This window comes from Benincasa hispida, chromosome 2 (assembly GCF_009727055.1).
Source record: "Benincasa hispida cultivar B227 chromosome 2, ASM972705v1, whole genome shotgun sequence".
NCBI lineage: Eukaryota > Viridiplantae > Streptophyta > Magnoliopsida > Cucurbitales > Cucurbitaceae > Benincasa > Benincasa hispida.
The window spans coordinates 28280684-28352772 of record NC_052350.1 but is presented as its reverse complement, the minus strand read 5'-3'; the positions used below and the strand labels follow the sequence as shown (position 1 = coordinate 28352772).

Sequence of the window (72089 nt, the reverse complement as noted above, 5' to 3'; positions counted from 1 at the left end):
CTACTCATCCATGCATTCATTCATTGAAATCATTCAAATTATCAATATGCTCAATAGGACTACACAAAAGTTTGATTCCTATCTCTTTTTTCAACAACCTAGTAAGTAACAACACAAGCAAGCACTTTAGAAAGGTTAAAATTTTACTAGCAAAAATTTGAAACATGTTTTTGAAAAGAAAAGGCCTTTTTCTTGTAAAATTATAAAAGAATTTGCTACAAGGCTTTAGTTTATTTAAAGGCCAAAACTAGTGGAAAGTTGATTTCTAACTCTCAATTCCTCTTCGCCCTACACTGGCTCGGTTATCGGTCTAGGATATACCAAACTTGCAAAAAAGAGATGCAATTCTAAGACAAGGGTGCCTTTTTAAACTCACGCACACAAAATGTAATTGGCATTTATTTTACCTAGAGGGATAGATTTCACACTCAAATCGCCGGGAACCTATCGCTCTTTTCTCGCGGGCCCTAATAGAAACACGATGGAGGCAGCTCTTTTCACCTCTACCCATGCATAAACACACGCGTTAGTGAAGGTCATGTAATTTTGTTATGTCAATTCGCAGGTTTTCTTTATATATATATATATATATAAAATATATGCTAGCAATTTATTCCTTTTTTTTTTAACACTAGGCCTTTTTATTCCTCTTTATCTAGACTTGCTTCTAAAACAAGATGGTAGTTCATAGACGAAAAATTGTCCTATCAGAGTGACAAAGAAAATTGAGTAGAGATTATATTTCTAAAAGTTTTAAGATTCTAAAAAAATCTAAAAGTGAAGTATTCAATTTTTTATGAAGTTAAAAGGAAAAGAAAGTTTCTTTTGAAAACTGGTTTCAAAATTTTGCTTGGAAATTTTAAAGTGTCTAAAAGTTTGCTTGTGTCTTTACTAGAAAGATTGCATCATCAAAGTTTCATCGACAAGCATCAAGAGATTGTGTAAAAACCGTTTGAGAATATAAAGAAGATGAATGATGGCCTTTGAATGAATTTGGTTTTCATGCAAATGAGAACAAAATGATTAAAGAGTCATAAGAAATCAAGAAATCAACCTATTAAACTCAGAAAATCACAAGCATGCCAACAATAGAGCCTCAGAAATACATCAAGAAATATCAAGATCACAAAATGAAATAACCCGAGCTCAAATGCTTAAGGGTTCCAGACATGCTCATATATCACAAAGCAAAAAAAATTTTAAGGCTCATTTTTATAACCGTAATAAAAATAATGTTTAAGCATGCTAAACATGTAATGTTTACCCCCACCCCCAACTTAAAAGCTAAACATTATCCTCAATATTTAAAAAAAAGATTGAGCATAAAGAAAAATGATAAAGGGAACAGAAGAATTCCCCTATCGGGTGGCGGTTGGTTTACTTGCTTCTTTGTTTTTTTTTTTCTTTCATTTTTGTTTATTCCTACAAAAGAGAAAAGAAAAGAAAAATAAAGGAAAAGAAAAGCTACAATAAAATGAAGAAAATTAGTCTAAAATTTCTAATTCTAAAAGGCAAATAAAGGAAAGCAATTAAAAGTTGTTTTATTTTTTACGTCTGGTTACCTCCAGGAAGGGCAAATTTTAGCGTCGATTACTCGACGTGTCCCGTCTTTTAACATTTTCAAGGTACGTAGAAATTCTCATACTTCTCCAATCCTCTATTAGATGAATGTATATAGCCTGGTAGGGCTATAAGAGTACTTATCTTTTGATGAGAACTAGACAGGTCGAATTTTGTTTTTCTAATATTTGACAAAAAAAAAAGGGAAAAAGAAATAATCAAAGGACTCAAATGACCCAAAAGAGTCTAAAGAAAGAAAAAAACTCAACAACTAACTCTGAATCATAAGGAAAATACGAGCAATAATCAAAGATGCAAGAAATACCAGGAGTAAGAATTGTTCTAGGCTTGGAAGCTTTTAACTATTTTACTTGAGATTCCTTGAGGTGCGATACGGGCTCATACTGATCCTTACTTGTTCTAAACATGGCATGGGATAAACATCATCTTCATCCTCGGTCCAGGGAAACTCCTCAATAAGATTGCCTTCGATGCCACAGACGACAAGAAGCTCTAAATGGTTTTCCAATGTCAGCATGGAGTGTGCAAGCTCAAGGGTTTGATGGACCTCAACCGGCACGGGGGTTTGAGTCTCCAGGTGAAACTCAATTGAATCCTACTCACAATCAGAAAAGCCATTAGCAAGTTCACACATTACTAAATCCAATGTCTTACCTTAATCAGAATTTCGAAGAACCAGCAGCTCAATAGGATCGTCGATGTGAATCTCTCCAACACTTAACTTAGTACTCTCAGAAGATGCATCTTCCCAAGATTCATCGATTCTCCTAACCGAATTAGTAATCTGAGCAACGAGGTCACACAGATTCTAAAAGTCGATTCTAACCTCATGTTCAGAATAGAAGCTATCCTGCTGGGAACTCGATGGTTCTTCAGAAAGATAGGAACGTTCCTGCACAAACTCACAAGAGTAGTCAAAAAGTTCAGCAACTAAATTTTCTGAAGAAATACCTATATTGGTTGAAGGAGAAGACGTCGATAATGAGGTTTGGTTAGGCATCTGCCAAGGAGCATAGCATTCGCGATTAGGACCACGCGAATCCTGTGTGTGTTCAGTAACTAAAACGCGAACAAGAGAGGTTAATTCATTTATTTCACTTTTAAGCTCATTAAATTCTCTTATCACTTGTGCTCTTGGATGGGTTCACTTGAAGCATGTGATAGATGTTCATATCCATCATATTAAATCAAGTAGACACAAAGAAAAGAAAATATATTTTGGTGTTTTAATGCTAGTCAAATTAGCTAAGAATGAGATTTAAATGGCTTAGCCTTCCTCGGCAACGATGCCATTTTGTTCGTTGCTAAGTAGGTGTCGTTAATTCTACCTAGCCCGAAACAAACAATATTTATAAAACTCATACATCTACTAAAACTAGTTCGTAGTTAAAGCGAAAGTAAGAGGTCGATCCTCAGGGAAGGTTTTAATTCTAATCCTTTCTTAACTAACCTTGACTATTAAAGCAATAAAACGAGGGTTTGATGAATTTGAAAAAATACTAAAAATCAAAAGATAAAAGATGAATGTAAACAAGTTAGGAATAATCTTTCTTCTAGTTCAAGTTGAAAGTTCAATGCAATTCCTAGGAATAATCTTTCTTCTAGTTCAAGTTAGACGTTCATTGCAATTCCTATCATCGAATTCTAAAAGTTAATTGACAATTGGATTATGCTCGTAACTACTCACTGAACTCGATCAAGCTAGCCTCTACAAAGGCCGACAATTAGTAATAACCTAGTCAAGAGAGCGTCCTAAACATTGATTAAGGTTAGATAGGCCAAACTCTAATCAACCTACATGCTCCTACTTCTATTGGGTTTGATAGCGGCCACATAGAATAGAAAACATGCGCATTAGGTTCTAGGATTCAATTGTGTTGATTAATTGTTAAGATAGCTTACTCAATTAACCAAGGTTTCTCCAAATATAGTAATTAATACATCCTAGGAATAGCCATCAAACACACAATTACTATTGCCTCTTGGAGATCTTGGCTAGACATTCCATCGAACACATTAAAAGCAACATATTCAACAATGATTGTGACAGAACGAAGCATCTAGGCTATACATGTTCAAGATAAAGATCATTCAACATGCATCAAGAATTAAGCATAGATTCAAGAAAGCACAAATTCATATTGCAATTCATAAGGAAAAAGAGAAAACTCAAAAGAATTGCAAGAACCCTTGAAGACTAGAATCAAGATTCAATCAAAACTTCACAATTTTATAGACAAATTTATGAAGAATTACAAAAGTATTGTTTACAATTCAACAAAAATATAAAATCTAACCTAAAATGGAACAAGAATTACCAAATAGATGAAAAAACTTGGAGAGAGATCCCAGCCTCCATAGAATTTTCTTCCTCTCCGTCGAAATCTAGAAAATTTCAGTTTTTGTATTGATAAGGGTCGCAACGTCACGACCCTAGGCTGACGTTGGTCCAATGCTCACTTATGCAGAGGTACGGCGTGCATTCTTTATTTTCCATCATCCTCCGGAATGTCACGACGCTGCCTTATTTTGCAGCTACTACCTTCCAGCTTTTAATGCAGGCAAACAATGGCAGACAGCAAAAAAATCTGCTTTTAATCACGCACAAAAAATGTCAGCTGGCAAAAAATCTGCACATCGTCATATTTTCTTCCTTCTTTTCTCCACTTCCTTTGATCTTTTTTGGTTAATTTGACTCCATTATGCTTTAAACTCCTCAAAATAGATTCAAGAGTGTTGACATTGTCTTTTACCTATAAAATAGACATTTAAAGCAAAAAAAATATGATAGAATTGAGGGTTTTAACATAGAAAAGATAGTCTTTTACAAGACCTATCAAGGGTGGAGCTAACAGGAAGCTTGAGTAAGCTAAGTTGACTTCCCCTCCATTGAAGATCTTAAGGCAGTGCTCGTTCACCTTGAATTCCTTACCTATCTCTAGACTTCTTATCTCAACTACACCATAGGGAAACAAGTTAATAATCTCAAAAGGACCAAGCCATCTAGACTTGAGTTTACCGGACATGAGTGATAGATGTGAATTATAGAGCAGCACTTTCTGATCAACACGAAATTCCTTCCTCAAAAGACCCTTATCATGAATTAGTTTTGACTTTTCCTTGTAGAGTCTTGAGTTCTCATAGGCTTCGAGGCATAGTTCCTTTAATTCCTGTAGTTCAGAAAGTCTCTCCTCACTGGCTTGGGCTAGATTCAAATTGCATTGCTTAACCGCCCAAAAGGCCTTATGGTCAACCTCTAATGATAAGTGGCACATCTTTCCATAGACAAGCTTGAAGGGCATCATCCCAATAGGAGTTTTGAAAGCAGTTCTGTAAGCCTAAAGAGCATCGTCAAGGCATTGCTCCAACCTTTCCTTGTTGGATTGACAGTTTTCTCCAGAATACTCTTAACCTTTCGATTAGAAATTTTTGCTTGGCCATTTGTTTGAGGATGGTACGGAGTGGCAACTCGATGGTGAAGTCCATACTTCCTAATGAGCGCCTCGATGATCCTATTGAAAAAGTGTGTACCCTGGTCACTAATTATGACTCGAGGTATGCCAAACCTGGAAAAGATGTTAGCTCTTGAGAATCCTGAAACAACGGCAGCACTGTTAATCCTAGTGGGGATAGCCTCAACCCACTTCGACACATAAACCACTGCTAAAAGAATATACAAGTAACCATATGAAGAAGGAAAGGGTCCCATGAAATCCATGCCCCAAACATAAAAAATCTCATACAAAAGGATAGAATTAAATGGAATCTCGTTTGTCCTAGACAGAGAACCTGACCACTGACATTTCTCATGGGATTTGCAAAATGCAAAACAGTTAGCAAACAAAGAATTCTAGATCAATTCACTATCCAAAACTTTCCTAGCAGTTCTCTTAGGGCTAAAATGCCCTCCATAGGCCATCTCATGACAGAATAAAAGTACAGACCCAAACTCCTCTTCCGAGACACACCTCCTAACGATTTGGTCAGAATAAATTTTCCCGAGGTATGGTGGGTCCCAAACAAAATATTTTGAATCACTCCTCAGTTTGGCCTTCCTAGAACTAGGCATATCATAGGAGAACTTACCAGTAACCAGGAAATTTACCATGTCAGCATACCATGGAATGGGCGTGGTAATCTAGAATAGGAACTCGTCAGGGAAATCCTCTCGTAAAGGCATAGGGTCCTCCTCTTGCACAACCTTGCTTAAGTGGTCTGCCACCAAGTTTTCTACTCCCTTTTTAACCTTGATAGTCACGTTGAACTCCTGAAGGAGAAGCATCGAACGCACAAGATAAGGCTTAGACTCCTTCTCGGTCATGAGGTACCTAAGCAGAATAATCAATAAATATAGTAACAAGAAAGCCAAGAATGTGAAAACGAAATTTATCTAAAGCAAAAACAATAACCAGAAGTTCTTTCTCAGCCGTGGTGTAGTGTAAGACCCTAATACTAAATCTAAAGTGGGAGGTTAAATAGAGAAGAAAAATCATAAGTAAGGATATTCGAACAAAGGGTGGAAAACATTAAAATTATCCAAAAAGGTGACAAAAAGTCCAAACGCCTATGAAGGGCTTAAAACATGTTGGACGCAAGAATGCATAGAGTATGGAAGCAAGAAGACTTGAAAAATGGCTAAGGGTTGCATACAACCAACGCAAAGGCATACATGAGCCATGCGGACACGAGCAGGAAGCATGCATCGAAATGAGCATGCTAGGCGCGCAGGCCGTGCGTTGAAGCCACGCACACAGGCCATGCGCCAAGCACACAACCCATGCGTCGAGGACAAGCGCACAGGCCATGCGCCAAGCATGCAACCCATGCGTCAAGGACAAGCGCACAGGTCGTGCGTCAAGCACGCAGCCCATGCGTCGATGGTGTATGCCGAGCGCCCTACCTATGCGTCGAACGGGCAAGCGGGCAAGCCATCCTATGCGTCGAACGCTGTCGAGTCTATCGAGTAGCCATGCATCGATGCCTTATGCCAAGCACACGCCCATGCGGTGGAGGCATGCCCCACTGCGACCCCGGAGCGTGGCCTATGCGGCCAAGCGCGTAAGCGCCTAGACAGCATTGCCCATGCGTCGATGGTCAGCACCCGTGCATCCGTGGGCTTAGTAAGGCCAAGCAAGTACACCTTAGCAGGCCATGATCAACGGTGTGAGCGGCCACCATATCGCATTGGGGATGGCCGGACTGCATGCGATAGCTAAGTAGGAACTTTGAATGAAGGAAGGGTGAGTTGTTAATGCTATTAAGGATAAAAAAGTAAAGGCTAATTGATGGAAAACTTCAAAAAGGAAAATGCCAATGGTATACGAGCATAAGTCTTAAACAATTTAAATAGAGAAATATGTTAAGTATTAACGTTGATTTTAAGGTTGGCCAAAAGAAGGATCACACAAAGTTCTAGTAGGAGGTGGACAAAGGAGATTTCATGCAATTGAGTCTTATCACCCCAAGCAGGAGGTGGTGTGAAGGAGATTTCATGCAAAAAGGAGATTTTGGCTGGAAAGCTGAGATAAGAACAACTCAAGGCTAGACTGAGTAGACTAAGTGTGGCGAGCTCCAAAGTGAGACAAATGGGAGTTGAGTTTGTCACAAGGGGGTGAGTTTGGAATGGCTATAAATAGAGGGTTTTGGGCAAGGAGGAATTTTATTCATACCATCACCTAAATCTTGTGTTGAGAGCATATTTAGAGAATTACGTTTGAGTTATTAGGCTGCCAAGTTGATTGGAGATTAAAAGAAACAAAGGTTGCATTAGTGAGGCATTAGGTCAGCCGAACGCACAGCCAGCCTACACCCTGCGCGCACGCCTGCAGCGCTGCATCCGTCCATTCGCGCGCCTCGCTTGACACAATCCCACTACGCTAGCCAAGTGTAGCTGCCCTCCCGTGCGACGCATCACGCCCAGTGTAGGCAGCCCCACCGTGCAACCGCACGCAAGCCCAAACGCGCCAGCCCCATGTGTGGCACAACACGCCCACCTACCTACTGCCAATGCCCAGCTAACCTACCACTGTCCAAATAACCTCTAAAGAGGCTAATTTCGGGATTTGGCTAAATTGGAGTAGGGTAAGCTAGGTATTTTGGCTAAATTGGCAGTAGGGTAAAGCCAAATGCAAACTGCCGCCAGCCCCCTGTGTGGTACACCAGCCCCCTGTGTGGCACAACACGCCCACCCTACCTATTAACTTGGAATACTACTGGTGTACCCTCACGCTCCCTTCCAAGTCTTGGGGGCTAAGGCTAGGGAGGGGGTATGACATGTAGTTTGTCTAGGTAGGATTTAGGGTCCTTGATACAAAGCATATAACATGACTTTTCTTGTCGACCCGCTGTCCTAGGACCGCTCCCACTACTAGATTACTAGTATCACACATGATCTCGAATGATATGTCCCATCGTGAAGGTTACAGAATCGAGGCGGTGGTCAACTTTTCCTTCAAAGTGTCAAAGGCCTCCTGGTACTTCTTGTCAATATTAAAAGGAAAATCTTTTTGCAACAACGTTGATAGAGGTAATGCCAACTTCAAAAAATCCTTGATGAAACGCCTGTAAAAACCTGTACTACCAAGAAAAGAACAAATCTCCCTAACATTTTTAGGATAGGGAAGGTTAGCAATAACATCTATCTTAGTCTTGTCTACCTCGATCCCTTTTGCAAAAACTAAATGTCCTAAAACAATCCTATGAGAAGCTATAAAGTGACACTTTCATAATTCAACACAATATTAGTCTCGATGCAACGTTTCAATACTGGACCAAGATTATGCAAACAATCATCAAAAGATTCTCCATAAACTGTAAAATCATCCACGAACACCTCTAGCACTTTTCTATGAAATCAGAAAAAAAAAATACTCATCATATACCTTTGGAACGTACCTAGGGCATTGCAAAGCCCGAATAGCTTCCTCCTGAAGGCATAAATCCCATAAGTGCAAGTGAATGTAGTCTTTTCCTAGTCTTCTTGGGTGATTAGGATTTGGTAGAACCCAGAGAACCCATCAAGAAAACAAAAGAACAGTTTTCTGGTGAGCCGTTCTGTAAACCCCGAACTCTAGGTTCCCTAGATAAGCATGTTTAGCCAAAGGAATGTTATATTACATATTTATTAAGTAAAAATTCATGTTTATTTATAGGGATTATGAAGGAAGGGAAGGAAAATATATTAAACGGAGAAACTCATTCATTAGTTTGGCTGGAGGCACTAAGTGTGGGGTGACGTGGCAATCTACTCCTTGAACTCGAGAAGTGGCAGAAAGATTAAAAGGGAAGTTAAACTTCAAAAGCTTGGTTTCGGCAATTAACAAGAGAAAATTTAGTGAAATCGGTACCATTTGAAAGCTGAGAGAATCTAGTTTTCAAGGTTGTCCTGCCAAATAAAGATTGCAAGAAGAGAAGAACAAAGGTGGAGAATTTGCAGAAGAGGCAGAACCTCGGATTAGTCAGGGTTCAAGGTGAATATTAGAAACTCCAAGCCAAATTATAAGGAATTTTTAGCTGAAATTTTAAGGTAAAAAAGTTACTCGATTCTAAATAAGTTTGTAGAAGGACGTTTCTAAAAAAAGAGCTCTGGATTTTAAGTTATGAATTTTTGAAGTTGTAATAGGGAAACGGTGCATAAGCAGACAGCTACTTGGGAAAAATAAGCAAACAGCTCACCGTGGAGAGTTATAGCGAGATATGGGAATGAGGATCTCGCTTATGAAGGAAATCTCGCTGATTTTGTGATGAGGATCTCGCTCTAGAAGGAAATCTCGCTAGAAATTGGGCTGAGTATCACTGGTAAGGTAAGTATCGCTAGGATAAAAGTTGCCAAGAAAAGCTTGATATCGCTTGTGAGGATCTCGCTGATCTCGCTCATGAGGAGGATCTCGCTAATCTCTCTCATGAGGAGGATCTCGCCAGTAAAGCTGTCTTTGTTGATGAAAGTTCCTTTAGTAAATGAACTATTTGAGGTATTTTACTAAGAATTCTAAGTAGTTTAACCGGGAATTATGTCTTTTCAGGCCAAGAAGAGCTAGTAGAGGCGTAAAACCGTTAAGAGCCCTGACAAGCGGTGGGTGACTAAGTGAATTAATGTCTCCAATACTTATGCATATAAGATCAAGTAAGTTATAGTGACATTAATGATGAATTTATACTCCCTCAAGCAACAAATGGTGGGAGAATAACTTAATGCATGTTTCCCGGCTTGTATATGTGTAACACAGGCCAAGGTATGTCATGTGGTCATTACAAAAGTTAAGTTTCTAATGTTGAAATATGCTTCCTAGAGGAAGGCTATGAGAGAATGAGTTCTTGTGTAGATGGTAGGCAATAGAACTTAATTTGATGCTACAAAATACCCCAGTACCGAAGGACATTTGAGAAGGTATCTTAGTAGCTCGATACTGAAGGACAAGTTTGAGAAGGTATCTGAGTGGAAGTACCTAATGTATGACGATACTTAGTATGGCCACGTGCACGTAGGCAGTTCTGAATGAGAGACCGAAGTATGAGTCTCTTGGCCGGTATTAAATGTTGGGAGGGGGTACTCATTCTCAACTAGGGAATAATGATGTTTGATGATATCTAAGAATGGTTTAAAGCTACACTTAAAGACAATTGCTTGAGATACTCATTAGTATATTTACATATTTATAGTGATGTAATGCATGATGTTATACGATTCTATAGTCGTTCACTGGGCTTTTAACTCACAGAATTTCTGTGTTTTCCCTTCTTAGGTAGCGATTAGATTCCTCAGGGTTGATCCTACTGCTGCTTGCCACTGAGAGACTCGTCTTATTAAGAAGACTTAGGTTGATGATCTATTTATGTACACATGTTTTGAGAGGGACTAGGGCTTTGTTAGAGATGTCTGGGCCCATCTGTGAATGTTTCTCCCCTTAGATGTTATATCATAGCTGTATGCATGTGTTTATATAATATTTTGTAGAACCTTAAGGAGACATACCATATGCATACCTTATTAATGTTTAACATGTTGGCATTTAGATTAGAGGGCTAAGGTGATGGGTGCTGGCAGCAGGGCTGGCAACTATCGCGATCATATCCTCTTTTAGATTAAGAGGGTAATCTGGGAGGGGGTATGACACGTTCCACCATTTGATCAAGAAAAGGGATAAGAAAGTGGTCTTTTTTTAGTTACCTCGTTGAGCTTTCGAAAATTGATGTACATCCTCCATTCGTTCTATACGCGCATCGACACCATCTTATCTTTATCATTCTCCACGATTGTCATGCCAGTCTTTTTTGGAACTACCTGAATAGAACTTACCCACTTGTTGTCAAAAATTGGATAAATATTATCGACTTCATTGAGCTTGATAATTTCCTTGAGAATGACATCTTTCATCGTGGGGTTAAGCCTCTTGAGGGATTGAACTGTGGGCTTGGATCCTTCCTCTAAGGTTATTCTATGCATGCAAAAAGAAGGGCTCACTCCCTTGAGATCATCGAAAGTCCACCCAATGGCCTCCTTATAGGTCTTTAGAGTCTCAACTAAGGATTCCTCTTGGGTAGGTGTCAGCTCCCTAGAAATTATAACTGGAAAGGTGTTCACTTCGCCCAGGTACACATATTTCAGATGATTAGGGAGAGACTTCAACTCAGTCCCTTGTACCTGTAAATCAACAATATCAAAATTAGAATAAGGTTCCTCAAGGTTGCTAATATCAATAACAGAAAGAGATAAATCATGCGAGTCATGCGAATCCAAATCAATACATGGAGCAATCAATATGTCAGAGTCATCATCACCATCATGCAACACAATATCATCTAATAAGTCATGTGCCTCAATCATACACAGGGATAGATATTCCTCAGGAAATTTCATGGCGTCATACATGTTAAATGAAATACTTCCCCATCAAACTCTATAGAAAGACAGCTCTTGTCAACATCTATTTTTGTCTTTGCAGTTTTCATAAAGGGCCTACCTAACAAAATTGTAGAAGGAGTGAAAATTTCATCCATTTTTAAAATGTAGAAATCAATTGGGGAAATCAAATCCTTAACTTGCAATAACACATCCTCAACTATCCTAGGGGTTGGATATAAGATCTATCAGCTAATTTGATGCACATAGCAATTTTTTGCAAGTCATTCAAATTGAAATGCTCATACACATGATATGGCATGACATTAATAGAGGCTCCTAGATCAAGCATGGCATGACGAATGACTCTATTACCAATAATGCAGGGTAAAGCGAACATACCTAAATCTCGACATTTTTCAGGCATATTATGTTTAAGTAGAGCCGATACATTCTTACTTACCACAATGCCCTATCCTTACCTATCCTCTTCTTGGTGCACAGTTCCTTGAGGAACTTAGCATACCTAGGAATCTACTCAATCGCGTTCAAGAGGGGAATGTTTATCTGAAACTTTTTAAACATCTCGATCAATTCCTCATCCCTATGTTCTTGTTTTGGTCTTTCCACCCTACTAGAAAATGGGGCTTGAGGAATATAAGGTTCACAGAAGGTGAAGGAAGAGTACTTACCATAGAGGTAGACGGGCGTGCCTCGGATTTACCCTCATTTTTCTCAACTTCTTCGTTGGACTTACCAGGTAGAGGTGGGTTGTCTAAAGAGATTGTAGGTGATGGAAGCTCTTTGCCACTCCTGAGTTTGATGGCACTCACATTGGCATGGTCTGGCTGGGCAAGTAACTTCTCTGAACCTTTGGTCTCTATTCGACTCACTGCAATAGCTAATTGTGTGACTTGAGAGCCAAGATTTTCCATACTCGCCCTGGTTTCTTGCTGATATGCCTTAGTGTCCTGTGATAATTGGAAATAGTCCTTTTGCAGTTGTTGGATTTCCTGTTGAAATTTTAAGGAGTTGTCAGTCAAAGATTTGACAATGTCTTCTAGAGACATACTTGAGGAAGATGACGACGGTTGATTGGAATGATTGGAACTGTCATGCTCTTGTCCTTGGCCTCGACCTCCCCATTTGAGGTTAGGGTGATCACGCCAGCCTAGATTGTATATTGGACATGAGGGTCGTATTTCCTCTGGTAACCCCCAACTGCATTGACTTGGGCTTGAGGACATGCTTCAGAGGCATGTCCTACTACTCCACAGGCCCCACAAGCTTTTACTTGAGCGACTCCTCCTTGGGTCATCTATATCACAAGAGTAGTTAAGTTAGAAATTTGAGTTTTTATTTCCTTAACCCTAGAATTAACAATTAAATCAGATTCAGTAGCCCTAGTTCCAAAATTTTGGTTGTTTTCAGCCATGCGTGAAATTAATTTATGGGCTTCCCTTGGCGTCTTGTCAGTAAGAGCGCCTCCAGCTGCTGAGTCAATGGAGTTCCTAACACTAGAAAGTAAACCACTATAGAAATATTGAATTAATAATTGGTTAGAATTTTGGTGATAGGGAAAGCTAGCGGTTGATGCCTTAAATCTCGTTGGGTCCTATCGTTTGTAAACCTTGTATGAACAAACATTTCTATGATTAATAATATTTGATATTTTATTCACTTCGTCTATGAAATATGTGATATTTTAGTTGCATTAACCACAAACCAATAAACTAACATCCAAGGTTATCGTTGTAATTTAAACATGTATGTGGAGACATATAGGTGGATCATGTTTAAGTGATAACCTAAATGATCTATAGTATATGGATAAGAATGGGTACCTTATCCTGGTAACACTACAAGTATGGCCCGCTTTGTAGATGTTACAAATGTTGTAAAGTGCTACAAATGATCTGATCCTGATCATTCATGTATTAGACATGTGAGCGGGAATATTCTATACAAAGGAGTTTATATAAGATCAGATCACGAAATGCTTAGTCTCATTATATAACGTCATTCATAATAGAGACTTTCATTTCACTAAGATGACCATAGGTAACATGACCTTAATCTTGAGTGAGTTGTGAACTCCTGCCTATAAGGGTGGTCCTTTCATTTGCATGGGTAAGAGTGGCCAGATCGTCGACTCAACAAGCCTATCATTTTGGGGATTCGTCTGATTGAGGAGCTGGTAACTCACTCCTTCCCCAATACAAGGGTAAGTAGATAAATTACTCTCTTAAGGACTAATTCCAAGTCTTGAACAATGTGGTGCCACACCCTCTCCTGGCCCGAGAGGGGTTTAGTCATGGTGGGACTATGAACTATTGTTCATTAGAGGAATCATTGGTACTTAAGGAGTTAGATGTAACTACAGGGGCAAAACGGTAATTTGGCCTAGTTGTATTTACTAGTAATTTGTTAAGGGTCATCGTACTGTTGATTGGTTATATCCAATGGACATAGAAATATATATTTAGTGTGAAAAGTACAACTGTCGGTCTTTAGTGGAGTGCCTGATAGTTAACGAATGGTGGATAATGTGATTAAAGAGTTCAATTATTTATTCACGTACTGTTGAAGCTTCAAGCTACAGGTTCATAAGGTCCCCTTGGTAGTTGAAAGGATTTAGTTGAGAATCAGTTTTTGGGCTAATTTGAAATGTACAAATTAATAAGAGGGAATTTAATTATATAGATATAATTAAATTGATTCAATTATATATGATATAATTGGCATAATGTATTTGATACATTATTGTTTAATTGGAGGAATAAATATTTGAATGTGATTCAAATATATTTTCTATGAATGAGATTCATAGTTGTTAAATTTAATATAAATATGATTTATATTAAATGTCATAAAATAGAGAAAAATAACTATAGTTGATATTGTATATTATGTAATATTAAAACTATATGTTATAAATATAATATGATAAGTTGGTTATCATATTTATTTATATTATTTAATTATTTGGATAATTAATCCTTTTTTATCTCTAACCACCTTAGTGGGAGGTTAGTTGGTTTTTATGGCAAAGTGGAATAAATAAAATATGATTTTATTTTTCCAAAACAAATGAACGCATCAAAATCTATACGATAGATTGAGAGCCTATACGATGGAGCTTTAGACTCAACGATTGAAGCACTTTGCTACACGATAGTGTGTTCTTCTTTAATCGTCTTCCTCCTCCAAACTCCTGAACTCCATCCTAACCAAAATAGCCAGAGCTCACCACTCCTGGGTTCTCACCCTAAGAATACCGAGGTCACCAAGTGGTTGTGTCCTTCCCTTTTTAGTTCAAATTTGTTGTTGTTTGTAGAGTTCGTTACTGTTCAAGGAGTTCGTGTTTGTTCGAGGGATTTACGTGAAGAAGAGTTCTTCAAAGGTATAATCACTTGAACCCTTTTTTATTGTTCAAAAGCATGCTGTAATTTTAGTTAAAGTGCATAATCTGTATGTTTTACTGTAAATGTTTGTTTTCAATCGAAATGGGATTTGGATGATTCACTTTCACTCATAGGTTCTCTGTAAAATGAGTTCCTTCAATTGGTATCAGAGCTAGGTTGTAGTTCTGATTCCAAATTCCATTTATGCTTGAAATCATTTACAGTTTAGGTGGGTTTTAATTTCTACATTGTGTTTAATCGTTAAATGTATGTGGATGGTTGTTGATGGATGTTTATGGGATAATTGTCTCTGTTTTGGCTTTCTTTTTAAGTTATAAAAGTTAATTTGTAAGGGCCTCTGCGTTTTTGGGCATTAATTCTTGCAATCGAGTCTACATTTTTTTTGGTTTTTGAGTCGTTCGTAAAGCTTCAAACGTGAAGGTTGCAGTAAGTTTCGATGGAGAAGACGAAATAGTGGTCGCGTCGTGTAGTTGGAGCTATACGATCGTTTAGATTTTGCTATGCGTTTGTGTAGAGTTTTCTGCACGATTGTGTAACATCTGCTAAACGATCGCATAGCTAATGCTATGCAATCATGTAAAATGTTTACACGATCATGTTGCGTTGGCTGCATGTTCGTGTAAACGCTCGATGGGTAGACGATTGCGCAGTATTTGATACTCGATGCAAGGCATGCGTGTTAAACAATCGTGTAGACTATCATGTTCATCGCGTAGTCAGTAGCTACACGATCGCATAGTATATGATACTCGGTGCACGCTACTCGATCATGTAGACTATCATGCTCATCACATAGTCTTTAGCTACACAATCGCATGATATGCGCTACTCGAAGCCCGCTGCACGATCCGCGTGGACTTTCAAGCTTCTCACATAGTCCAAAGCTACGCGATCGTTGATACACAATCGTTTATACTCGACACTCAATTCTCGACGATCAGAACATTTGCTACACGATCAAACTGCAAGGCTTCAAGGTGAGCAATTCAAGACCCGATTCACTTGTTCTGAATTGGTGGACTCAGCTTTTGTAATAGTTTAGCCTTTATCCTTTTCAGTTTTGAGATTTACTATCCCGGTCCATGAACTTTATTTAAATATGATATGATGTATGTTTATTATATGTCCTATAATGTATGTCATATAGTTTTAAAACCCACCATAGGTTATGCATTTATTTTCATGCATCATTTTATATTATAAGTGTTATAATATATTAGTATGCATGATTTAAATTACATAAAGCATGCTCATGCATCATATAATATAAGAGTTATACATTATAGCATATCCATGCATCATTTATATTATAAATGTTATAATATAAGGTTGAATGTTTGTATGAAATGTATGCTATAGCTTAATTCATTACTTGTTTATATAAAAGTTACATATTAGTAATGAATGAACATTGCATGAAGCATGATACTACCTTAGGTTAATTTATAATAGTTATAAATGACTTTTGTATGTCATTCTTGCAATGGTTGGTTTTAATTGTTTCATTTTTTATAAGTGTTATAATCAATGAAATTAGAATTAAAATCAATAATAAAGAGTTGCATGCAAAACTTAAACAAAGCTCCTTGGTTATCTTATGTGAACTTAAGCATATATATATGACATACAAGTGGATCATGCCTTAAGTGATAACCTAAATAGGTCTGTAGTATAAGGATTAAGGTGGGATACCTGATCTTGGTGACACTACGGATACGGCTCGCTTTATAGAGGTTTGCAAGTGTTATAAACTACTACATATGGTAGAACCTGACCATGCATGTGGAGACGTGCGAGCGAGGGTGTCGTATACAAAGAGTTGGTATAAGATTGGACCACGAGATGACTAGACTCTGTATATAATATCGTTGATACTAGAGACTTACATCTCACCTAAATGGCCATAGGTGACACGACCTCAATCCTGAGTATTTTGGGAACTTCTGCCTTTAAGGGTGATCCTTTGATTAGTATGTGTGAGAGTGGCCAGATTGCCAACTCAACATGCCTATTTGGGGACTTGTCTGATATGAGAGCTGGGAACTCAATCCACAAGATGAAATTCACTTCTTTCCCGAAGCAAGGATAAGTAGAGAGATTGCTCCCTTAAGGGCTGATTCTAGGGCTTGAACATAGTGGCCACAACTTCTCTTTGGAAGAGAGAACTCAGTCATAGTAGGACTATGACTTATGTTCATTAGAGGGATCAGTGGTACTTAAGAAGTTAGATGTAACTACAGGGGCATAACGTTTATTGGCCCAGCTGTACTTATGACTGTGAAGAGTTGTCGCATTTCTGATTGGTTTAGATGGACACATAATATATCTATGGTAAGGAGAGTTTAGCTGTCGGTCTTTAGTAGAGTGCCTGACAATTAATGGATGGTGGATCCCGTGACTAAAGAGTTTAGTCAGTTATTCACGTACCGTTGGATCTTCGAGCTACAGGTCCATAAGGTCCCCTTGGTAGCTCAATGGATTCAGTTGAGGATCAGTTCTTGGTGTTGATTTGAAATGTTCAAATTGACAAGAGGTAATTTGATTATATATGATATAATTGGTATGATGTATGAGATACATCTAGTGGGGGATTATTGTAAATGAGATTTACATTAAGTACCATTGAATAGAAAAAAAGCTATAGTTTATATGTTTTATGAGATGAAAAATTAAAACTATAGGTTATAAATATATTATGATAAGTTGGTTATCATTTATATTTATAAAAATATTAATTATTAGATAATTAATTCTTTTTCTCTAATAACCAATTGAGTGAGAGGTTATTGGTGGTTTCATGGTAACCGTGAGACAAAAGGAAAATTATTTTCCTAATTAAAAAAAAGTTGAAATTTATTATTTTGAGATTTTTCTCTCTCGGAAGAATCTCAAGAAAGTTGTCAAGTAAATAGGGATTTACTAAGTGATAGCTTGACAAAGGTAAATGATTGTGTAGTGTCTGTAAGTGACAGACATGGAACTAAGCGATGAGCTAAACGATCGCTTAGCTTTTGTTAGACGATTGCTTAGCTTTTGCTAAACGATTGGGTATCGACCTATACGATAGGTTTAGCCTTCTCCCACTTGCTCAATCATTTACACGATTGTTGAATCCTCCATCTTCTGCCTCAAACCAAGTCCACACATATCCCACTTTCTGGATTCTCACACCGAGAATACCAAGGTAACCTTCTTGGTGGTGTTACACTCAACTCGACGCCATCGATGTTCTGTGGAGGCCTTTCGTGTTGTTGGGGTGTTTGTGACCGAGGCGGTCACTGAGTTCGAGTGTGCAGTGTTCGTGCAGTGTAGCAGTCGTGTTGGACGAGCGTTCGAGGTTGCTGTGTTCGAGCGGTCGTGATCAAGGAGCGTGAAGACGAATCTACAAATGTGTGTAGAGATTTCTCTTCTTGATCATTTGTACTTTCATGTTGTAATTTATGTATTGAATGCATAACTGTATGTTTGTGTTTTGACTGTAATTGTAATGTTCATACATGATTGTAATTTGGAATGATCTTTCCGCTGCTCATGGAAATCCTCATGATCGATTTTCTTCATAAATATTTGAATGTGATTCAAATATATTTTCTATGAATGAGATCCATAGTTGTTAAATTTAATATAAATATGATTTATATTAAATGCCATAAAATAGAGAAAAAGAACTATAGTTTATATTATATATGATATAATATTAAAACTATAGGTTCTAAATATAATATGATAAGTTGGTTATCATATTTATTTATATTATTTAATTATTTGGATAATTAATCCCTTTTTCTTTCTAACCACCTTACCTGGGAGGTTAGTTGATTTTTATGGCAAAGTAAAATAAATAAAATATGATTTTATTTTTCCAAAAAAAAACTAACGCATCAGAATCTATACGATAGAGCTTTAGACTAAATGATTGAAGCACTTTGCTACATGACAGTGTGTTCTTCTTCAAGTCTTCCTCCTCCAAACTCTTAAACTCCCTTCTAACCAAAATAGTCAGAGCCCACCACTCCTGGGTTCTCACCCTAAAAATACCGAGGTCACCAAGTAGTTGTGTCCTTCTCTTTTTGGTTCGAATTTGTTGCTGTTTGGAGAGTTCGTCGCTGTTCGAGGAGTTCGTGTTTGTCTGAAGGATTTACGTGAAGAAGAGTTCTTCAAAGGTATAATCACTTGAACCCTTTTTTGTTGTTCAAAAGCATGCTATAATTTTAGTTAAAGTGCATAATCTGTATGTTTGTAAATGTTTGTTTTCAATCGAAATAGGAATTAGATGATCCATTTCCTTTTATAGGTTCTCTATAAAAGGAGTTCCTTCACCCATAATATTCAGACAAAGACTCACCAATAAATTGTTTTATTCCATAAATGTCTTTTCTTATCGAGTGGGCTCTAGAAGCCGGAAATTTTTTTTCAAGAAATTTCTTTTTAAGCTTATTCTAAGTAGTTATCAACCCTGGAGCTAATAGTACGACCAATCCTTAGCGTCGTCTTGTAATGTAAAAGGAAATGCTCTAAGGTTCAGTTGTTCTTTTGTGACTCCATGAGGTCGCATACTTACACAAACCATATGGAAGTCCTTGATGTGTTTATGGGGGTTCTCCCCTACACTCCCTCTGAAGGTAGGAAATAGATTGATTAGCTTCGGCGTAAGTTCGAATGGCACAGTGGTTGGTGGAAATACGATGCACAGGGGCTGCTGGTCCATGTCAGGCTCTGCCAGCTCCCTCAGAGTTTTCTCACAAACTTCTTCTCCCATTGCTCTTGTTGTATTATCAACAACTTGTTGAATTCCTTCTTCTGGTATTTCTCCTTTGCGCTTCCTTCGGATTCTCCTCTCCTCCCGATCAATATCTGTAATAAAAATGAAGTTTGCACTCCCAGAGGAGCGGGTCATATAAACCAAAGGGAAGTCAATATACACACTCTTTTAATTATATATATATATATATATATATAATATATATATATATATATAAATGGAATCAAAAAAATATCCTAGGCTAATTGCCAAGTCTCCCTAGCAACAGTGCCAAATTTGTTCAGACTCCGGGAAGGTGTTGGCGTACACACCCCCAGCTCGAGCAAAGAAAGATAATATTCACTGATCCAAGACTGTACCACAAACACAGTATAGTGGTAAGATCGGGGTCGAATCCACAGAGAGACTAATGATCAACTAGGATTATTTAAAGATTCCATGTGAGAATAAGGGTTTTGTTGGTTTTTTGTAAAATAAATTGACAATCGAATAGAGAAAACAAAAAATTAGCACAGAAAATGGATTGGATCAAATTGATGGGAAAATCTTGGGACTTGTTTATATGCTTTTTATTTTCTATCCTTAGGCACTAGTTAATTTTACTAATTTTGTGAACCCTTCAACCTATTAGAAAATCTAATCCCAATTAGCCAATTTTGATTAAAAAAAAAAAAAAATCAAACTACCACTGATTCAATTATTAACTCTTCCTTCTTGGCGACATACAAGTTAAAACTAAATTGCAACACAACAAAGTTAAATTGTTGAGACATACCACAAACCGGAAAAGCCATATCTTGTAGCATGATTAATTGGAAAAGATTATACTAGGGCATACATGAGTTTGGCCAGAAAAAATCTAGACCTTAAACATGTTATCCTAATACGTGCAACTAAAACAATCAATATTGCATAGGCTATGACGATATTGCAAACAAGAACTTCGATAAATTAATTTGTCAAATCAATTCATTGAAACTCTATTAAAATTAACACAAATCCACCCAAAGGGTTCACAAAAATTAAGTAAATTTAACTAACAATCCTTCAAGAATTAAGACATACAAACAATGTCAAGAAAATTTACCTAGCCTCTAAGAGGCATATCCGAATTACAATGATTGGTTGAGAAACGAGGCTATCTATGGCAAACTTTACATAGCAATATGACTACAAGGGCTCCTAAAATTGGAGTAACTCTTCAATTTTTCGAAATTTCTCATTTTCTAGAGTGTTGGCCTCGAATGGCTCATTTATAGGCTTGTTGCAACATCGCAACGCTGCGGTGCATTTTTGCTGAGCGTCAAGGAAGCATCACAATACTTGCCCCTGATGCTTGATTGTGCGCATGCGAAGGTGGAAGTTCCGTCAAACTACGTAGCGTTGCAACGCTAGCATTGAGCATTGTAACACTACCATTCTACCTTACAGCATTGGAGATGAATGTTGCACTTGCGTTGTGACGATAGCGTTGTTCCATCTTCGGAGCGTTGCAACGCTCGGAGGTAGAGAACTTCAATGTGTTGGTCTTCTTTCTTCATTTGTTCAAATTGGCTCCTATTTTGGCCATCTTAACGTCTTTTTGTCCCAAACGCTTCATTTGAATGCTTGTACACTAGAGTCCTACAAAAAAAATCAAATTAAACATATTAAATATCTTAACAACCCCGAGTTAAGTAGAGGAAAATAACACGTTTCTAGTGCTATCAAAGTTCTTGATAAAGCTAAAGAGTCTATTAAAAAGTTGACAATAGGTGCTCAAAGATTGAACAAAATAATTGAAGTAGACAAGCATGTTGGTGATAAGAGAGGTTTAGACTATATTGATGAATGTTCTACTCCTTCAAGTTCTAAAACTATATTTGTTAAAGAATCTTCTATTGTGCCTAATATGCCTAATGTTGTGTCTAATAATGCTAAATCTAGTTTCGTGCCTATATTTCATAATTGTGGTGTTAAAGGTCATATTAGACCTAAATGCTTTAAATTGAAGTATGTTCACTCTACCTCTTCAAGAAGAATTTTTTTCTCAAAGAGCAAAGTTTTACAATGCTCCAAGAAAGAATTTCTCCAAGAAGAGTAAAGTGCATCAATAAATAAATCCTTGCATAATGTTGTTTGTTTTTCTTGTGGCAAGTATGGACATAAAGTTATTCAAAAATAAAATGGATCCCTAAGTTTGTAAATGCTAACACTCTTGGACCCAAACAAGTATGGGTATCAAAGAATCAAACTTAAACTTTTTGTTTGTATGTTTGTTTGAAAGCCTCTATGAAAAATAGATGGCTACTTGGATAGTGGTTGCTCAATGCATATGACGGGAGACAAATGCAAATTTATTTCTTTCTCCAAAAAGGATGGAGGCATGATAACCTTTAGTGACAACAAGAAAGGTAAAATTATCGACAAGGGTAATATAGGTAATGAATCTTCCATTTTAATTGAAAATGTACTGTTAGTTGGTGGTTTAAAGCATAATTTTCTTAGTATTAGCAAATTGTGTGATAAAGAATTTAAAGTTGTATTTGATAAAAAGAATTGCATAATTGAAAATGCCAGTGATAGAAAAATCTTGTTTGTTGGAAATAGGGATGAAAATGTGTACACTCTTGATTTGAATGATTGCCCTATTATTGATAAATGTCTTTCTGTGTTGCATGATAATTCTTGGTTATGGCATAGAAGACTAGTGATGGAACACGAGACATACGCAGCAGAATAAGGATTTAATTACACTCTAATTGCTTTTAATTAAAAGGAAATAACCATGCAAACGAAGGAAAACAGTAAATTAATATTACCTTTGAAGCTCCCGAAAACCGTTTTTCCTTGTTGAATCTCGACCTGAACTCTCCCGGACCACCACTAGAGCTGAACTACTATCCTCTGGTGTCAGAATCAGATTGTGAGACCCGATGTATGAAGAACCCGAGAGAGAGAAAGAGTTGGAAATAAAAGATAGATTTTGGGTTGGGTATGGGTTTTCTTTTTTTTTCACCAAAAAAATAGTGATTTTTCCAGCCAAATTTAGAAAACAATTTTGAAAAAATGGCAAAAGTTTTTAATCAAAATTCAAAGCCCAAAGAGCCATGCAAAAATTGCATGAAATCAATTCATAAAAACCCAACACCTAAAATCCACTATCTAAGTGGGCTTAATGTCTCCACTATAAGCCAACATCTAACCCACTATTTTGTTAGTGGAATTATCCAACAAATGTTTGGATTTTCCCACTAACTTTAGTCAAAAGGAAAAATAGTCATTTTGTCAAAGTCAAACTTTGACCTAAAAGTCAACATTTTGACTTTTTATGATTTTTTCCGTATTGACTAATTTTGACCTCCCGAGCATGAATACGCATTCATTTTCTCGAAATTCAAATCACATTTGAATATAAGGTTGGTCAAAGTTTGACTTTTCAAAGTCACAAGTCAACTCTTTGACTTTTTACATCTATGACCATTTCCATTATTTTCGAGCTTCCAAATATGAACGTATTCATATTCTTGAGATTTAAATCACATTTAAATATTAAAGTTGTATCTCTAAACTGAAAAACCCGACCACCATATCACATATACTTGTCGGTTTCTCTCTTTTCACCTAATTCGAACAATTCGAATCATTCTATCATATTGTTCTAAGTTTATTCCATATGAACTAGTAGGGAAACCTAATGGACTTATAGATCATAAGCTCCAACGATTTGAGATTAGCTGGCTAAACTCTTTAGATGGAGCTAATCAACATTCGTTAACTCACTGGTCATTCCACTATAGTTCCGTAGTTGCACTCCCCTCACTATAGATATATGTGTGTCTATATGATATAACCATGATTAGTAAGCTAATCCTTCACAGGTTGTTCGTAATCTCGGCTGGGTCATAAAAACCGTTTTACCCTTGAGACTACTTCTTATTCCTTAAGTTCCACTGATCCTCTAATGAACAATTGGTTTTAAGTCCAACCTATTAACCGAACCCTTTTCGGGCTAAGGAGAGGGTGGGGCCCCTTGTTTAAGACCTGGATTCAGTACTAAAGGAACAACCTATCGACTATCCCTATAACGGGTAAGAGTGAATTCCGTCTTGCACCCTATGTTCCCAGCTATCCACCTGATCTTACCCCTGAAATAGGAAGCTTATGGGCCAACGATAATAAGCTGCCCTCGCCTATGCAGATCTAAGGATAATTTCGAGTGAACAGGAGTTCAAAGTAGCTCAGGATTAAGATTAAGTTACCTAGGTCATCAATTAACGAAATAGTCAGTTTTATACATAAAACGGCATTTAGAACGTAAAAAGTGACTATTTCATGGTTCAGTCTTATGCAAACTCATTGCATAGGATGCCCCTACTCACATATCTCTATATGAACGATTCAGGATCACATCGTTTGTACTAACTACAAAGTAGGCCGCATCCATAGTGTCCCCAGAATAAGGCACCCAACCTTATTCATATAATATAGACCATTTTGGCTATATATTTGAACTTGATCCACCTTTATGTCACTACATAAAGTTCAAACTACATTAAATAGCCCAGGACCTTTGTTTATTGGATTCAAGATTACAATTTCAATAACAATTTTATCGAAAAACAAAACAGAATATGTTTATTAATTTACAAACTACGAGTTTTAGGACATAAAATCCAACAACTAGGACATGCTAGTATGATAGCCTTAGCAACTTTTTACTTTAAATGGTTTTAAATAGAAAAAATTGATACTACTCTCTTTATTAAGGTTAATGATAATGATATGATTATAGTGCAAATATATATGGATGATATTATATTTGGTTCTACTAACCATCTTTGTGTGAAGAATTCTCTAAGTGTATGCATAGTAAGTTTGAGATGAGTATGATAGGAGAACTTAGTTTCTTCCTTGGACTCCAAATCAAACAACTCAAGGATGACATCTTCATAAGTCAAGAAAAGTACACGAGATTTTTTCAAGAGGTTCAAATTCAATGAAGGTAAATTTGCAAAAGCTCCTATGAGCACCACCACCAAGCTTGACAAAAATGAAAAAGGTAAATGTGTGGACATAAAGACTTATTGAGGTATGGTCGGTTCTTTACTTTATTTGAACTCTATTAGACCCGATATCGTGTTTAGTGTATGTTTATATGCTAGATTTCAATTTTGTCTTAAGGAATCACATTTGCATGCCGTTAAAAGAATATATAAATATTTGCTTGGAACTATTGATGTAAGCTTGTGGTATCCTAGAAATGTTGAATTTAATTTGGTAGGATATTCCGACACGGATTTTGTTGGTAGTTTACTTGATCATGAGAGTATTAGTAAGACTTACCAATTTCTCGGTAGTTCCTCAGTATCTTGGTTTAGTAAAAAGCAAAATTTGATTGCTTTATCCACTACCAAAGTGAAATATATTGTGGTTGCTAGTTGTTGTGCGCAAATTCTTTGGATGAAATAAACTCTTTGTGATTTTGGATTAAAGTTTGATAATGTACCCATATTTTGTGATAATATTAATGTTATTAATTTGACTAAAAATCCTATACATCGTTCTAAGACTAAGCATATTGATATTAGACCTCATTTTATTAGAGAACATGTGCAAAATGGTAATATTACTCATGAATCTATGAGCTCTAATCATCAATTATATGTTTATTATATGCTTATTATAATATCTTTAGGGAGGGGGGAAATATTCATATCTTTAGAGAGCTATTATATGCTTATTATTCTTTTCTATGATTCCAAAAGGGGAGAAGTATAAGAAAAATATTTTATGAATGTATTGCATAATTGTATCTTTTGAATATATTTTCTAGGGAGAGAATTAATTCAAGGGGAGAAGTTAATTATTTCGAATGAATTTCAAGCATGATCTTTGTGGTGATATGTATATTTGAAATTGAAATTACTTATTGAGCACATGTTTTGTTATGATTATGTGCATTTCAAGTTATTTTTCTTCTATGGTTTGTCACCATAAAAAATAGAGATTGTTATCTTTTTCGGCCCTTAATCTCAAATTAATTAATTAATTAATGTTTTGATGATAACAAGCCTAATTTTATTTACTAATAATTTTATTATTTTGAATAATCCATAGCGTAGAACTCGAAATAACGATTCTGAAATCACTCAAATCGGAATTCATATGAAAAAGATATAGTAAAAAGAAGTGTAATAAAAAATATCCGAAATAGTGATGTAGTGAATTAATTATCAAATCGAACCAATTAGATAGTACCACTTGAACTATAGGGTGAGTAACACATGGGCCTTAATATTGTATGAGATGGATTTTGGTTTTCCTTTTAAAAAAATGATTTTATAATTATTTAAGAGAAATTGATTTTGTTATTTAAAAAGAAAAAAGAAAATGGATAAGTGACCCAACGGTCATTCGTATTTAAAATAAAAAATAAAAAATAAAAAGTTACCTTTGAAGNATATATAAAAATTCCAAAAATATTTATATTTTCTTATTTCTTTTTACTTCTCAACTTTTTATCTTCATCTTTCCTTTCACTTTTTGATCAATCTATGGTTCAAATTAAAATCCACTTTCTGCTCTACTTTTCTCTCTTTTTATAATTCATCTTCTTCAAAATTATTTTAACTTTTCGTATTTTACAATCTTTAGAATTAGCACAATGACCACCATTGTTGCTTTCTCTACAAGCTCCTGATTTTCTTTTTTTTCATTTTATTCTTGAGGAAATTTCTATCGTATTGTGAGGATTAAAGCATTTGAGCTCAAACTTATATACCCATTCTTTTTATAGAGTTTTTTTTTTTTTTTTGTGTGATCTAAAGTTTAAAAAAATATTGTAGCGATTTGATCCTAACCTGTGGAAAGAATTAGGTTTGGTCTTGAACCCGTAAAGGAGCAAGGTAGCGGTTCTCATCTGTGGAAAGAGTCAAAGGAGTTTTTTCAATCAAAATCCTATGAGGCGCTTGGAAAAGTGGATGTAGGTCGAGTTTGACTGAACCACTATGAAAATTACGGTGTCTTCTTCTCTAACTCTTTACTAATTATTTTGCATTTAATTTTAATTGTATGATTTTGTTGGTTGAGATTGATTGAGTATATTATTACATAACTCAATTAGGGTTTTGTTAATTTGATTAAAAGAATTATCTAATTAGATTAAATTGAGCACACTTTAGAAAAAAATTTAATCAAACCCTAATCACCACTTCTAAAGTTGCCATATGGATCCAACAATTTAGTCTACATCTTTTCCTTCTAATAAATTAGTAGTTCCATAGGAGCGTTATATTTATGTGTTTTTTTTTCCCTTCCTTATCCACAAATTACTACATCTTGAGGCTTTCATGTATTCTAGTTTGATGAATCGAGATTCAAGGCATTGCAAGCTTTTGAATAACATGCAAGCCAAATACAAAGATTGTGCACCATCTTATATCATTGTTGGGCATAAGTTTACCATCATTAGCCATCATCAAGATGCTGCGAGGAAATATCTTGAAGCTTATAAAATCATGCTGGATAGTCCCCTAATTAACTATGTGTGTTGATATGGTTCTTGTTCTTCATGTCTTAAATAGAACTACAATTATAAACTCTTAATTCGAGATACTCATTGCTTTCGTGTTTGCTATGACTCATTATAGTTGAATGAGAACTTAGTTATGAGGAGAAACCTACCCAAATACTTGTAAAGGAGGTGAAGACTTTGCACAACAGGGAGATAACTCTAGTGAAAATTTTATGGCAAAATCATCGCTTCGAGGAAACTACAACATCCAGAGCTCTTCAAGAATTAGAACTTGTGAGGACGAAAGTTTTTTAAGGTGGAAGAATATAACATCTCCATTCTAGCTAAATTCAAAATAATTTTTTTTAAAATTATTAAATTTTATTTCCTTTAATTTTAGAATTTTTTAGGTTAGTGTTTAGATAATTGAATTATTTTAATTGGTTCAATTTTAATTTTGGAAGATTTGAATTTTAGGATTAAAATAGATTTTGGAAAGTTGGAAGATAATTTGGAGATTTACAAGGTGTTTGGGGCAATAACTATCTTAAGTTTTTTTTTTTTTTTTTAATTTTAAAAATAGGCGATATTATTATACAACAATAAGAGGATCCCACAACCCAAAATCAAGACATCAAAGCAACAAAACGCAAGCAAAGACAGGGAAACAATACCAAAACAAAGCCAACAAGATAATACCCGAACATAACCAAAACATAAACGCAAATACCCCAAACCACCAAGGAGAAAGCCAGAGAAAAGAAACCAAAACCCTACAACTAGGGACAACAACAAAACAAAGAGCAATGGCAAGTTCAAAAAGAAGAAAAACATCCGTAAACACACTAGATAAGACCAAGAAGATCAACCCGCCAGCAAGCAGCTCGAGCACGAACCGTAGAGACCATAAGGTGAAACAGAGCAGACACCGACCTCGGTCGACCTCCATGCAACCCTCGATTACGCTCCTGTCAGATGTAGTAGATGGAAGCACACTAGAATACACGGAACAACTTACAATGCACCCCCTTACCTGACCCCACTTGGAACAACCAACTCAACTCGACATCCCAACCTGCCACCTGATGCGACGAACCCAACTGACGCAACACACCAGACCACACCTCTCTCCCAAACCCACACTCCAAAAAAAAATGATCCCGCGACTCCACACCTCCCCCACATAGAAGACACCCCCCCTCTGACACTACATCCTAACTCCTCAACCAATCCCATGTACCGAACCTGTCCCTCATCGCTAACCACGCACAAAAGGGGTGACGCGGAATACCACCCCCCCGCCCACAAAATACCAGCCCAAGACACCCTAGGACGACGAGGACGCAAACTCTCCCACGCACTATCGATAGAAAACTGACCACTAGCACCCGACACTCAAACCTAATAATCCTCCCCCTCACCCTAGGCTCCATTGCCTAAATAAGACCTCAGATCTCAAGCAACTCCCAAGACACTATAGGCCACCTCCAACCTCCCTCACCATCCATGAACTCCGACAACCGCACCTTTAAACTACTCCTTGCATCATAAACCACCGTAGACCCATATGAATCCATAATCGCACCCCCCGGCAACCAAGGATCCCACCAAACAAAACATGACCTTCCATCGCCCACCATCAAATGAACCAGATGCTTGAATCTATCTCTACAACGCAAGATAACCTTGAAGCACCAAGATCTCCCAACCGCACACTGAACAGCCCACAAAGATTGCCTATGCAAAACATACGCCTCCACCCACGCCATCCATAATGATTCTGATTTAATTAAAAGAAGCCAAAGCAGCTTCATAATAGCAACTTGGTTCCATGAAGCCATATGTTTCACACCCAACCCCTCTCTCCCAATGGCAAGCACACCTCATCCACCCCACCCGTGCACCACCCCGACTCACCGCACTGCTCTTTAATAAATAACTACGTAAAAGACGATCAACCTCATGAGTTACATACACAGACAACACGAAGATGCTACACCAAAATACCTGAAAGGACTGTAAAACTGACCTAACAAGCTGCAACCTCCCAGCAAAAGAGAGGGACCGCGTCGCCCAGCTTCTAATACGAGCTGTGATCCTCTGTATCAGAGGCACACAATCCACAACCCTCAACTGACCAGTCAATAAAGATAACCCCAGATACCTAATAGATAGTGAACCAAGAAAGAATCTCATAAACGCAACAAGCTCCTCCGCCTCACCAAACTCCACACCTGCAACAAATATGGAACTCTTCCCAACATTTGCAACTAACCCAGACAACCCTGCAAACTCCGCCAGGACCTGCCTCACAAGCTCCAAAGAATCTCTCTCAGCTACACAGAAAATCATCAAATCGTCTACAAAAAGCAAATGAGTCAGGCCCACACACTCATACCGATCATGGAACCTAAACCACACAAGAGGTTTATTCAACAACCTGAATAAGACCTCCATCACCATCACAAATAAAAAAAGAGACAACAGATTCTCCTGTCTTAACCCCTTCCTACCAGAAAAAACCCCCTCAAGGGAATCATTAATCATCGTAAAGAACGTAGGCAAAGTAACACAAGCCCTCACCCAACTAACAAACTGAAGGGGCATATCTATAGCCAGCAACACACCAAACATAAAATCTCAATTGACCGAATCGTACACCTTCTGAAGGTCTACCTTCAACACACAACGCGACTTCCCTCTGCCCTCCTTATAACTCCACAAACCCCTAACACAATAAATATTATCGAAAATCGATCTACTAGGAACAAACATTCATTATTTTTGTAGTTCTCAATTAGTTGCTACTATATTTACTATAATTTTTACTATTTTACCTTCATTGTTTTTTATTATTTATTACTGTATTTACTATTTCATTTTTAAACGAAAATAATTTGCACGTAGTATTATAACCTAATCTAAAATAATCTACTCATACTCCCCCCTTCGTTTTCTTCTTCTTCTTCGGGGTTACCAGCCGCCGCCGCCGCCGTTCCCACGCCGCCATTGTGCTCAGACCACCGTCTCAACTCAGCCGACGACCAGCCGTTGATCGTTGCCGTCGTGTCGCGCGCCGTTTACCTGCGCCAGCCGCGGACGTCAGCCAGCCGTCCGTCCACCGCCATCCACTGCCAGTCGCCATCGTTGCCGAGCGCGGCCGCCGTGAGTTCGCCGGAGTTGGTTTTTGGGTAAGATTTTGGTGAGTTTTGGGTTTTGAGTGTTAGGTTTGAAGTCTTGAAAGGGGGTTCAACATGCTGTCCAGCAGGGATTTTGATCGGTTGGCAAGTTATTGGTGAGCTTTCTTTGGGTTCTTGGTTAGCTTTGAGCACTCGATAAGTTTGACATTGAGTTAATGCTTAATCATAGTATTTTGACCTTAGATTCGAGCTTTGGAGATGGTTAGCGCATTGTGCAGCAAGATTCAAGAGCATTTGGCAAGTTTTTGGTAAGAAGTAAGACCTTGAAACTAATGGGAATTATATTGCTTGTTGGAAATTGGATTTCTAATCCTTAGTATTGAATTTTGCATAGATTGGGACCTTTGTTTGGAGCTATTTGGGATAAATTTGTGATCGAGAATTTTACCTAAAAATTGGACATAATTTTGGTTCACGTACAATAGTTGATTCAAGCTTTCTTAAAGGTACAAGTGGAGATTGATTTGCTTGGGTATATATATTTGGGATTGTTTTTAAGGTAAGTAGCTTTGCTACTGGAATTGCCTTAAGTGTTAGGCAAAAATAAGATATATGTTGATGTACATGTTTATATGCGATTTATCATGAAACTATGAACGTATGTCATGTGATTTACTATGAAAATTTATGAATGATTTACTAAGCACATGTTTTCAAGAGATCTAGTCCATGAAAATGATGTACTAGGTTTGATTCATTATTATGACATTATGCATGTTTGTCAAGACTGTTTAGCATGATATTAGTTACAAGATTTCATGTGGGACTCGTGCATATGTGATTGTTACATAAAACTATGAATTAGGATGCGATCTCTTTTCCTTTCCACAGTATTTGACGGCACGAAGGTAGTTCATGTCCAAGGGCCCTAGAGCAAAAAAGTGATGTGCTAGGGTTGGTATATATGAAGTGATATGTACCTAGTGGGGACGGGTGTATGACCGAGGTGCACGCTCAGTGGGTTGTGTGTGTACGAAAGAGATATATACGTAACCATGTCCTCGAGTGTCTTCTTTTCAATGGTGGTTACTTATACATATTTGGCTTGTATTATTGGTTCCTAAGAAATTTTGGGGTTAGGGAAGTTTAAGAACTCCAGGCACTGAGTGCCAATTGTTTGCTGAAACTATTTTTCCTTAATTCTTTTTTAGAGAATTGCTTGAGAGGTTTACCTCTGGAAATTTCAAGTGCTTCTTTTGACTGTTAGATGCCACATTGTTATACATGTGGTTTCTTAATGCTATTGAATCATTCATTCCATTTATGTTACTAAATTTGTTGATGTTTCTTGCTCAGAAAATTTTCTTTCAAGAGTTTCCAGTGTCATGCATTTGAATGGAAAAGGAAGGGAATACAGTTTCTGACAATGAAGAGGTTCCTGGTGGCAATATGAGCGTTTTAGGAGCGGGAAAAGAGGTTGTAGAAACAGGAGTGGAGGATAGAGAGGAGGAGGAGGAGGAAGAGGAAGAAGGAGAGGAAGAAGTGGAGGATGAAGGAGAGGATGATATTGAAGAAGAAGATGGTTACATATTCAAATTTAAGGCTGGAGAAAATCCATTTGATTTTGTTGAAGGGACAGATTTTAGCATTCAACCATATAAAAAATTTGAGCGCCTTGAATATGAAGCTCTTGCTGAGAAAAAGAGAAAAGCTCTTGCAAATGGTCAGAGGTAAATTTTATTCTATACTATCTGTTCTTTTACTCCCTTTTTATTCTTATTTTTCTCTCACCCTTTTTCGGGGGTGGAGGAAAGTTGCCTTCTATTGACAGTATTTACTGGAAAAATACTGGAAGTATGGCATCTACCTACAAAGGTTTTATTGAAAAATATAGAAACCATGGTCCTACCTGGCATCTGCAAAGTTTATAACAATCATTTAAGTTACTGTGAAATTGGTGATAAGATGATGGAATGTTGAAATGCAGTGTCTGCAGAATTTATTTTGGTTTCTCTATTGTATTATGGTTTATTAATTCATGCTAGTTATATCAATTTTGAAAATTTCAAATTTAGAGTGGTGCATTTTGGTATTAGAAAGGTAGTTTTTCATTCATCCAAATGCATGAGCTAAAACAAAACCTATGCTCATGCCTAGCTTCGTACTAACAAACTCATAGTGCCAACTGCCACTGAATATTAATTAACTGATTTCCAACTACACTTGAGTTTTGGGTCGTTAAGTGAGCACCTTTTAGCTAGTTTATAAAAAAAAATGTTATATTGTTTACGGACTAAGAACCCTGCATATCAACAAACAGTAGTGTATTTTGCATGCATCTTGGAGAAAGATTCAATTCTGGTTGGATTATTTATTTATTTTTTGTTTTTTTATATTAGCTCAAACTTAACCTTCTTAATTGTTCCAGTTGCATTCTTCGTGATTCTAACTTACTTCAATGGGATAATATAAGATATCATGGTATGAAATTCATATAATTTCCTTTCTTTGTCCCTGTAAAAACAGTGAGAGAGCTGCAAAGAGGGGCAGGGTAGAAGATATTCCTGGTGCAAGCTTTGATGAAATTTTGGAAGCTATGAATTATGGATCCAGGAGGAAGTTAAAGGAGGTAACATCCATACTAATGTTATTTTAATTAAGCATAGGAAGCTTTGGGCTGTTGAAAAAAGTCATTTTGTCATCCTCTTCACTCTGCCACATTATCAATATTCTGCACTATATTGGGCCTTCTATTGGTTTTCTATATTTTCTGTAATCTATTATCTATTCTAAGTTGCAAGCTTTTCTGTGTCCTTGTAGCCTAAAAAAAGAGGTAGACGAAAAGGATCAAAGAAAAAACTTAATCGTGATGTTACAAAGTTGCTTGGTGATGCAACATTATGTTATGCTCAAGGCCAGCATGAGAAGGTACAAAATCTTAGAGATGATCTTCTTCCCTTTGAATAGTTACTGTTAAGTCTTCACAACATAATGCCTACAAAGAAAACAAGCGAAACAACCTTTTTCTTTTCATGTCATTGGATTTACTCCTTGAAACATTATGTTTGTAGGCTGTATCTATATTGCGTCAAGTCGTTCTGCAAGCCCCAGATTTACCTGATTCGTACCATACGCTTGGACTTGTTTACAATGCAATTGGTGATGATGTAAAAGCCATGGGATTCTACATGCTTGCTGCACATTTAATGCCAAAAGATTCATCTCTCTGGAAACTGCTATTTTCATGGTCAATGTGAGGTCCTCTTCCATCTATGAGTATATTTCTTAGAAGGTGATATAATGCTTTTGTAAAATTAAGATCCATTTTGTTTATAATTTCATATTCAACTTGGCATCAAATAGGCCAAGTTCATTAGAACGTTCTTGAGAAACCATCTTTATATATTTATGTGTTCCGTCTTTACATTATCGATGTAAGGAAGTAAATGACAGACACAGAAGTTTGAGGCCAGGACATTGACGTTGAACAATTGCATCTTAAAGATCCTTCATCCTTGATTAGAATTGAAGGATGTATCTTGTGTATATTGTATGTGACATACACCTAAGAAGTATAGGCTAATTTAAGAATTCTGGTCATGTCCATGTTCCTGTGAACCATTACTTTTAGTTTTAGTGTATGGAATAAAGAAATATGATTCACAGCTTGTAGATATTTAACATGTGCAGTGATCGAGGTGATATTGATCAAGCAAGCTACTGTCTTTCTAAAGCAATAAAAGCAGAGCCTGATGATATTGATTTATTATTTCATCGTGCATCACTCTACCTTGAGCGTGGAGATTGTGAAAAAGCAGCTGAAACATATGATCAGATTCATCAACAATGCCTTGGAAATGTTGAAGCACTCATGACAGGAGCCAAGGTTTGATGTTTTATCTCCTAATTTTCCATTGGGTTTGACTTCCTTAGCCTTGAACACTTATGATTCTGCATTAATTTATACACGTTTTTCTTAGTTTGAAAAACTACCACTGTTTTCCTGCATGGTTTGTATTTGGCCAATCAAAATTTCTTAAACTATTTTATCTTCTCCGGTTAGAATGACATTAGTTATTTTTCTCTTCTCAAGTTGGATTTTCCAAGCTTTGCAAGTTACAAATATATATCTATAGAAAACACTGCAATCAAGAGTTTGTAGTTCCAATCTTCTATTAGCCACAATCCAAGAGGTTTTACTTCTTGCCAAATTACTTTTACTTGAACTAATTATGTTATCCATGTTATTCAATCCACGACTTGCAGTTTATAATTTTAATGAAACACAACCCCAAGCAGTCTTGATATAAAATTCCTACTCCCTAGTTAAATTTACTTCTTACAAGTTTTGAAATAATGAAGCTTATTATTGTTGGAACTTATAAAGTCTGAGGATGTGTTTTGCTGTTGTCTGTTGTTTATTTCATCACAATACAAGCCCACTTGTGTTGTTGTTTCGTTATTTCATAGTATGAGTCAATTATCTTTGACTTCTAAGCTTCAACTATTCTTGATGAGGAATTGTATCTGATTCCTCCCCCCGACTATGTCCTGCTTTCCCTTGCTAGCTGTACCAAAAATGTGGTCATCTTGAACGTGCAATTTGCATTCTTGAGGACTACATCAAAGAGCATCCAACTGAGGCTGATTTAGATGTGGTTGATCTTTTAGCTTCTTTATACATGGGAAATAAAGAATTCAGGAAAGCTCTTGAGCGCATTGAGCATGCAGATGAGGTGTACTGTGCAGGAAGTGAGCTACCTTTAAAATTGACAACTAAAGAAGGAATCTGCCACGCTCATCTTGGAAATATGGAGAAGGCAGAGGTCAGTGTGGTCTTCAATGCATAACTACCAATAAGGAAATGCTATTAGTATTTATTTATCCATAGCTAGCCAACTTAGTATGATTTTCCTTTCATTCGAAGTTAAACTTTCGTTTTCTATATTTAGTTTCACTTCGTCTTCATATAACACCTTTTATTTATTTATTTTATTTTATTTTTTTATATAAAAAACACAAACACAAAACAAAACATCTTAACACACTGTTTAGAAGTATAGCAAACAAGAATTTCTTCATTAGAAGATGTTTTTTGTGGCATGTTTGATTTATGTATGTTTGGATACCAATGATGGTCAGATTTAGATTAGATAAATAACTTAGGGACATAGTTAGCCTTCTGTATTGGTGGGAAGTTGAAATAATTCAGTTAAAGGCTGTCCGATATTTTGCTTTTAGATTTATACTTATTTCTGGTTGTGGAGAAAATGTTGTTACTCCCCCTCCCCTCTCTCTCTCTATCTCTCTCTCTCTATCTCTCTCTCTCTATATATCTGATTCATGGTACACTTAGAAATTACAGCCAATAAAGTAACGTGTGGAGATGCAACATTTTAGGTATGCCATGTTCCATTGTAGGTGGGGCCTCTTCTTTTATGGTAGGTTTTGGTATTTATGTCAAATGATCATTTCTATAGCTCACTGTGTATGCTATCATCTCTTGGGTGGGAGTGATAATATGTCTGCGTCTGTCTTGAGTTTAAAAATATTGTACTTACCAATTTATATTACCATTAGTGCCTCTTTGCTAATTTGGGATGGGAAACTGCCGATGATCACTCAAATTTGATGATTGAAGTTGCAGACTCGTTGCTGAGTCTTAAGCACTATAACTTGGCATTGAAGTATTATCTCATGTTCGAAGAAGTAAATGCTGGAGGAAACATGGTAAGCTGATTATGGTTTTCAGTTTTTCTTTAAGTGTGGTGTTGGAAGCGACGGGTGAGGCTTGACTTTCAAGTTGAACTGCTTGCATTTTTAGCGTAGTGTTAGATATTCTATTAGATCTTTTGGTAAGATTATGATTGCTACATCCTCTTTGCATGCATGTCTTAGGCTATGTGATAAGAAATTCTCAAATTATTGTTGTTCTTATTATGTATGCTGCATTTTCTTCGATCAATTATTTTTTTCAGCCTTAATCTTTCCTTTCCAACTGCATAATCGGCTCAACCTAATTTTCATACTCACTTTTCCATGTTTCTACATCACATTTCTTACAACTAAACTAAATATTTATTACTTATCATCAATATACAACCAGTGATTCTTGTTTCCTTCTCTTGATTTTGCTTTTTTTTTAAAAAAAAAATGATAAAATTGAGGATTGAACCTGTAATTTTCCAGCTTCAATTGCTTAATTCAACTAATTTTATCTAGTCATATTTTTTAATCTTTAGAAGGGTTAGGGTACTAAGATTCATTTGAACATTACTCCTTGAGTTTTCTTTTGTACTTCACCCTGATTAACAAGGCCTAACTTTTGTAACAGGGGATTTTATACCTAAAAATTGCCCAGTGTTACTTATCAACCAATGAAAGAGCACAGGCAATTGTTTTCTTTTATAAAGGTGAGGCAAAGTTCTCAGGATGATTTGATTAATGGCAGCTAAAGTTTGTTTGTTTTTAGTCCAACATCATCTCATGGTTGATATCAAAATCATATCTCTATCTGTAATTTTTTCTTTTATCCATGCAATTCTCGGTTACTTATAAAGAGGAAGATGCACTTTACTGAATTCACTTGTCTTTTTATTTTTCTTTTCTTGTTTTTTTGAAACAAAAAATAAACTTTACACGTCGAATGTTACCATTAAAGTCTAGAATTGAACCAAATAAAACGTGAAGTTATATCTCAAAGAACCTTGAACCAAACCTTACAAAATCTCCTGACTTGTGTTAATTATAATTGACTGATTTATAATTGGAAAACCTTCAGCTCCTATCAATAAAAACTCGAGAAGAGGCATGAAACTTTGCTAAATCAAGCACCTCCCACCAATCTGTTGCATGTTAAAATTATGAAAAATTTCTTTCCAGCCAAACATTCGACATGGAAGATTTGACGACATTGGCCCGTAGAAGAACTTTTACCTCTCTCTCTTTGTAGTTTCTTCCTTTTTCTTTTCCCTCTCTCTCTTTGTAGTTTCTTCCTTTTTCTTTTCCCTCTATCTATTTATCTATTTTTACTTTTTGTTGCTTTATAAGGGATGGCCAAAGAGAAAATAATCCATATTTCTCGCCAAAGAGAGTTTTAACTCCAAGAAAAACTCAAAATTTATGGAAATTGGTACCAAATCTTAAGTGAGTTTGTAAGTACTTGACAAATGTTCCTTTGCAGTGCTTCAACATCTTGAAGATAACATTAATGCTCGATTAACTTTGGCCTCCCTCCTCCTTGAGGAAGCTAGAGATGAAGAAGCCATTTCATTACTATCTCCTCCAAAAGATTCAAGTATGTGTTCATTAAACAACTACCATGTGCTTTATCACTGATTCACTAGCAAGTTAAAAGATGGATGGAGCTAGCAGGTATTTCTCACAATGCTTATTAAATGTCTTTGGGTACTTCTGACTTTATGCAGATCCAACTAGCTCATCTTCCAGCAAATTAAAACCTTGGTGGTTCAATGAGAAAGTAAAACTGAAGCTTTGCCACATATACAAAACTAGAGGAATGCTTGAGAGCTTCGTTGAGGTGATCTTTCCTTTGGTCCGAGAGTCCTTATATATTGAGACTCTTCAAGAAAAGGTAATTAAAATTACGTGGCTGAAAACCTTTTTCTTTACTGTGGTCCTTAACTCTTTCCTAGTTATAACAAATTTTTAGTCTAGGCTTTGAAAATATGAATACATAGGGGTAATATTGATGTTCACCTATTTGCCTATATTCATTCTCTTGTCTACTTGGATCTCTAAGCTCTAGGTCCTTTCTCATGTCCTAAGGACACATTTTCTGAACCAATAAATTTCCATCAATCTCTTAGCTTTTGTTGATTGGGCTAATCATGAGTTGTATTGTATTGGAAGATGTTAAAAATACATGGCCAAGAAGAGGCGATATGTAACATAATTACCCTGCATGATGATTTGAATTTGTTTTTGTAATTTAGGGGTATAGCTCAATTGACATAAAAGTTCAAGTGTTTAAAGTTCGAATCCCCCTCCTAGCATATTATTGAACTCAAAATTAGTTTTTTTTGGTAGTTCAAGTGTTTTTTCATGTTCATCTGCAATATCACTTGGCTTTAGAAATCAATTATTGGCTCTGAACTTTTAGGATTGCCATTAGACATACAATACAAGAGACTTCTAACTCAAAATTTTTCATTAAAAGTCGTTGAGAATGATCGAAGAAAATAAAGATTCATGGGGAAAAGAGTTGTTTCGGGGTGGGAAGAGATTGAATTTTATTGGTTATCCCTTAGCGTTACATTATTTGTCATAATGTTAATAGAATTAAATTTACCATAACCCATTAACTTATGTTTTTTGGTCAATCGGTGATTTGATATGGTATTAGAGTAAGAGGTCCTATGTTTGAACTCCTGGAATATCATTTCCTCCCCAGTTAATATTGATTTCCACTTGTTAGATCTTCTACAAACTTTCAAGCCAAGTGGAGGAATGCAAAAGTGTTGATAATTAAATTTACCATAACCCATCAGCTTAAACTTTTGTGTCAATCGGTGATTTGTGATTATCCATGCAAAACTTTCTTCTTATAGAAAGAAATGTGAGATGTGAATTTGCATTAATTCACCGAGACGCCAGGGCACAAACACAGGCATGTCATGGATTCGAGAACATGTCAATTTCTCAAAAAACATGTTGGAGACATCTTTTCTTCAAAATTTTTAAAAATATATAGAATATGTGTATGAATTGATATATCGATACTTTATAGACAAACATGTAAGTTTAACATAAAAATAAATTGTGTTTCACTAATAACATATAAAATTAAGGCCTGTTGAGACTATTTGAGAACTTAAGATTTAGTTGGCTGTGAATAGAGGAGGAAGATATAGAAGGATTTAGTTGGCTATGAATAGAGAGAGAAGATGTTATCCTAGTACTTCAGGGATGATCCATATATAAGAATTAGTGTCTATAAGAACAACTCTATTTCATTTCTCTTACTTTGTGAGTTAAATATTTCCAAAGGTTTGTTTAGCAGTGTCGAGCCATATCCAACCGTGTCCAACACATGTCTGGACGTATCGATGCCCATGCTTCCTGGACCGAGGCTAAAGATTTGAATGTCCTTTATTATTTTGACTTTGATCCTTGTTCTTGCCCTTTGTCAGATTCAGAATACATTAGAAAAGCAATTGATAGCGAAGGTCTATGGACTTGTTTCATTGTCGATTTTTGTTTCTTGGATATGCCCACCTCAATGAGCAATTTTCCTTATTAGTATGTTTGCAGTTATGGCTATTATTTAAGAATTTAAGATATCTGTTATCTGTAACCATTACAAAATCTTTAGATTCTTATCTCTCAAATTTCTTCAATTTATCTTTTCAATTTATTTATTCCTTTTGAAAATTTCAATTCTAGATCCCATGTCATTTCTTTAACAAGAACTTTGTCTGGGTTCTAGATTAAAGTGAACAAGAAGAAGCTTCCAAAGAGGGTTTTGCTGGAAAGAGTCAAAGTACTTGATGGACGTGAATCTGGTAACCTATTTCGTGGATTCAGACCTGTAGCTCCTAAATCAGATTTGTAAGTACTGAAAGGTCTTGGCACGGTCTTGACACTATGTTGTAGGAATATAATTTTTAACACTATTACATAGTAATATTAATATTACTACACTGTGGTTAGTATTGTCAGGCTCTTCATCTGTTGGTTAAAAGTAGGTCTTGGTGCTGATCGTTGACTTGAGCTTTTATTTCCTTTGTGATCACCGTTTCTAGACTTCTAGTTCCTGCCCTTTCTCCATTTTGTCAAGAAAATTAAATCTAATTGATCATATTCCTGTGCAATGTTAAAATGGTTTCTACTCGTATTTTGAAACTAGCATGTCCAATTTCACATCTGAAATACTTCATTAGTTCTAGATATATCAAGTAATAAGCCTAAAAGTTTTCTCAATATTCAGTCCTGACTAAATAACAGCTCCTATTTAAATCAACCAAAAAGAAAAAAAAAAATCCTATTTATGGTTTCAAAAAGCAACGATTCAGTTAAGATTTGGGTTTCCATAACCTTTGCTTCCTGCTGTTTGTCTTTTCATAAATCCTGTTTCTTTTTTTATATACTATTTCAACATCTTTGCTTTAAAGGAGCCTTATGAAGGCTTCTATTTGTGCTTGAATTAGATCAAAAGCGTCCAGAGCAAAGAGATTGCTTCAAAAGCGGGAAAGAATCAAGGAAGAAAAGAAGGCTAAAGCACTGGCTGCGGGAGTTGATGTGAACTATGATGATTTAGATGATGAGCCAGCGGTAAATGTTTTGGTTGTTTGTTCATTTTTATTGCATATGAGCTTTGCACATGCTAGCAAAAATTCAACTAAGAGTGCTTTTTCTTTCATCTGTGATGTCTTTAGCTACGGATGCACCGAGAATCCCCCCTGCCTAATCTTCTGAAGGAAGAAGAATATCATAATCTTATTGTCGATGTTAGTACCTCTTATGTTTTTCTCAATCTTTGTACTCTCCTCTTTCTTTATCATTCCATCATGCCAAATAAACATTAATCATGTATCCATCTTTATGCAGTCCCATTTGTTTCATTACTTGACTCCCATTTAATCAAACGCCTAATGCTTTCCTTGTGATTTTCATAGTTGTGCAAGGCATTGGCTTCCTTGGGAAGATGTTCTGAAGCTTTAGAGATTATAAGTCTAACTCTAAAGTTGGCTTTGAACTCATTATCCATAGAAAGGAAGGAAGAACTCCAGTTACTTGGAGCTCGTAAGTACTTTTGCAAGTAGTATCATTTGTTACATCTATCTTTTCTGTTTTCCACTTTGGTGCTAGATCTGTTGCTTGCTTCAAAAGGAGTTGGTCAACTAAATTCTCTCCTTGAAGGCCTTGAATTATATTCTCTCATCATACCTCGGGAATTACATTGTTTGGTTTTTTGAACTTGAGGCATGTACCTTGTCTCTTTCTCATTGTTTACTTCATGTTCACAGAATTAGCATTCAGCTCAACTGACACCACGCATGGTTTCAACTTTGCAAAGCACGTTGTTAAGCAGTACCCTTACAGCATCTCTGCTTGGAACTGCTATTATAAAGTAGCTTCAAGGTATTTGAGTGTGTGATATTTTAGTTGGTTTGAAACAAATATCTATTTGTATTTGTTGTACCTAAAAAAAAAATTATCTATCTGCATTTGAGACATATTTTATTCCAAAACACAAAGGATAGAAAAAATTGTAGGGAGATAATAGGGATCTCCTCCTGAGCACGGAGGATACCTTGTATCCCCTCAATGAAAGCTACTTTCTCATAATTCCCCTCCCCAATCAGGAGGCAGTGTGTTGTCCTCAAAAAGAACGCCTAAGTTTCTATTAAGATCTTCAGCACTTGTTTGGTAAGCAATATGAAAATAGCACCTTAAAATTAGTAGTCCTCGAATCATTCTCACCAAAGGATAAAATGGTTTCACAAGAGTCAGCCCTTGAATTCCCTTTCTCGCAAATTTCACCCCACCCCAATTTCCTGTCAAAGTTGATTTAGTTCATTCCAGCACTTTCAACCATTTTTTTTTTCATTTTATTAGAATAAATATAAAAAATGCGAGGTGAGGATTCAAATCTATGATCCTAAGTAAGTTAGGGATCTCCCCCCCACCCCAAATAAACTAAAATCAGGGAAACCATTTTATCCTATGGTGAGAGTTTTGACCCACAAGTTTGGAAAAAGTAAGACTTATTTACTCCACATCTCTAATAAATTAGTACTTCCATAGGAGCATTATGCTTATATGTTTTTTTTTTTCCTTATCCAAAAATTACATCTTGAGGCTTTCGTGTATTCTAGTTTGACGAATCGAGATTCAAGGCATTGCAAGCTTCTGAATAGCATGCAAGCCAAATACAAAGACTGTGCCCCACCCTATATCATTGCCGGGCATCAGTTTACCAACATTAGCCATCATCAAGATGCTGCAAGGAAATATCTTGAAGCTTATAAAATCATGCCGGATAGTCCCCTAATTAACTTGTGTGTTGGTATGATTCTTGTTCTTCATGTCTTAACTAGAACTACATTTATAAACTCTTAATTTGAGAGATACTCATTGCTTTTATGCTTGCCACAATATTCTTCCTCGGCCTAAACAGGATCGTCCTTAATCAACTTGGCTCTTGGATTCCGTCTTCAAAATAAGCATCAGTGTGTTGCGCAGGGCTTGGCCTTCCTCTACAAAAATTTGAAGCTTTGCGATAACAGCCAGGTATTCTATTATTATTTTCTAATTGCACGAGTCATGATGTTATGTGGTTAAAAAAGTTTGACATGGACAAGCTAACCAGGAAAATGAAATGTTTTGTCACTTAAGCTACATTTATTGATGAGTAGTTTTTTTCTTTTTAGTAAGAAACCGAGTGAGAAAAATGAAAGAATATATAAGGGCATCAAAAAACAAGCAGATTATAAAAGTTTGTGATGCAAAAGATATGTTGTATTTTCTATGGAAGGAGGGCTAGATGTTGCGATAGCCCAAAGAAAGGGTCGTTAGTTGTTTGGTGGTAGGTGGGCAGGTAAATGGACGTGAAGACCGAGCGGATAGTATAGTTTTGGGGAAAAGTAGAAGGGAGGGACTAACCAAATGCCTATAACTTGCATTGACAGTTGCTGTGACTTTGCTGCAGCCACCAAGTGGCTAGCTCATTTGGCCATTAGCAAGAAATCTGGTTGGTTTTGGTCTACATATGTTTATCCTAGGCGAACTGGGTTTATAATTTCTAACAGATTGATCCCACTTACTGATCCTCGTTCTCTAAGCTGCATCTAGTTCTTATGTGTCATTGTAATTTGAGTATTAGATTCTTTTCATCTTATCAATAAAAAGTTCTATTTCTGTTTCTAAAATACTTCTCTAACAGATTGATCTAGAACCTGATTTTTCCACCAATCTTGTGAACATGATGTGATGTGTTTGCCCTGTTAATTATCTGTAGGAAGCCTTGTACAACATAGCTCGAGCATATCATCACATCGGACTTGTGACACTGGCTGTTACATACTATGAAAAGGTGCTTGCAACGTACCAGAAGGATTGCCCCATTCCAGAACTTTTTGGTGAGAATCGAAACATCAAGCATCAGAAATCAGTCTATTGTGACCTACGCAGAGAAGCAGCTTACAATTTGCATCTGATTTATAAAGAGAGTGGAGCTCTTGATCTTGCTAGACAAGTCCTAAAAGATCATTGCACATTTTAGGTACAAAGCACTTTTTTTGGACAGCAACTATATGTATTAGCAATAGCATGTAACAAGAAATAAAGTTATCTTATTTTGATAGGCACTGCACGTAGTTGAGGATGTAGGATATGGTAGTTGGAAGTGAAAGGATTAACTAATTTAACTCTACTGTCATGTAAAAACTCGGATATATTATTTTGTGACCGAGTTTATAAGGATACACTTGCTTATGTATATATTATCAATGAGGTCACATATGATTCAGTTAATTTAACTCGTCTTGTTATAACTAATATAGAAACTTCAAAGGTAATTTTTGTACGGAATTATTTAAAGTTCAAAAGTAAAAATAAAAATTTTCACAATTTAGGGTCTCAATTAAAATCTATTCTAGAATTTAAGGGAATCTCGTATGATTTAACCATCATAGCACATACATATTTTAATTTACTTGAAACAATCTTTTGGCAAACGTGAACTGAAACCAATAAGTGATCGCACATTCAAAAGTCATTTTGATTCATTTGTTTATTTCTTGTTTTATTCTAGAAAATTGACTTGGCAGATATTTAAAGTTAAAAAAGGAGACGAATGAGCCTAGTTTAACCTTAATTGATAGCTTATTCTCTTAAGGTCGGAGATTCAAATTTTACAAGACACTTTGAATAGTCGAGCTGGCCAGTGACCGATGTTTAATATATTGAAGAAAACCAATCTTCAACTGGCTTTATCAATTCCGGTATTAAATTGGAGTAGTCACAAAATCGGATGAATAACTAAGCTCAAATAGCCACATAAGAATGACAAAAGAATTATAAAGCATGTAGAGTACGGTTGAGTTGAGTCGTTAATAATTATCATTGTTGGTAATAGTTGTCTGTATTTGAGATACAAGGTTGAGCTAAGTTTGTATAGATTTTCTAAACCAAAGTCTATATTTGGGATGCAGAGTTGAGTTGGTCATTAGAGCTGATCGTTGGGATTGGCTAATAGATTTGGTAGTTGTCGAAGTTGATCATTAGAGGTGATTTTCGTCGGAATTGGCTACTTGGGAATGTCAATGTTGGTCGTTAGAGGTGATTGTCATCGAAGGTAGCTTTTGGTGGAGGCCATGCAAAGTTGGTCCCTACATGTGCTAACAGTTGTCACTAGCAGTGACCTCGAGTGGAGTCATTGAACACGTTGGAGGGGACGAAAAGTTTGGTTGAGTTGGAATGGATTGGTTAAAATAACAAATCCAACTCTATCAAGATTTAAAGTTAGTGGGAAAAGATTGAGTTGATAATTTTTACCAACTCTATTCAACTCATATTGGTTAGTCAAACACCCTTAAATGATTAGAAAAAAAAAAAATTGAATTACAAGAGGAAATAAAGTCTATGCTAATAAAATGTGTTGAAACTAAATTTCAATACAAAGTATAAGATGTGAGAAATAAAAATATTTTTTTTTTTCAAATTTGAAATTTTTTTTTTTTGTTTTAAATAGAAAAACTGTTGAAAATATTTTTAAATATAACAAACTGTCATTGTCTATCAATGATAGACACCAATAAACACGGATAGACAATAACATTTTGTTATATTTACATATAGGAGTTTCGACATAAAAGACCTTAAAATAGGGACTATATTACATTAATGTCTTGAACAATTTTTTTTTTTTTTTTTTTTTTTTTTTTTTTTTTACAAAAAGGCGTATTGGATTTTGTTTTCCTACTAATGTCAATGACTATTTACAATTTAGCCCTTGGTTCCACACAAATAAATATAATTGTGATTTTATCTCCTCTATACACAAGTTTAGGGTTTCACGCCAATTAATGTTTCTTTTTATAAAAGAAAAATTATTGACTCTTCCACTTCCCCTTTCTTTTTCCTCCCTCTCTTTCCTCCTTCCGAAAATCTCACACCCTCCGCTGTCGACATTCACCCTTGGATTCGGCCAACCGTCGCCGTCACGGTTCACCAATCCACCATTCGCTCATTAGATTCGACCATCGCCGTCAGCCACCGTTTGCCAGTATGCTGCGCGCCATTTGTCCTCATTCATCAATCATTCATCCATTGGAATCAGTTGTTCGTCCTCGTTCATCAACCTTCTGATCGTCGACCGTGGGTCACCAAGGTAAGCCGCTATTTGCCTTCCTGTTGTGTGGTTTGCTCCCTTCCATTGTGCTGTGCACCAAGATCCAGTCACCTATACAAATCCGTGGCAGCCATGGCTGAAGAAGAATAAGAGATGAAGATGAAGGATTGTGTTATAAACCCCCATATGAAGATGGACTTTGTTCGTGCTACCTATACAAATCCGCCACACCAAGACCGATGAGAACTTTTCTTTTTCCTTATTTTGTAAACCCTAAATATATATGTTATAAGCCCCCAATGAAATATGCATTCCTTTACTTGATATATATAAGATCTCTTTCTTCTTCTTTCTCTCTCTTTTTTACTCATTTCCACACAATAAAAAAAATTTGACTCTTTCATGTAGGAGCTCTAAGACTGATGTGTTGCATCAATCCTTCTTCTCGACAATTTTTTTTTTCTTTCCTCCTTCTTTCTCCTTCTTTTCCCTCCAATTTCTTATTTTCTTTTCATTCTTCATTCTTCCAAAAAAAAAAAAAAAAAGGAAAAAAAAACTTATTGATGGATTAAGAATTAGGGATGTTTGTAGGCTAGGTTGGATTTAAAAAGAGATAAATAGAAATTTAAAGGCGAACTAGATTTGTTATAAAACTTAATTTTAAAATTTTATTACATTGTTACTAAAAACTAGTTTTTATATAAAAAAAAAAACAAAATAATTGTCATTCATACATTATTACCATGAAAATTAACGAACGGAATGAATTAATTAAGATTACAAAAGACAATGCTAATATAAAGCATTTCATTTTTTTCCTGCAAAATTATCATAAATACATACATATAAATATATAAAAATATATATAGTTCTGACATAACACACTTACCTTGAGCGAATGAAGATAATGCTCCAACCATCAAAGTGTTACCAGGATTGAACACAACAGCACCCAAAAAAACTAAGTTCATGAGGAAATTGTTTTCTATTAGGACCCTACCACAGATGAATGTTGCTCATATGAACCAATTGGTTTACTTTATAAATAATACAACAATCATAAAAATATATTAAAATTATAAGTACCAACTTGAAATTAAGTATTATAATAATAATAATAACAACAATGAGGAACTATAGAATCTGGCTCGTGATCTTCATACACGAGATTCTGCAGCCCATATAGTAGAAAAACAAATGAATCATTTGTGCAGAAATAACGTATAAAACAAGATTCTAAGAAGCCACCGATCCCTTTCTCCACAATCAGCTACTTGATTTGTATGCAAAATTTGGGAAGCTTCCAGATGCCTGAAACCTGTTTGATAAAATGCTTGAAAGGGATGTTTTCTTTTGGAATGCTCTGCTCTCTGCGTATGCTAAATATAAATTTGCATCCAACAGTCGAAAAGAGTCGCTCAAGCTTTTTAGAAGAATGCAGAGGGAAGGCTTTGCGCCCACAAAGTATATGAATGTAAGCACATTGAATGCAGAAATGGCAGCTAGGTATCCCTTTGAATTGGATCCTTGAAATGTTGTACCATATATTATGCTCTCAAATATGCGTGGGGTAGATGGAAGGATGTAGCATCAGTTAGGACTCTCACGAAGAGCAAGACTGTCAAGAAGTTTGGTGGGTCAGTTGGATTGAGATTGATCACATTCAGAAACAGAAAAATTATAAACTTGAAGAAGAAGGATTTACCCCTAATACTAATCTGGTTTTGCATGAGAGGATGAAAAGTTCAAGTCCATATGTCTCTGCAGCGAGAAACTCGCCGTCGCCTTCGGTTTGTTTAGAAAACAAAACTAATGGAATTAGTCCTATAAGGATCATAAAGAAAATTTGCATTTTGCGGCGATTGCCATGAAGTCGTGAAACTTGATGTTCTTTCAAGTTTCACCTACTGGTTAAACCGAAAACAATTAATTCTCTAATGTCATTCATGAGTGAAGAGAAACCGAAAACGAGGTCACAAAATCCCAAGAGGCTCTTATAAATATAATAATAATAAAAAAAGCCTAATGTCTAAAGAAACAGCTGCACTGAGGAGAGTTGGGTTGAGTTGGTGTTTTTTACCAACTCAATATTTGACAACGTTGGGGTTAAGTTGATTATTAATGCTTCCACTCATCGGTCTCCATTGGCGATTACCTCTACCACACTCCGGCGACATACTCCAATGACCACCTTCGGGTGGCCAACTCCGACAACCACCTCCAACAACACTCCAACAACCAATTCCAACAACCACTTTGGCAAAAAAAAGAAAAAAAAAACTCTGTTTTTCACGTTCATATGACGAACTTCGAAGAACTTTGAGTTCCACCAACTACCATCGATGACAACTCTAACAACTAACTCCAACGACTACCTTCACACAAGTAATTTCGACGACATACTCTACCTACCACTTTCGTGTGCCCAACTTTGATAACCACTGATAAATAGAAAACGGTGAGTTTAATTACCCACCATTTTATCACTACCATTCTCACTTGGGAAACCGTGTTTTCATTACTCTCTCCCCCCTCAATTATTTTATCGTTTCTCTCTCTCATGCTCTCTTTCACATTTATTCCCCTTCTCTCTTCTTTCGCCGTCTTATTCGTCTTTCTCATTTTCTCTCTACTTTCCCTGCTAGACTCGTATGGGTTTTATTTTCCCTTTTCTTTCTAACTCTTTTTTTTTTTCTTTTATTTATTTTCTTTCCATGACTATTCTTTTAAATCTAATTATTCTTCTTCTATTCCATTTTTTTCTTAGATCTAAAAAATATTGCATACGACGTCCTATTATTGTTTTACTAAACAAAAGTTCAACGATATGTTTTAGACAACCTATCTCTGGATGTTTTCAAATATTACATAATTCTAATGAAATAGTGAAATTTAAAATTATGGCTCAAGTTTTTTTTTTTTTTTTTTAAAAAAAAGATTGTTTGTACACTAATGCAACATAATAATAGAAAAAATAGACATCAATATTTCTAAAATCAATTCACCGGTTTTGAAAAAAAAAAGGTAAATCCATATTTCACAAATTGGTTAAAAAAAGACCATCTAATAGTTGGTTTTATGATTTAAATTATAAGATTTTGGATTTTTTTTTTTTAAGATTAACATTTAAGTGTCATTCCTTTTATCTAAAACAATGTCAATAGTTTTATTTGATCACATTAAGTTTTTCGGTCCTTTTTAATGTTTATGGTAATTAATCATTAAGTTGGGTTTTTTTAATGGAATAATCACTCCTATTTGAGTGTTTAAAAGATTGAATTCAAAATTTTGTGTTATGTATATGAATACTTTGTTGAGAATTTATTATGTTTTGATAATAGAAAAAAATTGGAAGTTTTTTGGTTTTTATCTCAGAAAAGTTAGAAAAATATGTGTATGGTTGAAAATTGAACTTAACAAAAAAAAAAAAAAAAAAAAAAAAAAAAAAAAAAAAAAAATCATTTACAAAAATAACATCAGATACCCCAACTCAACTCTGCATCCAAACACAAATAATAATTACCAACTCAACCCAATTTTACACACCAAACATAGACAATATAACTCTCCAAATAATAATTATCAACTCAACTTTATGTTTTTATCGTGCATCAAATGCCTCTTGATAGTGATTGCACATAACCTAAGATTGTCATTCATGCATCTTTGAACTGATTGAAACTTAATGATGCCATTGGTAGGGCTCTTCCAGCTATCGTAGAAGTAAAGTTTCTTGGTTTGACAGAGTTATGATTGTACTTTGTGCAGCAGAACCAAACAATGGAAACTTAGCTTATAATATGGCAAACATTTAGCACATTTAAGTCACTTGATGGCTTTATATAAAGCCACAGATATATGTACGTAGTAGTCTCAAGACAAAATTCATATTCTTCTTTTTGTCGGTCTCTGTTTTTTACTCTCATCTGTGGCTGTTTAATCAATTAGGAGAAGCAAGAAAAATGTGTTTAGCATTGGAACTTTCCTTCATAGGAGAGATGGAAATTATTCATCTATCTAACTCTAAAATATTAACACTATATTTTATTTCACTCACTTTTCGGTTACGGTTATAATTGTAGTCTCTGAATTTTAATACCATTATCGATTTAGTTTCCAGAAACTTATATCATATCCTTCAATTAAGAATTTTAATTGTCATGTGTCGATTTGATTACATGTAACGGTTAAATACTTAAAGGATACGAGAAGGAATAGAATTAAAACGTTCCTAAAATGAATTTCATAATCTAAAGTTTACAATTAAACAAAAATTCTTTAAATATAGGTTGGTCTACTATGTTGGTCATTTAATGTTATGTATGGGAATATTGATTTGTAGTCTGTAATTACTTGTTATATGAGAGATGTTGGTTAGGGGTGTTCAAATAACCCAACAACCCAAACAACTCGGACTACCCAACCTAAAATGTAAGGGTTGAGTTAGGTTAGTTTTGTTTTTGGGTTGGTTTGGGTTGGGTTGTGAGTTGGCTAAAAAAAATTTGGGTTGACCCAACCCAACCCCAATTTTGTATACATATATATATATATATTCCTCTTTATTTAAAGTTTGATTTCTTTGGATTAATTTTTGAATTTTTAATATTTTTCTTTTAAAATTGTTATGATATTTGTCTTTGTTTAAAGTTTACAATAAATATCATAGATATTTGGTATTTGGTATTTAGCATCTTAATTTTATGGGATTTTAGTTACTAGTTATGTGTTATATATAAATTTACATATTTTTCATTAAAAAAAAAAGTTATAACCCAACAACCCAACCCAACCCGAAATTTAAGGGTTGAGTTGGAAACTTTATTTGAGTCATTTGGGTTGCCAATCAAACCAAGCCGAATTTTCGGGTTGGTCCAAAAAATATCTTCAACCCAACCCAACCCAACGCAATCAATTTTGTTCTGTCCTCATCTTAATCTCCATTAAAAGCAATTTGATTGTCTAAATCAAAATTCCGACGTATAAAAAACACATGACTTTCATGTGACAACAACCGTAAGTTCGTAATTTAGAGAAGAAAAGGCTTGAAAAAAAAAATGTCTCTGATTCCAAAGTTAGAGATGAAGAAATATAGAATGGAGATAAAGTCAAAAGTTTATATTCCAAATTAAGGTCCTATTCAAGTTATAGTTATGTATTTACAGAGAGAATAAGTTGAAGTCTACCTTCTCCTCTTTAAATTAGAATGAGATGGATCGTTCTTCATCTTAATAAGTTATGATTAGATCTCAGTGGATCAATGTCAGTTGACATTTGGACTTATTTAATCTCAAGTCCACTTCATCTTGGATTTATCTTCCTTGTTGTTTTTCCTATTATTTTGTCAGGTCCAAATTCACCCATAATAATTATGCGATCAAAATTGTTAGTTCATTGTATTAATTTAATAGAAAATCGATGAAGACTTTTATTTTTTTTTGATAATATGGAAAGTAAAAATTGAACATCTAATTTTGAAGTTGATAATAATATTTTATATCAATTAAACTAAGCTCATTTCGACACGTGAAAATTAATTGACCATCATTAGCGTTATTTATTTTGAAAAGTGGATTGTATATTAGAACATTTAAATTGATTCATGCTTTTGCCTTTGTATAAGGAAATCTTTCTTTTTCTATCCCACTAAAAATTTATAATATAAGAGGAATAAATTTTTTTTTTTTTTTTTTAAAAAAAACCTTAATCTGTTGGGCATTTTTACAACAACTCCTAAATTGGATATATATTTTTTAATCTGTTTATGTACGTATTTTTCATAATTTCCCTTTTAATCATTTAAATTTCAAAAATCTCATTTATATAAATGGATATTCGTGAAAGTTGAGATTTTGATACTTCGAAGCTCTAAATCTTTTGTCTTCAAGTTTCTATTTATTTTATTTTTATTTTTAATATATTTAATTTTTATAATTTTTAATTGAAAGTTGAACATCTTATTTCAAAATGTTATATTTTTTTAGTTGTTACCAATCGTGGTATTTTATGATTGGAGTGAAAAATTTTAATCGTATTTTATTTTATATCTTTAAAAAACGTGCTTATGTGTGAATCATTTATTCCACTCTTGATTTGAGACCTATATATATATATATATTAATTTATTTATTTTTTAATTTATAATGTACAATTTTAAAGTATGATTTTAATAAAATATGTTCTTTCCTTTTCTTCCTTTTTCACCACAATCTTCCTTTTTCTTTGTCCTTTCTATTCTCATGAATATTATGACTCTCTTGACACCCTAAAATTTAAATATGATAATATCAACCTATCATTTAAAATGTGTCATGTCATATAATTGTTTTTATTCCATTCAATTCAACTTGTTAAAATTATTTTTTCTAAAGTATATTAAAACATCAAAATTAAATAATTAAAATGAACAGATAAAGTAATTTAAAATATAAATTTTTTTTAATACAATTAAATATTTCACAATTCAAAATTTCTAAATTTCAACTCAAAACTAAGGCTTCCAAAATATGCACTCCTAAACTTTCTAAATTCAAGCTACTTAACTGTCCCAACTTAACATTTTCAGGCAAAACACGTCGAATCATGTGTCAAACTCCCCAATTGAACCTACATCTCAATATCATTCTCAAAACGATAATTTATAGGGCTTCTAGCAGATTTGGCCAATTAAGTTTTAAAAATTAAGTCCATAGCCCAAACTTATTACTTTTACAAAAATGGCAAAAGAACAAGTTAAGTCCACGAAATGTCAAAAAAGCATAGATACACCTGATACACACTTGATACATTTGATACACTACTGATATACACTTGATGCACTACTCATATGCACTTGATACACTTGATGCACTATTCATATGCACTTGAAATACTAGTATACACTTGATACACGTTGATATACACTTGATAGACTATTAATAGACACTGAATATACTTGATATACAATTGATACACGGTTGAAAATGACTAGTTATTTTAAATTTTTAAAATTGAAATGGCATTTACGTAAATAAAGACTTGTGCCAATTTTATAGTTAAATAGATCTTCTTCAATTAAGGTTACTTTATGTTGGAAATGAGAGGGCTACCACATAGAGGGGAGAGAGAGGGAGAGACAGGAGAGAGAGAAAATCACATAGGAACTTATCGGCAACGAAAATCGACAATCGACGAGTGACGTGACTAGCGATCGACGATATGGCGAAGACAGGCAACTCCATAGATCGTTTGAAAAGTTGAAAAGTTGAATATGGACATTCCCAATCCATGAGCACCGACCAAGCTTTATAAATCATGGCCCATTCCGTTTGCCCCATCGGTAGCCTTTTGACTGTCGTTCATCCCATTATTGCTCCCATTTCCACCGTCGTGGCCAGTTTTGTTATTGCTTCCTATGCCGCCAACACCACCACCACCACCACCTTTACATTTTTCTTCGACCTCCATTGCTACTCTATTTTTGGAAAAGTTGAAAAGTTGAAAATTTTGACATATTTGCAACAATTGAAAAGTTGAAGACACGCTTGCAAATCCTTAAATTCAAATTGATACACAATACAATTTTTCTTATTTATAAATGATTAATATATATATAATTTTTTAGAATTAAAAACAATTAGGTTAAATTGTAATAATTCTATGATTCTAAGGGGTTGATTGTAAAAAATTTATTTGTCGTTCAAGAGTGGTTTGTGTATACGGCAAAATTTAAGTCTACTTCCTCTTAAATTTCTTTAGTGGTTTTCATTTTTTTTCATAATAAAATAGTGAAAACATTGGTAAAAAGTAGATAGAAAAACAAGAAATTTAGAAGTAGTAGAGATGTTTATTGACCTAATTAAAAAAAAATCAAATGGTTACTAAACGAAGTCTAAACTATTGTTTTTATAGATTTTTGTTTTGTTTTGTCTCTCTCTCTCTCTCTCTCTTTTTTTTTGGCTGTCTAGTCAACATGTGTGGTAGTATACCTCAAATTGAATTTCTTTTTTAGGTACGTGTTTTCAATGCAAAAACTTATGGTTAAATTTTAAACTTTGATGTTGATGTCAAATTTGTTGAAGTTTATAAAATGTCTAATAAAATTTTGAACTTTCAATATGGTATTCAAATTAACATGTTCGGCCTCGGCTACATTAGTAGAATAGCTAATGAGGTATGTCTCACGCATGCTTTGGCCCAAAATATTACTCTATTACAAAAATTAGCTAAGGTTAACCCTAGCCAAATGTGAAACAGGGCACGATCCTCAGGATGGTTAGTTATATGATTATCCTAAAGTTACCACGAAACCCTATTAGAACAACCTAGGTCAATCACTTATATAAATACATCATTATAGCTTCATCTGAAGTAACTATAATTCTACTTTCAAACTCCTTAGCTTCATAATCTTTGACTCTCTCTGATTTAAGCATTAGAGTGTATGTGGTAAGTACCACACGTTGTATAGATTTTCTCTTTGCAAGCCACATTTTCCTCCTTTCAATCAAATTAACTACTTGTATCACATGGAGATACATTTCCCCTCCCCGAATTTTGAAATCAACAAAAGTTTAGAAATTTATTCGAAATACTTTTTAAATTTGAAGGATTAAATAGATACAACCCTAAAAATATATGATCTAAACTTGTAATTTAACATAACAATACCAAAAATACCAACATTAACAGGGAAGAAATGACTCCAAATTTTCTTAGTAAACTTACACTCTGCATAACGTGACAAGTAGACTCCATTTGCTTCCTACATAGAAGACACAACGAGTTAGCATTAATTCCTTTAGTGAGTAGGTTATAAGAGGTGGGGATAAGGTCTCCCTTGGATTATTGGGGTTACCTAAGATGTGTATGTCTATGCGAAGGTTTAAATTGTGCTTTAATCGTCCTTTGGAGCATGTGGAGTGTGCAATAATATATGTTTTAGGAAGGAGGTGCCTAATCTTGCCGTTCTGAAGAACTCGATTGAAGTCCATATTTAAGATCTTTATGGGTGAGGGTTGAGGGTTGGGGGATGTTTGTGCTCCCTCTATGTCAACCATTTCCCCTCCCTACAATGTTTGTCCTTACTGGCCTCCGCCGAAGGTGGATAGCTGAAAGTTGAATTCTGTTGCAACCTAGTCTAAAGAGAAAGGTTCGGGTGGATTGTTTGCGATCATGATGGCTGATCGATCTTAGGGGGTTGTAAGAGTATTAGCAAGGGTTGGAATGTCAATATGCTGAATTTGAAGCTGTTTCAGAGGGTCTTTCTGCAGTTGAGCGTGAATGGCCCAGGACCAATCTATCACTTGAGGTGGAATTTGATGCTTTGGAAGTAATCAATTATTGAATAGAAATGAGAGCTCTTAAGCTGATATTAGTATCTTCATTGAGGACATTATTTTTGTTACAAAGTTTGTCAATATTGCTCATTTTTGTGACATCCCTAGATGTTAGATAATTATCAAGAAATTTCTTTATTATTCAAGAAGTTTTTTGGAGACAATTCCAGGCCATTGGATCTTCCACATTGTCCAAGGCCAATTTGTGGCCCTTAAAACTTTCGCATCTATCAAAGACAGATTGGAGCTGTTGGATCCTTTACATCTATCAAGGATAATTTGGAACCATTGGATTTTCTTGATGACTAAGTTTCTTTGGGCTATAAATAGGTGGGGACCCATGTTTGTCAAACCATCCCAAAAACTCCAACAAGTGAGTGAGATAAAATAGAGAGTTTCTTCTTGTAAGAGAGCTTGATATTTCTCTATAAGAAAGAAAGTTTGTAACTCCTATTTTATACATAGTGGAATTCTTCTTCATTATTATTATTCTAAATCTACTTTAGCTACAATCTTACTGTATTTGGTCATAGTTCTTTTGCATAACACTAGAGAGGAAAACAATGCTACTCATGCTATTGTAATTTTGATGTCCTCTTAAAATTGTTCTTTATTATGAAAAGATATCTTTTTTATTTGTATTCTCCCTCTCATCCATGATTAGGAGGTGGGGACTAGTTGGTTGGGTTACTCTTTGATTCTTTAATCTAAAAAAGAAAGAACTTGTAATTTAACCCAAACATTTCAAGAAAATGAATTCAATTTGAATTCCTTTTTCATCATTCCAATAGTAAACTACTGTATAAAAAGTTACAAAACAATCCATGAAGATTCATGACCCAAAAATCAGTACTATTTTCCAATTTCATCTCAATTTAAAAAAGAATAAATAATAAAAATTACATTAAAAATTTTATATGATATATATAACCATTTCATCAATTTGGTTTCCAATAATATTGGACTTGATCGAGGAAAGAGAAAAAGAAAATGAAATTAGAAGTTTTAAAAATTAAAAGATAAATGAAGAACACGAGGGGGACAAAAATAATATCAGAAAGAAAAATAGATATATTTGTGTCCACGAATAAATGAAAAATAAACAACAAATTTTTGTGTTTTAGAAATTAGAAATTAAAAAGGGAAATTTTTTAAAAGTGAGAGAAAATAATGGGGAGTTGGCTGGTTGCCGTCGGCCGGTCGGCAAGGTGAAAGCAGTTAGGAAAGTCCGCACGTGGGAAGACTTTTTAAAATAAAATAATAATAAATATGTCTGTGGGACCCCCCTTAGGCCTTTTTCCTTCCTTCTTCCTTCATCTTCAACGCCGCATATATTTTCAGGTCCCTACGCTGCCGGCTACCTTCCGACCACCGCCACCGCCCCACCATCCACGGCCAGCCACCCCTACAGCTACAGTCACTCTCGACCACACCTTCACACGCCCTTCATTACAAACCTTTTCATTCTATTTTTATTCCTTGTGTTTACCTTAATCTAAAAGTAGACTTTATTTTATCACGTTTGTTATCTTTACTTGTGTTCCGTAATCGTAATGAAATGAAGAATCCACTCTCAAGTCTGCCATCGAAGAACATAATTCAATTGAGGCATAGAGGGTGATCAATCAATTGCGTTTCAAAATTACGTGGGACCCACTAGTCAAAATCATTATAAGTACCATTATTGTTACAGTTACAATAGAAATTATAAATCTGTCTCATTTATTATTACCATTATCGTTTGATCTAAACAGTAATAGTAATAGTAACAATAATTGTGATCTGTTATGCCAATTTATCAATGGAATCTTATTACGATTACACCAATTTTTATTATAGATGGATAATCATGACCTTAGTTGTTTATTTGTTGTCATTTTCTTTTACATAAAAAATTCTTAAATATGTGATTAAATTACATTTTGACTTTCAAATGACTAAGTGACACTTTCATCTCTATACATTCTTATCTAATTTCAATTGTGTCTTCCCTTTTCAACTCTAATGGAGTAACTTTTATTTTCTCCACCAAGATCGTTGCCATTACCCACAAAAGCAAAGGAGCATTGCAATTTGTCCAAATAAAAAAGGCTTTTTCCAAACGTCCATCCCTACCATCACACATCCTAACAAAATTTCTTTCTAATCACATAGCCATAAAAGAACCAAAAATAGATGGAAAGCATCACAAATAGATTAAAAACACCACAAATAATATAATAAACATCAAAATGAAGGAAGGAGGGAATGCACATAAATTATCATCGAACAAAGCATACTTTTGCTCTTTATTTTTCCTTATCTTACTTCTTCTTCAACTAGTTTGATGGTTATGCTCTCATGAAAGTTTTGTAAACTTTTCATAACTTTGTATTTGTTTTTTTTTCTGAACTTTAAAAAGTATAGTACACATCTAGGCTTTAATATCGGTTTAAAACTGACATCAATAGGGATACAATGTCAGTTGAAACCCAACATCAAATATCATGTTGTTGAAGTTATCATGCAATTAGTGAAAGAAATCAGAATCATTAAGTATTCAAGTCAATCAATTTTACCATCTAAAGTGCGATTTTTTAGTCCTAAAAACTCGCAGTATGTAATATTAAACATATTCTATTTACAATAAAGATGTTATTGACGTTTATTTGATAAAACTATTGTTGAATATATAAATTGCACTTGTGAAAACTAAATCCAATAAACTAAGATCCATGGCTATTACATGAGTACTTGGACTATATGTGGAGACTAAAGATGGATCAAGTTTGAGTAAATAGCCAAAACGGTCTATAGTATACGAATAAGGTTGGGTACCTTATTCTAATAACACTATCGGATGCGACCCACTTTGTATTTAGTACAAATGATTTGATCTTGAATCGTTCATATGAAGACATGCGAGCCTAAGAAAAAAGTTTGTATAAGACCAGATCAAGAAATAAGTCACTTTTACTTTATAATGTTGTTTACTGTTTAACACTGACTATTTCAAAGCGATGACTTAGGTAACTCGACCTTAATGCTGAGCTAACTATGAACTCTTGTTTATTCGGGATTATCCTTAGATTTGCATAGGTGAGAGTTGACTCATCAGAGTTGACTCAATAAGCCTCCCATTTCAAGGATGAGACTGGGTAGATGGCTGGGGACATAGGGTGCAAGAAGAAATTCACTTCTGCCTGCCTTTAGAGATAGTAGAGAGGTTGTTCTCTTAAGTACTAATTCCAGGACTTAAAAAAGGGGCCGCACCCTCTCTTGGCCCGAGAGAGACTCAGTTTCACGATTGGATCACAAACCAATTGTTCATTAGATGATCAGTAGAACTTAAGGAGCAAGATGTAATGACAGAGGTAAAAAGACATTTGACACAGCCGTCACAAACAACCTGTGAAAGGCCGACTTACTGATTATGGTTAAATCAAGTGGAAAAAAATATATATACAGTGAAGGGAGTGCAACTACTGGACTTTAGTGGAGTGACCCGGTAGTTAACGAATGTTGATTAATTCAATTTAAAGAGTTTAGCCAATTCATCTCGGATCGTCGGAGCCAATGATCTGTGGGTCCATTAGGTCCCTCTACTAGCTCACAAACGGATTAAACCTTAAAATAGAGTGATGAGTAAATTTGAAGTATTCAAATTTGTTTTAAGAGAATTTGTAATTATACACAATATAAGTACATATTTAATTATTGAATTAAACAGAATTGGAGAATTGGATAATATTTAAATTTGATTTAAATATTAAATACATAAATAAAGATTTATGTTCTTGGAATCGGTGTTTAATTAATTTAATATTTGATATTAAATTAATTTTGATTAATTAAATAGTTTAATTAATTATATGAATTGATTTTATTTCAAATTAATGAAATTATATATTATATTAATTAATGAATTAATATATATAATTATAATTTTGAAATTAAGTTTTCAAAATTCATAAATTGAATTTTGAATTTAATTTAAAATTGTAAGAAAATCCACTTAGTGGATTTATCTCAAATTAAACACTTAAATTCCACTCCAAATTCCACTTGCTTTTATGCCTTTGATGTGTCAACTTGAAATGCAATGTGATTGCATGACTAAAGCGAAACAAAAGCTCAGCTTTAGTGCTGAGATTTGTGGACATGCAGCTGAATTTTGCTGAATTAGGGAAGCAAAAGGGTTCTTGACAAAAAAATTACCAAATTCATTTTTCTCCTCTCAAAATTTCCTAAATTCTTATTCATTTTGGATCCCACAATCCAATCTAATGTCCTAGAGAATAGTAGGAAAAATCAAGTGGTGGTCTACAACGATTGGCTGAGAAGATTCAAGCTCAATTTGAAGGATTTTTGAAGTCTTCAAAGGTATCTAAAACTCTCTTTTCATTTTATGAACATGCTTATTTAGATGCTAAAATTGATGAATTAGAGTTCTTAATGATCCTGATTTCCTCCGCTAATTGCATGCTAACTCCAACGCGTGTTATAAAAGGACTTTAATGTCGTTTTAAATCGACATTATAGATGACCAAGATTTCAATGCCAGCTATCTTCAATGTCAGTTTTTAACTGACATTGAATATTATTTTCAATATCGGTTTCAACCGATATTGAACATTATCTTCAATGTCGGTTTTTCACCTCCTTTTTGTTATTAATTGTCCGATATCACATGTCTATCATCGTTTTGTTATTGAAAAAATAAAAAAGTATATTCTGTTTGCTTATGCTCATACAAACCAATAATATCCCTTTTTAATTTGAAATAACAATATTTCTCTTTTACCTATACATGCACAAAATAAAATCTAATTATATACTTTGAAGGGTCATATAGATACATAAAAAAAAGAACAAAATTAAAATAATCACACAATTGAATTTAGTCATACCAAAGTTATAGGTCGAATTCTTTCCAACAAAAACAAGAACAAAATAACTAAAGTATACATTCTATGTACAATTACTACTAAAGAAAAAAAAAAGTAGAGGGGAAAAGTTCACAGATTGAGCTATAACTAACTTGACAAGGGTTGAAAACTTGAGTAATGAACTCAGAGATTGATTCTTCCATTGCCAAGAGTTAAAAGCTAATTTACAACATCTAAATTTAATCGAGATAGCTTTAAATGGAGTCCTTCAACCTAAAACTCACCAAATGAGGCTTGGGCTCTTGCTGAAAAGTGTTCAAACGATTTCGAATCTATTTCAAAACTACGGATACAAGCTTCCAAGCATTAGAGACAAATCTAAAGGACTTGAAGTTCGAAAAGAAATTTAGAGTCATTATCTCGCTGAAACTTATCAAAAAGAACCTGAAGCCTTATTGGTTGGTGTCCAATTAGACGTAATCTTACATCAGTATCCATTACATAAAATCAATGGAGAAGTTTATATAAAAAATTTCATCGTATCCATTCGATCAATATCAACTAACTCGCTTTTTGAAGCATTAAAATTAAACATAACTAACTAAAGCCAGATTTCATATTCTAATGATTTGCCATCTTGAAGTAAATAATGGTTATGAAGGCCCCTAATATTTCAAAACCAATAAGTTTGATTCAAATACTTTATAAAATAAGTTCAATTGTTGAAGCTTATTCAATACTTTAATGGAAATGACTAATGAATAGATTATGTATAAAAGAGAAGATACATTGAGTGCAAAATTTTCACTAAGAAGAAGGAGGATGTCTATAATATACCTAACCAGTCAAAGGTGAAAACCTTTCAATGTCAAAACCCATCAAATTCACATGAATTATAGGTCTCCACGATAAAACTTCATTTTTCCTACATATAACTAGGTAAGTCACTCACTTCCATATTGTGAAACTATAAACATTCATGTTGAAATTCTAATAAATGTTAAGTACAAGCACAAGCAAAATAAGCCTCTTTCACTCAAGAGAAAATCCTTCATCTGAGTTCGAATATTCTTCAACTTTGATTTCCACAGTTGGTTGCCTAGTTTTCCAAAATTGTAAGTAGTTCATATCGTAATACATAATCAAAATTTGTTCAAACTTCCAAGAATAAAGGTATGCCACAAACATGCACCTTAAACTTGACTTTACGACTCTCTATCGACTAGGCCAACTCGAAGTGATCACCAATTTTATAGAACAAGATGATAATGGTAAACATCATATGGCAACGATTAGATCGATGCAAATACAAACAAATTCGCAACGTTTCAAACCCCATGTTGATGTATTTTTACCTTGTAACAATTCTCCAACATTATACTCTTAACTTCTGATACTTGAGTCTTCACTTTGATCAACTTTCCGATCTCTTCTGTATGCTCAATGATATATTTCATGCACTCTTTCATAATTGGCCTGCAAAATATGAGCAAGAATATGCCTCCTGATACCGCACTAAGGCAAATACACCCGAACGCAATCAAAATAAAAAAAATTTCGTGTTTGAATTTACCAAAGTCCTTATTGAGACTTTTCATAATAGCAGTATCGGATTTACCGCCTCCATATCTTTTTCTAAAGTCGGCTTTCATCTGTTCAAATAAGGTTATAGATATCTGCTTACTGAGAGATTTTTTTGCCACAACATAGTAAGCTGCAAAATTCCATGAAGGTACCATTTATATGGTATTAAAACAAGACAGAGTCCCTTAAATTCATGCAACAAAAATTATTGCACCAAAAAATTCAAGACATTAAACAGGAAAATTCATTAAATCGATCAGTAGTTAGCATAAAAGAAAGGGAGAGAATCTACACTTCTTGGATCAGAAATTTGGTGCACATTCCTTACTTCAACACTTGAAAATTGTAATGGAGGTGAGCATATGACAAACTTGATGTGATGACGGATGGACACAAGATTTCTTTTAGATTTTAATCACATAAAAACATTATTAACTGCTGAATTCATCAATAAAAAAATTCTTAAAAAGGTCAAACACAAACTATATAGATTAAGGTCAATAGAAAATCATATAAACAAACAATTAGAGGCAAAAACATATGCAGGACCTTAAAAATTTTCCACAGATCATTTATTATCGAGCTGGAATTACATAATCATCTTTCATAGAGATAAATACACAACCAAAACCAGAAAACTTCACAACACACCTATAAAAACCCCTCTATATTCCTCCAATTTCTCAAGTATCACAAATTTCAGCAAAAAAATAGAACGAATTCAACCTCAGATCTAAAGAAAAACTCAATGGAGAATCAAGATTTTTTTTTTTTAAAAAAAAAAAAAAACCTTTGGTCGATATGGAAAGAAGCATTTAAATCCTCATCATCTCTATTAAAACCATTCCAAAAAGGGAAGAACAAAAACATATAAAGAAAAAATGCCATAAATTGTCAAACCTTGCACATCGGAATGGTAAACCTCGAGTCAATATGCATAACAATTGATCGGCGTCAAATCATACACACTCAAATAAACCGACACTATTCCACTCTTCTTCTTTGACATCATTGAAAGTAGAGATATGAGAGAAATAAGAGGGGGGAGGGGGGGGGATCAAAGAATGTAACTGTTGGGATTGGTGTATTAATTCTCCGGGAGTCTCGTTTTTTTGTAAAGATACATATTGTTTGATGAATAAAATAATTGTTATTTAATTCTGGTATTTACTCATATCCAATAAACAAAGTTCCTTGGTTATCTTATGTGAACTTAAGCATATATATGTGATATATAAGTGGATCATGTCTTAAGTGATAACCTAAATAGGTCTGTAGTATAAGGATTAAGGTGTGATACCTGATCCTGGACACTACGGATACAACCCGCTTTGTAGAGCTTTGCAAGTGTTGTAAACTACTACAGATGGTAGATCCTGACCATTCATGTAGAGACGTGCGAGCGGGGGTGTCCTATACAAAGAGTTTGTATAAGACCTGGACCACGAGANCCTAAAAAAGCTAATTAATATTTGTTAGTAGAAAGAAATAAATATAAATCAAATTATTCACATATATAATCTAAATTTAAATATTCAATTTAAAAATATTCATTATCTTTCCCAATAAATAATCAAACTTGAAATTTAAATGTAATATTTATATAATAATAATAATAACATATCATTAGATAACTATACTAAATAAATATGTAAAAACTAATTGGGGCGGGGACAGAGAACGGGGCAGGGCCGGGCTGGAGCCGAGGACGGGAATGCATTCTCCATCCTCGTCCTTGTTTAGCTCACGGGGAATTTTTCCCCCATTCCCCGCCTAAACGACCATAGGTGACACGACCTAAATCCTGAGTGTTTTGGGAACTCTTGCCTTTGAGGACAATCCTTTGATTAGTATGGGTGAGAGTGGCTAGATTTCCAACTCAACATGCCTACCTTTTTGGGGACCTGTCTGATCTGGGAGTTGGGAACTCAATACACAAGATGGAATTCATTCCTTTCCCGAAACAGGGTTAAGTAGAGAGATTGATCCCTTAAGGGCTGATTCCGGGACTTGAACATAGTGGCCACAACTTCTCTTTGGAAGAGATGACTCAGTCATAGTAGGACTATGACTTATGTTCATTAGAGGGATCAATGGTACTTAAGGAGTTAGATGTAACTACAGAGGCATAACAGTTATTGGCTCAGTTGTACTTATGAGCGATCTGTGAAGGGATGTTGCACTGCTGATTGGTTAAGATGGACACATAATATATCTGTAGTAAGGAGAGTTCAACTGTCAGTTTTTAGTGAAGTGTCTGGCAGTTAACGGATGGTGGATCTCGTGACTGAAGAGTTTAGTCAGTTATTCACGTACCGTTGGAGCTTCAAGCTACAGGTTCATAAGGTCCTCTTGGTAGCTCAATGAATTCAGTTGAAGATTAGCTCTTGGTGTTGATTTGAAATGTTCAAATTGACAAGAGGTATTTTGATTATAAATGATATAATCGGTTTGGTGTATGAGACATATCTAATGAAGGATTGATGTAAATGAGATTTACATTCAGTACCATGGAATAAAAAAAAGAACTATGGTTTATATGTTTCATCTGATGAAATATTAAAACTATATGTTATAATAATATTAATATTGGATAATTAATCTTTTTCTCTAATAACCAATTGAATGGGAGGTTATTGGTGGTTCATGGTAACTGTGAGATAAAAAGAAAATTGTTTTCCTAATTTTAGTGACTTTTGAAAAAAAATTTCCAAAAAAATGATTTAAGATTTCTCTCTCGAAAAAAAGGATCTCACGGAGCTTGTCAAGTACATATGGATTTACTAGGTGAAGCTTGAACGAACTAAACGATCGTGTAGTGTTTTATAAGCGACAGACATGGAACTAAGCGATGAGCTAAACGATTGCTTAGCTTTTGCTAAACGATTGGGCATAGACCTATAGATAGGTTTCAGCCATCTTCCACTTGCCCAATCGTGTACACAATTGTTGTCTCCTCCTTCTTCTACCTCAATCCAAGTCAAATAGAGCCCACCCTCTGGATTCTCACACCGAGAATACCAAGGTACCCTTCTTGGTGGTGTCATACTCAACTCGACACCGTCGAGGTTCTGTGGAGGCCGTTCTTGTTGCTGAGGAGTTCGTGACCAAGGTGATCGTTGAGTTCAAGCACGAAGTATTCATGCAGTGTTGCGGTCGTGTTGTTCGAGCGTTCGAGGTTGCTGTGTTCGAGCGTTTGTGAGCAAGGAACGTAGAGATAAGTCGACAAATGTTTCGTAGCTTTTCTCTTTGTTTAGTTGTTGTTTCATGCTGTAATTTCTGTAACAATTGCATAACTGTTTGTTTGAGTTTACGATTGTAATTTGTAATGTTCATATATGATTGTAATTTGGAATGATCTATTTTCCTCTGGTCATGGAAATCTCGGATTCGATTTCCTTCAGTAATGTGGAGCAATGAATGAATCTGGTTCAATTAGGGAAAAAAAGAAGAAAATATGGAAACGAATTTAGGGTTTTTGAGATACCAAAATCAAAAGCTCTTCAGAAGAAGACGAATTTTACCTTTGAAGCAAACAAATGACTTGAATAAAACAAATGAGGGTAGATTTAAGAGGCTTCAACTCAAATTTGAACAATCTAACTAAATTTGTTCAGATCTGAATGATTGATGAAATGATCGCGAGATTATGACTGGAATGGCAAGACCGTGGCTGGAATGGCAAGATTGTGAGCTAGAACGACGAGATCATGGCTGGAACAACGCTGTAAATCCAATTGAGCGGTGGAGCTATGGCTGGAACGGCGTTGGAAGTTCATCGAAGCTATACTGAACGAACTAACAATGAAGCTGTATTGCTGAGTCGAGTCAACGACTCTGAATGGTGAACGAACCAGTGAAACAACAAGAGAAAACTTGGGCGGTGAAGGATGGAGAGAATGAGAGGGAAGGAGAAGTGGGAGAGAGATGGACGAAAAAAGAATTAGGGTTTGAAGTTTTTTATTTATCCTTTTCTACTACAATTTGAGAAGGAAAATGAAAATGGGGAGGGAGGGAAAAAAATTAAGATTTAAAAATTGTTTGAAATTAAAAAAGTGGGTCACCTATAATGCCGATTTTAAACCGATATTGTAGCCTCATTAAACTGGATCTATAATGTCAGTTTAAAATCGACATTAAAAATCTAATTTTTTTTTTCTTTTTTCAAAACCGGCATTGTACGTACATGCCTATTTATTTCAACCGACATCAAAGGTCTAATTTTTTGTAGTGTTAATTTGGTGTGGATTAGTACTTATGTATTTAATAAGTCTTTAAATGTTCAATTATACCCGATATAAATCTATGATATATTAAAAAGTTCAGTCATTCATTGACTATAAATTTAAAGTTTAATACTCATTGAAATTTCAAAGTTGTTTTGGTAAGTCCTTGAGTTTTCAAAAAAGTATTTAATAGGTTCCAAATTTTCAATGTTGTGTCTAATAGAATCTTTTATAGATAAATTGAACTTATTACAACAAAAGTTGATTGTGTAGGACGATATGAAGATGTCAATCGAATTACTCAATATAAAAAAGTTAGGAAGATAAACCTTGGCTACTACGTCAACTTGTCGAGTCGCAAGAGTCAACAATTGCCCCCAATCTCAAGGTGAAGAGGCCCCTCCAAGCTAAAATCTTGCATAAAATAATTAAAAATCTATTAGACATAAAATTAAAAATTAAAAATTCATTCTATTCAACTAAAATGAATGAAAAGTGAAAAAACCTATTCAAATGTGTATTTAAGTAGAAAGACTTATTAGACATTATTAAAATATAAAGAAGAAAATTATAATTTAATAATAAAAATAATAAAAACAAGAAAAGGATGACATGATTGATAAACAAAAATGATTGAGAGGTTGAAAGTTTAAATCATATAGCCGTCTTACATTTTTTTCCCTAAAAAAAAGTAATATTAAAAAAAAAAAAAAAAAAAAAAAAAAAAAAAAGTGGCCAGAAAGTGACGGCTGAGCCGATGGGGGGACCGCAAACCTACTTCCAATTTTCACTTCGTCGGCATGAAATTCCTCACAATCAATATCCTAAATTCCTATTTTAAATTCGTTACTTTTATTCCTTTATTAAATGGAGGTTAGTTTCATTATAGTAACATTTTAATCTATGAACTTTAGGTTGTTTAATCATTTAATTTCTTTTTTAAAAATATTAATAAGATTTAATGAGATTTCTTACGTCCACATTCATAAACTCATCCAAAGTTAAATTATAGAGACTTATAAGTTATTAACAATTAAGTTTTATGATAAAGACTAAATTATTACAAATTATTTGAAAGTATAGAGATTAAATTATTACATACTATAGTTTAAGGACTAAATTATTACAATTTCGAAATTACGAGAACTAAATCGTTATTTTTATAGAAGTTTAGGGAGCAAAATTCATTTTTGACCTAAAGTAAATGAATGTTGTACATAACTCATACTGAGCTATACTTGAATACACCCCTAAATCAAAAAGAAATTCAAACATTTTAAGAGAAGAAGAGCTTGACACTTGGCAAATTGTTGTTAAAACAATTGATATTAGATAACTGTTCGATCTCAAATTCAATTAGTTAGGATAAAAACAACTAATATATCTTATAAAGATCGTAAAGTCTTTTATATTTACACAACGATAGCGAAGATACATATTTTCTTAAACAAACATGATCAAGAACTTGTCCAAAGAAAGAAAAAGTTGAGCTTTGGAAACATAAATTTAAGATTAAAAAAGAAGGTGATTAAACTTGACCATGAACTAGAAAGGTTCATCCAAAAAGCAAAAGGATTTATTGTGTAGGAATATTGGAAATATAAAAAGGTACAATGGCCCACTACATTATCATGTTTTTTAAAAGTTAAGTTTGTAATGTATTGCCATTTTATTTTTCTTCTTTTATTTTACCTTTTGGAAATTCTAAACATAATTGCCACAAATATGGCCCCTCCAAAATTTGGTTCCACTTTTTAATATATACAATATCAAAAATGTTTATTGATCATAATAAAATTTAATACTTTGAAAAAGTTGACTAAAATCATTTCAAAATTTGAGGCTATCTTCCTTTTTACATTCAATTGGAATCTATCTCTCTTGTGGCTATGTTTAACCAAAAGGAACTACCTACCTTGAAATTGTTCATTATTTAGAAGATATTTAGGTCGTTTCATTCATTGCATCTTTGATATGTTCTCATATAGACGAACAAAATTGTAAATTGACATGTTGTGGTTATTTAAAATTGTTGTCATTTGTGTGGTTCTCGCATTTTTCATCGTGATTGGTGTCAAGTTATATTTCATACACTCAAATTTTTGTAGCTTCTTCGGTTTTGTACTTCTTAATAAAGCTTCACTCTTTCTTGTGTAAATCAAATGAAATAAGTTAACAAACTCTCCTCATCCATGAAAAAGAAATATTGTCAAGTATGTATCAACTATTTTATTTATTTTACTTTAATATTCTATTTTGTAAAGTTTTTTTTTTTTTTTTTTTTTTTTTGTGTAAAAAAAAAGTAAGGTTTAGAATTTAGTTTGCAATCTAGATCATAGACATAAAAAGATTTATGGTACTTTTATGTCAAGTTGGCTAAAATGGGTTTTGATATTATCTTAATGCATTTTCACTATTAAAATATTCCATAGAGCTTTAGCCTTTTATTTAACATGCATGTGTTGAATGTGGAGGGGAGAGAGTATAAAATGGAATCATCATCACTTCTTTCATTTATCAAACTTTTTGGAGAATTATTGAGCCCTTTTGCAATTCATGAACATTATTATTATAATACTTTCTTTTTAAATGATAAAGAAAGAAATATATATTTTTGGATTATTAATGATGTCACACTACATTAAATAAGAACTTATTCTAGTTCTTATTATTTTGTTTCACTAATTTTTTTGTATGCTAAAAAGGTGCTTTTACATCTTTTGCTTTTTGCAATATGTGTAATTTTGGTGGATTAGACTCTGGATTTCAAAAGAAAGTAAACTCTTAAGCACAATATTATTTATCTTTGGTTTTTCTTTGTCCTTTTATGGAATGTTTTATATAGAATAAGTAAACATTTTGGGATGATGCATTTTTGTGTTTTTCATTTAATAACATTAATAATTATGTATAGTTAATGTGACAGCATCAAATACTTTAATTTTTACATCTAAATAAATATAATTTACTATTCTTAAAAAATCATTTAAACTCGATATTACTATCCAAAAGTTTGCTCTTTTTTCAACATGTTTAGAGGATCTTCTTCGTTGAACTCTTGATCAAAGATTTGTGTGGTTTTATTAGTTGAGTTGCAATTACGTAACAATAAACGTAAAAAATTTATAATTTTCATATTGTTATAGTAACAAGATTTATAACGGTAACGATAACGGTAACAATAAACGTAGTGGGTCACACATAACTTTTAACTACGATCAAATTGAGCACCTTTCATTTCTTAATTAGATTACACAATTTGACTACAAATTTCAAGGCGGGCTGCGCATCTCGTTATGATTATAGAAAGTAAGTAAACAATAATAAAAGTAATCAATTGAAGCCCACTTTTTACATTATCATTGATGAATTACCTTTCAACCAATGTAAACGTGGGCTTATTGTTATCAAAAGTTTATTTACTTAAACTATATTTATAATTTACTATTTGCGTGTAATCATTTTATATTGAGGGATTTTCAAAATTAGAAAAATAAGAAAAATTATTTACATAAAATAACAAAATTTAATCTTCTTTGATAGAGGCTGATAGAAGTCTATTAATGTTTATCAATGATCGAAACTGATAAAAGTTAATAGAAGTCTATCAATGTTTATCAATATTTTTTTTATTATTTCTATAAATAATTTGACATTTTTTTCTATATGTGAAAATTTCTATTATATATATATATAAATATAAATGTAATAAAAATCCATATCTATGTATGAGTAATAAATATGAATTTTTTAACTATTCAACTTGGTGTTTGACCGTTTAAATATTGACCTAATATGTCCTATAGAAAATCTTAAAAGTACACTATTATTTTTTATCTTCCCTTTTATCTTGATGGGTACAACTAATGTAGGATTCGCAAAAAATTTCGTGGGGTTGGATCCCCACCTCGATAAGATGGAAAATCCTCGATTTGATTGGGGATGTGATCAAATCGAAGACCCAAAACGGATCCCCAAACCAGAGACATGACGGAGATTGGAAGGTTATTGGACTGTCTCTTATACACATCTAGATGTGTATAAGAGACAGAGAATAGGGAGTGCATCCCAATTCCACCTCTGCTTCGTTACCAATCCTATATTAATGGTCCCACGATAGAAGCCCACAATGGCTAAAATCAATGGAAATTAGATCAATTATTCGTTCAAGGGAAAAAAAAGGAAGAAAGAAGGGGGGAAAGTAAAAAAAAAAAAAAAAAAAAAAACGAAATCTAGGCCTTTTAGGAAATTTCCTTCATCCTGTCTTTTTGTTAAATAAATAAAAACGAAATTAGTATATATTGACATTTTAAAAATTCGATTCTCGTACAATTACATTAATATCACTAACATCAGGAACAAAAATTAAAAAAGAAACCGAAAACTTAGGAACAAAAATATAAGGGAATTCACGATGGATGGCAAATTTAAAAGCTAAAAATATTTACACTTCATAACAAAAAATTTCAAAAGTAATTCTTTTTAGAATTTTTTTTGTTATAAAGTATAAATATTTTTCATATTTAAAAAGGCCCAATTTAAAATGTATAATTGGAAGCATGTCTTTAATTTTTAGAAATTTGCAAATATGGTAAAATTCAAAAAAATTGGATGTTTTGTTGTTTTGTACTCAAGTTCTATCCTTTTAACAAACTCCTTTTGTTCCTTCCTTGACGATAAGAGAGAGAGAACAATGGAGAGAGACAAATGAGATGAGCCTTATTGACGGTGATTCACGCAGCGGCGAGGGACCGGATATGCAGCAAGGTTACAACAGGGGAGGCGGAGTGGTGGGTAATAATGAATGGTATGGATAGCACAATGATTGGCGAGAGAGAAGTTGAGGGATGAGAGGTCTGTTACGTGCGAAGAAACGAAATTTGGGTGACTTTTTTTTTTTAATCTTTATAAAATAGTATATCAACTAAGTGCATCAAATTATAAATGAGTGCATCATTATCAAGTTTATCAACAATATATCAGTATAAAAGACTGTATCATTATCAAGTTTGTTAGCAATATATTTGTATAGTGTATCATTATCAAGTATATCATTCAAGTGTATCAAGTTTATCCGCAATATGAACAAGTGCATAATTGACAAATTTATCAACTATATATCAATCAAGTGTATTATTATCCAATACATCAAGTATATTAGTCAAGTGTATCAAATTTATCAGAGGTACATTAATCAAATGTATCACATTTATCAGTAGTAGAAACGAGTACATGATTGACAAGTACATAAAATATAACAGTCAAGTACATAATTATCAAGTATATCATCAAGTGTATCAAATATATATAGTAGTATATCAAATGTATGTCATAGTGAGGATATTTACGATATTTTACATCTTTTATATGTAGGTTTGAACTTTTTTTTTTTTTTCATTTTTACGAAAAACAAATGTGTGTGCATTCTTTTATAATTGTTTCTATTATTTATTAACATTCTCATACTAATTTTTTTTATAACATATTCACATTTTGATAAAATTAGTCATTTAAAAATATGGAAAGTAGTCAGCCTAAAATAATATTTTAATATTAAAAATAATTAAGGAGAGAGAAAGAGAGTCAAAAGATTGTCAAAGGAAAATAATAATAATAAAAAAAATTAAAAAAAAAAATAATGTAGAAAATCAGTGAGCCGCAAATCTTGAAAATATAAAACAAAAAGGTGAAGTGAGAATCCGGGTGGCATCTTTCCACTCTTGGGAAACTGAGTTTGTCTGATTGAAACATCAAGGAAACCGGCAATAGCCAGTTTACCAGTCATCTCTATTTCCCGTCACCTGAGAGGCACGTGCAGTCACCTGACACTGCCGACATTTACTGTTTACTCCCTTTCCCTCTTCCCTCTGTCTCTCTCTGTAAAGTGTCTACCCCACCACCGCTACCTCCGCCGCCGGACCGCCGCTAATCCAGCACTGCTCTGCTCCGGCGCCACCGCCGCGAAGCTTTCCCCGATAGGACCCAATCCGATCTCATCCACGTGCATATTTTTATCACCATCTCAACGGTCCCCAATGCGCCATCGCCATTCATTGATTATTAATTCTATTTTTTATTTCTTTATTTTTGCTCTATTTTTACAGACACTAAATAATATTCATTCAATGTGTTCACATTACCCTTTTTTTTTTTTTTTTTTCAATTATTACCTCTCACAAAATATGAAAACTGCGGATTTGTTATCATTTTCTTTAAATAGAACTTACAATAAAATCTAAGCTAAGTTTTGAAAATTATCTTTTAATCTAAATTTTTTTTATCATTTCCTCGCAATATCTTTTCAATAATTTTATAAATTAAAAAAAAAATATTTTAGATTTTTTTTTTGGTTAAGTAATAGATCAAAAGAATCTCAGTATAAAAACTAGTGTTTTTGTAAGCTTAATTTTCAAAATCTAAAAATAAAAGTCAAAAAATTATTAAATAGAGTAAAAAGAAAAAGTAATATCTATTTTTAATATTTGACTAGAGATTCAAATGTTTTCTTATGAGAATTATTGTAAACAAATCATGAAAATT

The 72089-nt window shown here is 34.4% G+C and overlaps 1 protein-coding gene and 2 long non-coding RNA genes across 11 annotated transcripts; 1 reads left to right on the top strand and 2 right to left on the bottom strand.

Annotated features, from left to right (window-relative positions):
- The first annotated feature begins 30006 nt into the window (after positions 1-30006).
- On the top strand, positions 30007-43743 carry LOC120071237 (general transcription factor 3C polypeptide 3). 9 transcript variants are annotated; one of them, XM_039023385.1, is made up of 21 exons: positions 30007-30396; positions 30485-30549; positions 30636-30747; positions 31598-31971; positions 32768-32870; positions 33062-33169; positions 33313-33494; positions 33932-34127; positions 34810-35067; positions 35822-35971; positions 36576-36654; positions 37425-37538; positions 37669-37835; positions 39690-39811; positions 40411-40534; positions 40639-40710; positions 40879-41005; positions 41230-41344; positions 42082-42272; positions 42384-42496; positions 43224-43743. In XM_039023385.1, exons 4-21 carry the CDS (start codon positions 31637-31639, stop codon positions 43485-43487), a joined length of 2820 nt encoding a protein of 939 aa, XP_038879313.1. In that variant the 5' UTR covers positions 30007-30396; positions 30485-30549; positions 30636-30747; positions 31598-31636; the 3' UTR covers positions 43488-43743. The 9 variants fall into 9 exon arrangements, with proteins under 9 accessions (XP_038879313.1, XP_038879314.1, XP_038879316.1 ...); XM_039023386.1 differs by having other exon boundaries at positions 30636-30800; XM_039023388.1 differs by having other exon boundaries at positions 30485-30556.
- A 1477-nt stretch (positions 43744-45220) lies between these two features.
- On the bottom strand, positions 45221-48133 carry LOC120071652. The gene is made up of 3 exons (XR_005480306.1): positions 47263-48133; positions 46447-47175; positions 45221-45693 (listed from the first exon to the last, which is right to left on the bottom strand). It is a non-coding gene; the product is annotated as an uncharacterized LOC120071652 (long non-coding RNA).
- A 12528-nt stretch (positions 48134-60661) lies between these two features.
- On the bottom strand, positions 60662-62362 carry LOC120071758. The gene is made up of 3 exons (XR_005480335.1): positions 62224-62362; positions 61313-61453; positions 60662-61215 (listed from the first exon to the last, which is right to left on the bottom strand). It is a non-coding gene; the product is annotated as an uncharacterized LOC120071758 (long non-coding RNA).
- Positions 62363-72089: the final 9727 nt, after the last annotated feature.

Coding starts and splice junctions, on each gene's coding strand:
- LOC120071237 (XM_039023387.1), top strand. CDS start 31,637: ATGGAAAAGGAAGGGAATACAGTTTCTGACAATGAAGAGGTTCCTGGT. Junction 33,495..33,931: donor CTGCTATTTTCATGGTCAAT/GTGAGGTCCTCT, acceptor TAACATGTGCAG/TGATCGAGGTGATATTGATC. Junction 37,836..39,689: donor TTGAGACTCTTCAAGAAAAG/GTAATTAAAATT, acceptor TCTGGGTTCTAG/ATTAAAGTGAACAAGAAGAA.